The sequence below is a fragment of the Triturus cristatus genome, chromosome 6 (genome assembly GCF_964204655.1).
Source record: "Triturus cristatus chromosome 6, aTriCri1.1, whole genome shotgun sequence".
NCBI classification, from domain to species: Eukaryota; Metazoa; Chordata; class Amphibia; order Caudata; family Salamandridae; genus Triturus; species Triturus cristatus.
In genome coordinates this window covers 841,565,670-841,637,758 of record NC_140589.1, presented here as the reverse complement: position 1 = coordinate 841,637,758, position 72,089 = coordinate 841,565,670, and the positions used below count along the sequence as shown (strand labels likewise).

Here is a 72,089-nt window from a genome sequence, read left to right as displayed (position 1 = left end):
AACTACGATGGGGATTAAAAATCATAAGTTTTGTTTTGGCTGTATTAACCTCTAAGCCATACTCCCCACAAAATTGATCAAAAATAGACAGGGCACGCTGCAAGCCACTAGGGGTTTTAGATAAAATGAGCGTGTCGTCTGCAAACATTGAAATAGGGATTTTAATCCCAGCTAAAAGGGGAGCATCCACTTGAGCAGTAAGCATGCGGGCGACAACATCATTAATGTACAATGTAAAAAGGACAGGAGCCATTGAACATCCTTGTCGAACTCCCCGCTCGACTGGAAAGTCCGCAGTTACCGAGCCCAGTCCCCCCCACTGGATTCTAGCAAAATTAGATTTGTGAAGCCTCATTATCAGGGATAATAATTCACTTGGTAAACCCTGCTTCTTAAGGACCAACCATAACTTAGACCGTGGAACAAGGTCGAAGGCAGCCCGCAAATCGACAAAAGCCGCGTACAGGCTACCTTCTCCCAGCACGACGGTCCTCCATTGCAACAGGGTAAAACGAAAGACCTGGTCCACTGTTCTTGTGAACCGACGAAATCCTGCCTGGAAGGGAGAGAGGGCATTCGTCTCCTCTGCCCAATCCAGGAGCCTATTGACAATCACACGCCCCACAACCTTTTGTATGGTGTCAATAAGGCGTATTGGTCTATAGTTTCCCGGCTGGGACCGGTCGCCTTTCTTAAAGACAGGTATAATTACTGCACCCTGCCAGGATGTTGGTACCGCTGCACCCAGTGCAATAGCATTCATGAGGAGATGAATGTACTTACACCAGCGCTCTTTATCATTAATGAATACGTCAGCTGGGACACCATCAAGACCAGGGGCACGTCCACTAGCCACTGTGCTAAGAGCCATTATAATGTCATTGATACTAAAGAAATTATCTTGAAATTGATTTACACTTATATCTGACCCTTGCACAACATTATTTGGCTCAGCATACTGGTTTTTAAAATTTTTTACCCATTCGTCTTCTGGTACATTGTTATCTGGGGGATCGGGTGAACCCGAACTTCCCCACTTGACAATGCGCCAGAATAACCTGGAATCCTTCCTATCACTAGCTGCTTTTAGGTCGGACCAGTGGTGCTCGTCCCAGGCTTTCTTAGCCTTAGATATACTTGCTTTGTAATCCTTTCTAGCAGATTGGATTACAGTAGCTTGCCCACCCTTAATGGCATTACCTAAAGCTAGTCGAGCGTCCCTACACTGGTCGTTATACCACATTGCGGGCTTAAAGGCTCTGGATCCTTTGTTTTTCACAGGCTTAAGGAAATGGGCTTTAATTGTACAAAAAAGGGCGTTATGTATTCCTACTACCTTGTCCAAACTGGTGCTAAGTGAGTTGGAGTGCTCTATGGCCAGTATTGCTTTATCAACCTGTCCACTAATATTAGCAATAACCTGTTGATTGGTTGCTATGTTTTCCCACCTTAATCTACGCATGTCATTAGTGGGAACAATCTGGGGAGGAACGATCTCAGTGGGGCCTGTGGACCGGTTAATATGGGACCACCATTTGTGGATTGCGCACAGGGGGTTGTGATCGCTCTCTATCCTCCAAACAACCTCCATGTCGCATATCAAAGGCCATAATTTAAGACTACATAAAACGTAGTCAATCCTGCTATTGTATCGCCCGTTATCAAAGGTACTGTCCCATTTTTGTCACTACAAGTCCTTCCATTTAGAGCTCTTAAACCCTTTTCATAACAGAGGGCGTTTAGACTAATCACATCATCAGTCCAACGCACAACCGGGGTGAGCTCCAATTTAGGGACTCCACATTGTCGGTCCTCTTCGTCCCCAAAGAGATCATCTTCATTGACTAGGGGTTCGAATGTTCTATTGAAGTCGCCCGCGATGACAATGTTGTTGTTTAGGGAGTGGGTATCAAGGAGACAGGCCAAGGCTGCTAGAACCTCAGACCTCCCTCCCCTGTTACTCCTGACATAGACATTATAAATATCCAACGTTCCTAGTTTATCTAAATTCATTTTAATTAGTTGAATATCTCTATGGCTAGTGTCAATAACTTTGATAACTATCTTTAAACTCTGACGTACCCAGATAGTTAGTCCCCCCCATAGGTCTCCCCTTTGGGCCCTTTAAAGCAGGCACAAAATAATTCAGATATCCCTGTGCAAAAGATGGTTCACATGACCAAGTCTCTTGGAAAATGCATAGATCAAAGTTATTGACAAAACATATCCAGTCCTCAGAACCCAGTTTAGAGGACAACCCTGCAATATTCCAAGAGAATAACTTCCCTGTGATAACCTCAATGCCAGCCAAAATGTTGGCAGATTGCGGAGAAACAGGGACAATAAGATGATTAGTACAAGTATCTACACTTGCTTCTGTTACTAGATTTCTTAGCTCATTGGGAGGTGAAGATAAATCAGAAGATGGCTCATCAGGGGCTAATAACGAACCCTTGTAGTAATTAGGTCAATCTACATCTTCCAGATTTGCTAGTGCCTCATAGCGGTTTCTAAGCGGAATGAGAGGATTGGACTGGTTACCAAGTAGGGCCCCTGGATTAGGAGTGGGAACTGGTTGAGGTCTTGGATAAAAATAAGTCAGTTCCCAGGTAGTGATAAAAGACCTCACATGATTTGTGTGCCAGTTAAGAATATGACTGACAGCTCTAGGATCTCTAAAGTTAATTATAATGATGTCCCCATTTATATTCTTTGGTGTGTTTCCCAGCCAGGATAGACGCCGGACATGTAAAATTTCCCCGTTTATATACGAAGGAAGAGGGCGGTTCTGTCCAAGCCAGTAAATCACTTTATTTTTTAACTGGAAATGGCCCTCAATTGTACCGTCCTTTAAAGTTGGGACACCCGCAAGAACAACTACAAGAGGGACAGCTTCTGGTGGCAACTCAATAGAAAAAGGCCTGCGTACCTTTGCAATAGGAATTGGAATGTGACCTTTACTGTCGCATATTGTACCTTTTTGTGTTAGGTTATTTTCTTCCAAGGAATCTCTATCCTTGTCTAAAATGATGTGTTGCATTGGCTTGGGGAGAGTGATTCTCCCTGCATTAATTATATTATTAATGCTTGGGTGATTTTGAGGAATAGACTTTGATGATGTAGGAATGGGGGGTAATACGACAGAAACTGGGACAACAGGGGGCGCTATAGTTGGCTTTGTAAGATTCATAATTGATTCTCTATTATTACCTATTAGCAATTCTACTTTATCAAGCCTTTTATCGATTGATTTTAAACTCTCAACAATAGGTGACATAAGAGATTTAAATAACTGTTCTATGTTGCCCATTAACTCCGTAATAGTTGTATCATTTATAGACCCAGATACAGGCGTAGTTGAGAAAGATGAATTGGCAGTGCAAAATATAGGGCCTTTGCCAGTAGAAGCCAGATCAGAATTACTCTTTAGTGACTCTGAATCTATCTTTCTCCTTTTTCTAGGTAATGGGCCTGAAGCTTTGGATTGCCTAGATAAGTTACCCTTTTGAGATAAAAGCTTGATAGCTTGTGGTGGTGACCCATTTAATACAACTGGTTCAGGAGTTAAATTAAGGGGTAGGGGGGAAGCAATTGGGGACAGGTCATTAGTTGACTCGGTTAGAGAGGTTAAGTTTCGAGATAGTGTTGGAGAGTCAACATTACTAGCAATATATTGAACTTCTTTGTGAGAGGGTCCAGTCCCAATTGGGGAAGTGACTAAATGAGAAGGAGCCACAAAGAGTGGCGTATTTTTAATAAGCTCAATAGAGCTTCGACGCTTCGCCCTTAATTCCGCAAGAGTTGCATCCCGATCTATTCCCAAATTAACTTTAAATAAATAACCATCAAGGGTCCCCCTGTTTACACCTTCAGCCATATTAATGATGCTAATGCAATAACCCACTATAAGTATTGCATACAAACGGAGCAAAGGGAGACAAAACAAATATATAAGTACAGTACACTAAGTAATCAGTCCAAGAAAAGGAGCACAAACATTAGAACGGAACAAACCAACAATAAGAGGGTAAGCCCAGCCCGGCCTCCTTCGGCTCCGCAGGGCTACAGAGGGCCCGCCCTTTGCCCGCGCGCGGTCCCGCGACGCGGGGGGTGGAGATTGTTTTTAAGCGCCTTCGGGCGCGGAATACAATGAGTCCGCTTCCGGGGTACTGGAGCGAAGGAGCCTGGGTAGTGTAGTCTTTGACTCCCTCCACACAGCGGTCGCGGTGTCCAGCGACGGCGGGAGGGAGAAACAATCGCCAGCAGGAAGAGCAGCAACCCCAAGAACCAAGGAGGCGCACAGGTAAGCGCAAACAGGTAGACTCAAATGTCCAGGACGTGCAAGCAACCCATCAGCACACACGCAGCACAGTTGGAGGACAAAGTCCAAAGTGTCTCGCGGTCAAATATATAGGAATAGGTCTCTCTACGCGTACCTGTGCGTGCGAGTGTACAGAGTTAGGCAAATGCAGAGGTCTTGGGGTCCACCTAAAGAAAAGTTCAATCCACAAGTCCAATTACTGATTTCTCTTGCTTGCGTTGCGCTGTAATATAAGCGGCCAAAAGGGAGAGGGGTTGCTTACTGCTGCCTGTTGTATTGCTTGCTCTGCTCCCCACCTCACGCACAGTTTGCAAAGGGAGCGTCTCTCCTTCAACTTGCAGCCCCTCATAGGAGGGCGGGGAAACCACCACGAGCAGCCGTGGGCAGCTGCCAGTAACACCGATATCCCCCTTGCCTTTGCTTTCGTCCTCGACCGCTATTTTCCTCGGGCCTCATAGAGGGGGCTGCCGCACCTGACACTTGTGAGGGGAAAAAGTGCAGGGTTCTTCTCGGCGCAGTGTAGGAGCTCCGACCGGCATACAGCCGCCAGTCCTCAGCGTTCAGGAAGCAGGAAGTGGGCGGTGCAGATATTAACAGAAAAAGTTTGGAACTCACCCAGATCAGACACTACTAAATACTTTGCACCACGTGTTGCCAATCAACGAAAGGCCCTTTACAAAGGGTGGCTGGTCCTCTTTCAGTTGCTTGGTATTGGATTTGGGTCTTTAACCCCTTCCATGCCCATGACGGAACGGTTCCGTCATGAGCATCGGTTGCGCTGTGCTCATGACGGAACCGTTCCGTCATGGCCCCGCCCGCGCTCGAACCCTTCAGCACCGCGGGGGAATTCCCGCCGCGCTGAAGGGGTTAACTAGCACTAATGAGTACTGATGAGGTAAATCCTTTTCCCAAACAGTGTTAAAAAGTGCAAATATGTCTAAATAAGGATGATGCATAGTTTAGTCAACTCTGTCCTTTAATTTGGCCCTCCCCGGGCTTATAATTCCACTGGCCCTGAGTCAAGGCGATGTTAAAGAAAATGTAGCGGTTTTTAAGCACACTACCTGTGACCTCTCGCTGACCCCTTAAAAAAATCAATGGGGACGGAGACTGTACGACATATAATCTCAGTGGATGAACATTGCAATCATTAATAGAAATATAGACTATAACAATCCCTAAAGATTCGCCTTGACCCAGGTTTCTCAAAAGTTTGTAAGTTCTTTATATTAATTGTTACTTTCTTACATTTTGAGCAAGTCTCCTACGTCCTACTAATAGCATTTTGAAAACCTGAACAAAATTAGATTTTCTTTCATATACCATAAATCATGGGTACTCGCAAACATTTTCACAGAGGCTAATAAGTTTGGTGCGTGACGTGACCAAGGGCCCCATTGATGACATCAGAGCAGTGGTCTGGGGGGGGGGGGGGTTGCGGCAGGGTGGTTGTAGGGGAAGGGAAGCATATACATCCAGTGGCTGAATTGCACAATGTGAAACCAGAAAAAAACTCACTTGGCTCCTAGTTTACTACTATCATTGTTGTCAGGGTGGGGGAAAAGAATGAATATTTCATATACAATTCATGTTTGAAAACTATCTCTAAAATAATACTTCTCAATGCACTGATATCCGATGTACTGAGCTGAAAAGGTTCTACATGGTAATGAAATATGCTTTTTGAATTTTGAAGAGACTTTATCATATTTTTACACTTTTGCTGCAAGATGTCTTTAAAAATGAAGGTGTTCCTAAATATAGGCGATGCTGGACAACCTAGTTACTTTCTTTCTGTAACATCAATTATTTTCCATGCAATTTTTCATTCGTGGGCTTTCGCTGGAAGGTTTTTACGCAGAGACCTGCACGCCCCTTTCAAAACCAGGAAAAACTGGCGTGAAAGCAACACTGCTTCCATGGCAACAGCATGCTCTCATGATGCTGTGGACGTGACATATTGAACTCACTTTATGTTTGGAATAGCACTTATCTATTGCAATTTAGCATAATGACATGGATTGTAACAGAACGATGTCTCTGAAACAATCCATGAAAATAGGCTCTTTTTTCTTAGATCTATATTCACAACTTCTGGGATCCAAGTAGTGGGCTAATCACAGACAAACCTTTGGCTGGAAATGTGACAGCTTTTCCTTCTCAAAACCCAGACAGCAGCAATTCAGTGCATCTGAAACTAGATTAAAAACAACTCCATCGCCCATCGCTCACCCTCTTTTCAGATCAAGGCGCGAGGCTGGCATTGTGTTTGCAAGATCTGCGGCCCCAGAGAGCGGGAGTGAAAGAGCATTAAAGCTGCAATTCATCTTGTCTGAAAACATTGGTATCCCGCTGAAACACGGCAGTTAGCTGTGCAGAGGTTCATGACACACCTTTTGATATGCTAAAGCACCTCAAATGATTGCAGGCACTTTTGGAGTGGAACAAGGGCTATTGACCGTGGAAGGGGTCAATACTGAGCTGCAGAGCCATGGCTTTGAGTAAGCAAGCACTGATAGAAGAAAGAAAATAAAGCGCTGTGGTGCATTTTCTTCCAAAATCTTTTCAACTAGTTTTACGCTCTGTTCAGCGCTGTTGAATAAGCAAAGACTCAAAGACATACTGGCACATGCATCAAGGTCGGATTTTGCGAGTCCTTAATTGCGATTATTAATGAATCGCAATTAAGGACACGCAAAATTCTATGCATGTAGGAATCGCCATAAAATATCAATTCCTACACATTCCTTATTTGCGAGTCGCAAATTGCGAGTCGCAAATAAGGAATGGCTTCCGATTCATTTCTGTGGGCCTACAGGCCCATAGGAATGAATGGGAAATTGCAAGCGCCATTTGCGAGTACCAACAGGTACTCGCAAATTGCGCATGCAATTTCAAGGGTGCAAGGGTGTCACAAGGACAACCTGTTGCACCCCTGAAATTGAACTGTGCACATATGTTGTGCACACACATGTCCCACGGACATGTGTATGTGTAACTACAACTTTGATAAATGCCCTTTAGTGCATTTTTGAAAGTTTTCGGTATTTAACATGTGGTATGATTCCATGGTAAATAGTGGGCTCAAATAGCGAAATCGCTATTTCTAAAGGCATCTTGCATTGCATTTAAGGAATCACATTTTGCCGATTCCTTAAATGCAATCGCAATTTAAGACATCGCAAAAAATTTTGATTTCTTAAATTGCGAGTGGGAAGTTGTTTAATGCATCGCAAAAGCTAATTTTGCAATCCCAAAACGCTTTGATGCATGTGCCTGTATATCATGACAGCCCGCTGCCGAGAGCTATACCGGTTGTTAAAAGCCCTGAACACGACTGTTAGGCTTAGCCGCAGGCGAAGCACTATAACGAGGGAGAGGGCCTTTAACCCCTTCGCTGCCAGGCCTTTTCCCCCTCCTGTGCCAGGCCTTTTTTTGGCTATTTGGGGTAGTGCGCGCTTAGGCCCCTGTAACTTTTTGACCGCATTAGGTAGCCACGCCAAATTTGCGTCCTTTTCTTCCAACATCATGGGGATTCTAAAGGTACTCAGGGTTTGTGGATTCCCCTGGAGGGGTCACAGAAAAGAGCCAAAATACAGCAAAATTTTTGTTTTTTTTGGAAAAATTGGAAAAACGGGCTGCAAATGAAAGCATCTGGATTTTTCCCTGCAAATGTTATCAAAAAAGGGTTTGTGGGGTTGAAATCACCATTTTCCCAGCTTTTCGGGGATACTTGACTTTTGTCAGAAACCCAACATTTTTTACACAGTTTTTGCATTTTTCTGGGACATTGCCTATTTTTGCAATTTTTTGTGCTTTTGACCTCCTTCCAGTTAGTGGCTGAAATGGGTACAAAAGCAATAGTGGATCCTGGAAAGCTATACATTTTCGAAAAGAAGACAACATTCTGAATTCAGCAAGGGGTCATTTGTGTAGATCCATCAAGGTTTTTTTATAGAAACAAACAGTTAAATGTAGGATAAATTGAAATTTAGTTGAAAAAAACAGCCTTTTGTGTCAACGTTTTCACCTGTAACTTCTTCTAATTATGACAGCTCTTTGAAAGCAATATACCGTTGCATCCGCTGGACATTACTGGTTGTGGGGATATATAGGACTTGTAGGTTCACCAAGAACCCGACGAACCCAGAGCCAAAAACTGAGTAGTAGCTTGCAATGGTTTTTTATTATGTACCGTGTATATAGTAATTATTCTGTAAAAAAGTGTACATGGAAAAAGCGGTATGAAAGACACCTATGTATTTCTGAAATGAGAACAAAATATAGAGTTTAGAAACAGTAGATATTTGCACATTTCTGAAATTGGGAATACTCATACTAGCATGAGAATTATCAGTCATTTTTTAGAATGACTTATTTTTTACACAATATCTTTCATTTGGAAAGCAGAAATGCATGGAAAGTCAATAGATAATAACAGTTTATTTACAAACCTGAATTACCCTAAGTCTCCCGATAAAAATGGTACCTCACTTGTGTGGGTAGGCATAGTGCCCACGACAGGAAACGGCGCAAAACGCAACGTGGTCACACCACATTTTCACAATGCAAAATTACCCTTTTTTTGCAAAGTGCCTAGCTCTAGTTTTTGAACCCTAGCTCTGCGGGCACCTTGGGAAACGTAGCAAACCTATACATTTTTGAAAACTAGACAACCAGGGGAATCCAGGATGGGGTGACTTGACTGCCTCCCACCAGGGTCTGTTACCCAGAATCCCTTGCAAACCTAAAAAATTGTCAAAATAACCACATTTTCCACACATTTCTGTCGTGGAAAGTTCCGGAATCTGCGTGGAACCACAAATTTCCACCCACCCCGCGTTCCCCAAAGTCTTACGAGAAAAACGGTACCTCACTTGTGTGGATCGGCCTAGTGCCCGCGACAGGAAACGGCGCAAAACGCAACCTGGTCACACCTCAATTTCGCAGTGAAAAATGACCCTTTTTTGGAAAAATGACTAGCTGTAGTTTTTGAACCCTAGCTCTGCGGGCACCTTGGGAAACCTAGCAAACCTATACATTTTTGAAAACTAGACACCCAGGGGAATCCAGGATGGGGTGACTTGACTGCCTCCCACCAGGGTCTGTTACCCAGAATCCCTTGCAAACCTAAAAAATTGGCAAAAAAAACACATTTTCCACACATTTCTGTCGTGGAAAGTTCCGGAATCTGCGTGGATCCACAAATTTCCACCCACCCCGCGTCCCCCAAAGTCTTACGAGAAAAACGGCACCTCACTTGTGTGGGTCGGCCTAGTGCCCGTGACAGGAAACGGCGCAAAACGCAACCTGGTCACACCTCAATTTCGCAGTGAAAAATGACCCTTTTTTGGAAAAATGACTAGCTGTAGTTTTTGAACCCTAGCTCTGCGGGCACCTTGGGAAACCTAGCAAACCTATACATTTTTGAAAACTAGACACCCAGGGGAATCCAGGATGGGGTGACTTGACTGCCTCCCACCAGGGTCTGTTACCCAGAATCCCTTGCAAACCTAAAGAATTGGCAAAAAAAACACATTTTCCACACATTTCTGTCGTGGAAAGTTCCGGAATCTGTGTGGATCCACAAATTTCCACCCACCCCGTGTTCCCCAAAGTCTTACGAGAAAAACGGTACCTCACTTGTGTGGGTCGGCCTAGTGCCCACGACAGGAAACGGCGCAAAACGCAACCTGGTCACACCTCAATTTCGCAGTGAAAAATGACCCTTTTTTGGAAAAATGACTAGCTGTAGTTTTTGAACCCTAGCTCAGCGGGCACCTTGGGAAACCTAGCAAACCTATACATTTTTGAAAACTAGACACCCAGGGGAATCCAGGATGGGGTGACTTGACTGCCTCCTACCAGGGTCTGTTACCCAGAATCCCTTGCAAACCTAAAAAATTGTCCAAAAAAACACATTTTCCACACATTTCTGTCGTGGAAAGTTCAGGAATCTGCGTGGATCCACAAATTTCCACCCACCCCGCGTTCCCCAAAGTCTTACGAGAAAAACGGTACCTCATTTGTGTGGATTGGCCTAGTGCCCGCGACAGGAAACGGCGCAAAACGCAACCTGGTCACACCTCAATTTCGCAGTGAAAAATGACCCTTTTTTGGAAAAATGACTAGCTGTAGTTTTTGAACCCTAGCTCTGCGGGCACCTTGGGAAACCTAGCAAACCTATACATTTTTGAAAACTAGACACCCAGGGAAATCCAGGATGGGGTGACTTGACTGCCTCCCACCAGGGTCTGTTACCCAGAATCCCTTGCAAACCTAAAAAATTGGCAAAAAAAACACATTTTCCCCACATTTCTGTCGTGGAAAGTTCCGGAATCTGCATGGATTCACAAATTTCCACCCACCCCGCGTTCCCCAAAGTCTTTTGAGAAAAACGGTACCTCACTTGTGTGGGTCGGCCTAGTGTCCGTGACAGGAAACGGCGCAAAACGCAACGTGGTCACACCTCAATTTTGCAGTGAAAAATGACCCTTTTTTGGAAAAATGACTAGCTGTAGTTTTTGAACCCTAGCTCTGCGGGCACTTTGGGAAACCTAGCAAACCTATACATTTTTGAAAACTAGACACCCAGGGGAATCCAGGATGGGGTGACTTGACTGCCTCCCACCAGGGTCTGTTACCCAGAATCCCTTGCAAACCTAAATAATTGGCAAAAAAACCACATTTTCCCCACATTTCTGTCGTGGAAAGTTCTGGAATCTGCGTGGATCCACAAATTTCCATCCACCCCGCGTTCCCCAAAGTCTTACGAGAAAAACAGTACGTCACTTGTGTGGATCGGCCTAGTGCCCGCGACAGGAAACGGCGCAAAACGCAACCTGGTCACACCTCAATTTCGCAGTGAAAAATGACCCTTTTTTGGAAAAATGACTAGCTGTAGTTTTTGAACCCTAGCTCTGCGGGCACCTTGGGAAACCTAGCAAACCTATACATTTTTGAAAACTAGACACCCAGGGGAATCCAGGATGGGGTGACTTGACTGCCTCCCACCAGGGTCTGTTACCCAGAATCCCTTGCAAACCTAAACAATTGGCAAAAAAAACACATTTTCCACACATTTCTGTCATGGAAAGTTCCGGAATCTGCGTGGATCCACAAATTTCCACCCACCCCGCGTTCCCCAAAGTCTTTCGAGAAAAATGGTACCTCACTTCTGTGGATCGGCTTAGTGCCCGCAACAGGAAACGGCGCAAAACGCAACCTGGTCACACCTCAATTTCGCAGTGAAAAATGACCCTTTTTTGGAAAAATGACTAGCTGTAGTTTTTGAACCCTAGCTCTGCGGGCACCTTGGGAAACCTAGCAAACCTATACATTTTTGAAAACTAGACACCCAGGGGATTCCAGGATGGGGTGACTTGACTGCCACCCACCAGGGTCTGTTACCCAGAATCCCTTGCAAACCTAAAAAATTGGCAAAAAAAACACATTTTCCACACATTTCTGTCGTGGAAAGTTCCGGAAGCTGCGTGGATCCACAAATTTCCACCCACCCCGCGTTCCCCAAAGTCTTACGAGAAAAACAGTACCTCACTTGTGTGAATCAGCCTAGTGCCCGCGACAGGAAACGGCGCAAAACGCAACCTGGTCACACCTCAATTTTGCAGTGAAAAATGACCCTTTTTTGGAAAAATGACTAGCTGTAGTTTTTGAACCCTAGCTCTGCGGGCACCTTGGGAAACCTAGCAAACCTATACATTTGTGAAAACTAGACACCCAGGGGAATCCAGGATGGGGTGACTTGACTGCCTCCCACCAGGGTCTGTTACCCAGAATCCCTTGCAAACCTAAAAAATTGGCAAAAAAACCACATTTTCCCCACATTTCTGTCGTGGAAAGTTCCGGAATCTGCGTGGATCCACAATTTTCCACCCACCCCGCGTTCCCCAAAGTCTTTCGAGAAAAACGGTACCTCACTTGTGTGGGTCGGCCTAGTGCCCGCGACAGGAAACGGCGCAAAACATAGTGAGGTGACATCAAAATTGCCTATCTCCAAACCACCTGGTTTTGCAAGGGGGGTCTCTTGGGTTTTTGGCCCGGTGCACGGCGGCCATCTAGGGAAACCTACCAAACCCATACATTTCTGAAAACTAGACACCCGGGGGCTTCCAGGGAGGTATGGCTTGTGCGGATCCCTCAACGTTTCCTTACCCAGAATCCCCTGCAAACCTCAATTTTAGCTGAAAAAATCACTTTTTTCACACTTTTTTGTGTGGGAAAGTTGTGGCATCACCGGGCTCACTCAAATTTCACACCTCCCAGCGGTCCCCTGGGTCTCCCGGTAAAAATGGTGCCTCACTTGTGTGGGAGGCCCAAGTACCCGCGACAGGCAAGGGCCCGACACGTAGTGAGGCGACATCAACATTGCCTATCTCAAAACCACCTGGTTTTGCAAGGGGGGTCTCTTGGCTTTTTGGCCCGGGGCACGGCGGCCATCTAGGCAAACCTACCAAACCCATACATTTCTGAAAACTAGACACCCGGGGGCTTCCAGGGAGGTATGGCTTGCGCGGATCCCCCAACGTTTCCTTACCCAGAATCCCCTGCAAACCTCAATTTTAGCTGAAAAAATCACTTTTTTCACACTTTTTTGTGTGGGAAAGTTGTGGCATCACCGGGCTCACTCAAATTTCACACCTCCCAGCGTTCCCCTGGGTCTCCCGGTAAAAATGGTGCCTCACTTGTGTGGGAGGCCAAAGTACCCGCGACAGGCAAGGGACCCAAACGTAGTGAGGCGACATCAACATTGCCTATCTCACAACCACCTGGTTTTGCAAGGGGGGTCTCTTGGCTTTTTGGCCCGGGGCACGGCGGCCATCTAGGCAAACCTACCAAACCCATACATTTCTGAAAACTAGACACCCGGGGGCTTCTAGGGAGGTATAGCTTGCGCGGATCCCCCAACGTTTCCTTACCCAGAATCCCCTGCAAACCTCAATTTTAGCTGAAAAAATCACTTTTTTCCCACTTTTTTGTGTGGGAAAGTTGTGGCATCACCGGGCTCACTCAAATTTCACACCTCCCAGCGTTCCCCTGGGTCTCCCGGTAAAAATGGTGCCTCACTTGTGTGAAAGGCCCAAGTACCCGCGACAGGCAAGGGCCCCAAACGTAGTGAGGCGACATCAACATTGCCTATCTCAAAACCACCTGGTTTTGCAAGGGGGGGTCTCTTGGCTTTTTGGCCCGGGGCACGGCGGCCATCTAGGCAAACCTACCAAACCCATACATTTCTGAAAACTAGACACACGGGGGCTTCCAGGGAGGTATGGCTTGCGCTGATCCACCAACGTTTCCTTACCCAGAATCCCCTGCAAACCTCAATTTTAGCTGAAAAAATCACTTTTTTCACACTTTTTTGTGTGGGAAAGTTGTGGCATCACCGGGCTCACTCAAATTTCACACCTCCCAGCGTTCCCCTGGGTCTCCCGATAAAAATGGTGCCTCACTTGTGTGGGAGGCCCAAGTACCCGCGACAGGCAAGGGCCCCAAACGTAGTGAGGCGACATCAACATTGCCTATCTCAAAACCACCTGGTTTTGCAAGGGGGGTCTCTTGGCTTTTTGGCCCGGGGCACGGCGGCCATCTATGCAAACCTACCAAACCTATACATTTCTGAAAACTAGACACCCGGGGGCTTCCAGGGAGGTATGGTTTGCGCAGATCCCCCAACGTTTCCTTACCCAGAATCCCCTGCAAACCTCAATTGTAGCTGAAAAAATCACTTTTTTCACACTTTTTTGTGTGGGAAAGTTGTGGCATCACCGGGCTCACTCAAATTTCACACCTCCCAGCGTTCCCCTGGGTCTCCCGGTAAAAATGGTGCCTCACTTGTGTGGGAGGCCAAAGTACCCGCGACAGGCAAGGGACCCAAACGTAGTGAGGCGACATCAACATTGCCTATCTCAAAACCACCTGGTTTTGCAAGGGGGGTCTCTTGGCTTTTTGGCCCGGGGCACGGCGGCCATCTATGCAAACCTACCAAACCTATACATTTCTGAAAACTAGACACCCGGGGGCTTCCAGGGAGGTATGGTTTGCGCGGATCCCCCAATGTTTCCTTACCCAGAATCCCCTGCAAACCTCAATTGTAGCTGAAAAAATCACTTTTTTCACACTTTTTTGTGTGGGAAAGTTGTGGCATCACCGGGCTCACTCAAATTTCACACCTCCCAGCGTTCCCCTGCGTCTCCCGGTAAAAATGGGGCCTCACTTGTGTGGGAGGCCCAAGTACCCGCGACAGGCAAGGGCCCCAAACGTAGTGAGGCGACATCAACATTGCCTATCTCAAAACCACCTGGTTTTGCAAGGGGGGTCTCTTGGCTTTTTGGCCCGGGGCACGGCGGCCATCTAGGCAAACCTACCAAACCCATACATTTCTGAAAACTAGACACCCGGGGGCTTCCAGGGAGGTATGGCTTGCGCGGATCCCCCAACGTTTCCTTACCCAGAATCCCCTGCAAACCTCAATTTTAGCTGAAAAAATCACTTTTTTCACACTTTTTTGTGTGGGAAAGTTGTGGCATCACCGGGCTCACTCAAATTTCACACCTCCCAGCATTCCCCTGGGTCTCACTGTAAAAATGGTGCCTCACTTGTGTGGGAGGCCCAAGTACCCGCGACAGGCAAGGGCCCCAAACGTAGTGAGGCGACATCAACATTGCCTATCTCAAAACCACCTGGTTTTGCAAGGGGGGTCTCTTGGCTTTTTGGCCCGGGGCACGGCCGAAGTCGAATACTACATTTAGTGGTTAACCTGTCTTTTTATAGCATTCGAAGACTAATTTATGCCAATTTTAGTATTCAATAGTGTTCTTTTTGGGAAGGCTAGTGCATGAAGACTACTGATATGTGAGTGGTACTTCTCGAATACTAACAGAATACTAAGCACATACTTATTTGTAATCGTATAGTCTTCATTTACAATGCAGAACATTTAGTGAATACAAACAATTTGAATACTACTGGACTTTACCCAGACTACTATTAACATTCTATTCAAGCTGCATGCTGAATGGTAGATCGTTGCCTTATTTATTATACTATTTGCATGCCTTATTTATTATACTATTGTGGTGTTTGTGTAGTGTAGGGTAGTGTTTTAGGGTTTAGGGTAGTGCTCGGGGGTCGTGCAGGGTAGTGTTTGAGTGTGGTGACCGGACTGGAGGTCTGGGGAGGGTTGTCCTGGGGTAGCTTTTAGGGTTTAGGGTAGCGTTGTGGTGTTGGTGTAGTGTAGGGTAGTGTTTTAGGTTTTAGGGTAGTGCTGGGGGGTCGTGCAGGGTAGTGTTTGAGTGTAGGGACCGGACTGGGGGTTGTGCTGGGGGTAGTGTTTTAGGGTTTAGGGTAGTGCTGGGAGGTCGTGCAGGGTAGTGTTTGAGTGTAGGGACCGGACTGGGGGTTTGTGCTGGGGGTAGTGTTTTATGGTTTAGGGTAGTGGTGTGGTGTTTGTGTAGTGTAGGGTAGAGTTTTAGGCTTTAGGGTAGTGCTGGAGGGTCATGCAGGGTAGTGTTTGAGTTTGGGGACCAGACTCGGGGTCGGGGGAGGGTCATGCTGGGTGTAGTGTTTTGGGGTTCAGGGTAGTGTTGTTTGTGAAGTGAATGATTTTAGGGTAGTGCTGGGGGTTCGTGCAGGGTAGTGTTTGAGTGAAGGGACCGGACTGGGGGTCGGGGGAGGGTCATGCTGGGGGTAGTGTTTTAGGGTTTAGGGTAGTGTTGTGGTGTTTGTGTAGTGTAGGGTAGTGTTTTAGAGTTCAGGGTAGTGTTGGGGGGTCGTGCAGGGTAGTGTTTGAGTGTGGGCACCGGACTGGGGGTCGGGGGAGGGTCGTGCTGGGGGTAGTGTTTTAGGGTAGTTTTGTGGTGTTTGTGTAGTGTATGGTTTTGGGTAGTGCTGGAGGGTCGTGCAGTGTAGCATTTGAGTGAAGTGACCGGACTGGGGGTCGGGGGAGGGTCATGCTGGGGGTAGTGTTTTAGGGTTTAGGGTAGTGTTGTGGTGTTTGTGTAGTGTAGGGTAGTGTTTTAGGGTAGTGTGGGGGGTTGTGCAGGGTAGTGTTTGAGTGTGGGGACCAGACTGGGGGTAGGGGGAGGGTCGTGCTAGGGGTAGTGTTCTAGGGTAGTGTTGTGGTGTGTGTGTAGTGTAGTGTAGTATTTTAGGGTAGTGCTGAGGGGTCGTGCAGGGTACTGTTTGAGTGTGGGGACTGGACTGGGGGTCGGGGGAGGGCCGTGCTGGGGGTATAGTGTTTTAGGGTTTAGGGTGTTTTCAACTCTGCAATTAAACCTACAGTGCACGCATTAGCAGAGACTTCAATTCTAGAAGGCCTATGTGCTATGCAGATAATAAATCCCAAATTCAGTTTATTTTCAAACAGTTGCTTTTTATATAGGTTAGCTCAAATCCGAGCCCTTGTCCTCCAGGCGCCGGCTGCAAAGACGGATCATACACCTGCACTTGAGCAGCCGTGAGGTTACCTGATGGGCCCTGAGTGGCATTGACAGGAGCCAAATGCCCCAGTTGTCTTCCATTAGAAGCAGCGCGGGGACGGTCCGTGCTAGGGGCTAAATAGGTCCCCGTGCAGATGAGGCGTACAGAACAAGCCAGCAGATACAGCTAAGCGTTAGAAATCAGCCCCAGCTTTTCTATCCCAGTTGCACACGTTACACGAGAGCTCACGGTGCCAGCTTTCTCCTACCCAAGTGTTTCTCCCACAGTGCACGAAAGAGCTCACGTGGACAAATAAGGCAGCAAAATACCAGTGGGGCAGCACAGTATGCTAATACAGAGTTTTAGCATAAGTGTTTTAAGCCACGCTCTTAATTACATCGGCCAATATGAGAGATTTCTCGGGCCAATGTCAAGATCAGACGCTTCTAAACCAATCGGAAATGCTCCCCGAAGTTCATTGGAACGCAATCTGCACAACACCCGTCTTCTAAGAACTTTCCCTGAGAGAAACAAAAAGGGGGCAAAAATAGTATCAACTTATCTGTCTTCGTGGACAAGCGGTAGTGGCCATTTTGAAGCATAAGTATTCATATCATGAGCAATGCATGTGTCTTCACGCCTAAAACGACAGCGGTTAAAAATAGTTTTACAAATAACCAATTACTAAAGAATGATATAGGATTCCTGGAGTAACCTTATATTTATTGAATTTAAGGCATCTATTTTGAAAAGGTAGCCGAGTAAATTGTATCATCATAAGATGGGAGCTTCAAAGCTATGTTAAATGACAACGTATTGTTTTATTATTTCTGCAGCCTTGGGTTCGTGTTGTTCCTAACATCACTTCAAGGGTATGACATAAGAGACCGAGGGTGAGAGAGAGAGAGAGAAAGAATGAAGTCAAAAAGAAGACAAGACCGGAGATCAAAGAAGAAGTCTGACTGCTTAAAATCTTAGGCAAACTAAACAGTTGTTTTGACAGTGAGTATAACGTGCAACAATTAGTATAAAATAGTATGTAAAAATATTATATTCTGAGCATGAAACAAGTTTTGTCAATTGGAAATAATCTAATCTTTTACAAGTTGTCAAACAAGTTCATCGAAAATATTTCCAGGCACCACTTCAGTTGCTTGTAACTAATTGTTCCTATCTACTTAAATAGCTCAGTGAGAATCCCAAAGCAGCCAACATGTATCCGCATCTGAACGCGGTCCCTTTAATTATGTGAGAGTTAATAGCATGAGACCGTAGGCAAGTTCGCTTCTTTGCACACGCCCGTGCACGCCTGAAAGAAAAACGCTCGTCATTAAATCCTGCACAACAATTTCAAACATATTGTTCTTGTGCAATCAATGTTTTTCTCACATATAAAACGCTGAGCATGACAAAGCTGTCCAAAGAAGTACTGTATGTGGTGCATAGTTAGCCGGGTATTGTTTTGTTTCCTTTAGAGAAGGAAAAATGTTAATCGATTCATCCTGACGTTCTTCGACTCATCGGAGAAATGTGACAACTATGGAGCTCACGTCTTTTCGACTTTAGTGTTAGTAAAGGGCGCAGAAGGGATTGCATTTCCTTTATCAGGTAAGTGGAAAGATTTTATTCAGAAGTATTAAATCGACAGAGATAACCCATCCCAGATGAGCGAGTGTCCACTGCTTTTGGTGGTGCAAAACGACCGCAGCTTCACTTTATTCGCATATTAACTTAAAAAACAGACAGTCCAAATTTAAACATGCATCACGTCATCATTACCCCAAGTTGCCTGTAGTTCAAGTCCCTAGTACTTAGTCCATAACAGCATCTTGTGACAGCGCCCCGAGAGAATGCCCCCTTCCCAGTCAGGGTCTAACACCTTTCCTGCGGTTTCTAGGCTGCCTTGCTGTCAAGTGGTGTCAGTCTGATTCGCGAACTATTTATCCGTCCTTCTTTTGTGTCTGTTATTATTCCCCAACGTCGGTGTTCGAAGTGCGGGAACGTGGCGATTGCGTGGTTACGTAATTCCCAGGATGCCTCACGACATGGCTCACTCTTCCCAGCCGCCGGGGGCAATGGAGCTGCCTGGAGCTTAGGGCAATGGAGCCGCCTGGGGCCTACATTTCGCGGGAAGCTTTGGCAGAGGTAGGACATCGGAAGTCCATGCACTAGCACCAGGGGCGTAACACAGGCCCCCGCAGCCCCTGCGGTGCGGGGGCCCCCACGCTCCAGCGGAGCGAGATGGCTGCGCCTGCAAGCAAGCCTCAGTTTTCGAAAATAAAAAGGTGCTCCTGCGCCCACGGCATCCCCAAGTCCCCATAAATTAAACTGTTGCACGCACGCCACGGTGACGGCCTAGTCTTCCCTCTCTTTCTGTCTCGCTCCTCAGTTATTGAAAACCGAGACTTTAAGAAACGGGTATTACCCTCTCCTTCCTCCTTTCGTTTATTTGCTCCCCTGTGAAATGGATCCAAAAAAGAAAAACATTTTTGTTGGAAACGTTGTCTTTTTCTGACACAAGCAGCCTCCGGGTGGAGAGAAATAAAACATTCCAAATGTGAAAAATAAATAAGTAATTAAAGCAAGACAGAGTGGTTGCAAGGTGGTCAGATTGATTTATTTACACCTAAACACATTAGCGCCACTTTACAGTGTTTGCCAGTGAAGTGATACTTTCGTTTTCTCCTCTCTCTTTGAACAACATTGTTTTCCCTGTGTGGAAAAGTGCACCTTGCCTGGAGGTACTGAAATACCTGCTTGATGGGTGAATTGGAAAACCAAATGTGTACAGCGACTGTGTGTTTACAAATTTGGGGGCATATCATCAAGGCGAAGCGATAAAATTATCGCCGCTTTAGCGTCCGTTTTTCGGGCGTAAATCGGCGATAATTTTATCGCACCATCAGCAAGGACACGCTAACGCGTGTTCCTATGCCTCTTCGCCGGTTTCCTTAATGACTATCATAGTAACGCCGATGATATGCAAAGTGGGCGTACCCGAGTATAATAAACATGGGAAAGGGCGCTAACTGACCTATCTCCTATCAACAATCTCGTCGCTAACCTTCCTAGCGACGAGAAAAGTAGCGCTAACCACGCTTATCGCAGGTTACTTTACGCCTGCTATTATTCTTACTAAGCCATATAAACCTATGGTAGGTGGATTTTGGGCATAAGCACACCCTCCTCTATGAACAAGGCATCACCTATCGCTGTGCGATTATCGCTGGATTTCCAGCAATAATCGCACATTTTGCAGCTATCGCTTGGATTTTTATCGCTTTGGAGATAAGAGTTGCTGATAGCACGCTATCTCCGCAACAAAATCCAGCGATAGCCGGCGATAATTATCCTCGTGCTAAGCGCGCTTAGCGATAATTATCACCAGCCGTTGCTGATATGCCCCTTGGGGCATATTATCAAGGACGGCGATAAAATGATCGCCGAGGCAGGAAACTGCCGCTAAAGCAGCGATAATGGGCTTGATAATATGCCGCAGAGAATTCCAATAGAAGCCCATGTTCACACCAGAACATGGGCTTCTATTGGAATTCTCTGAGGCACATTATCAAGCCCATTATCGCCGCTTTTAGTGGCAGTTTCCTGCAGTTAAAGCAGCGATAATTTTAATGCCGTCCTTGATAATATGCCCGTGGTCTTTTTAAACCATACTGCCTATGTTTTGAAAGGATATAAGCAAGTGGCCCAGTCAGGTGGTTCAGGTCAATCCTTGTGAGGGAAGCTGCTGGACTTGTTTTTACCATGCACTTTGAAAGTATTTTCACCTTGATGCAAGAAGAAAGTTGGATTGTTTTACAAAACATGCTTGATTTTTGTATATTGCTGGACTGGTGATTGCTTTATTTTGCACTTTGAAAGTATTTGCACTTTTTATTTTGCTTTACAACTACAGTTAGTATAGATTGTCATTAGGTACTTGCTGATATGGTTTGTTTTTATCCTACAGACAGTGTTATTTATGGTGTTGCTTGCACTTGTCTGTAATACGTGTACCTTAAATCTTGTATTTAGCATTGTTTACACTACAGAAATGATAAATTAAAACAGATAAACATCTGCATCAATGTTCTGAAGCATCCAAACAGTTTCCTCAGCCTTGTTTGCCTGCCTGTTTTGCAGTGCTTACTAATAAAGACATTATGATTGAAATTTCTTCTTCAGTTCACGTTATCATGCACAACCCTTGACAGTCCCTAGTGTGTGGCATGCAGATAATTCACCAGTCTATTTCTCTTGACTTTCGCAGGATACTGAGTTATAGCTTGTGTACTTCTCATGTACATTGTCAGTCGAGTTTTTATGGAATTGCAGGTGTGGGTTGGTCTTTCAAAGTTTCAAGGTATTGTCAATTCTATTTCAGACCCTTTATAGTTGTTCTTTGTTCTTCAGCCAGAGGCAGTTCCTGAGACAATAGGATCACTTCTTGGCATTGTTCTGATTGCTGCCTCAGTTAAATAATCTGCTTTTGACAGTATTGTTACAAATGGCATAGCTTGTATGTTAAAAGTGTTTCCCACTTTCTCATTAGAACTTAGAGAAAGACAATATAGAGGCATTTCATTTAAATGTTGGATGTTTCAAATCAAAATATGCTAGGTTTCTGGGTGGTAGGGCAAAGTGGTAGATGGTGGGCCGCGCCGCCGGGGGAGGGGGGCCCCCTCTATGTGCTTTGCAGGGGGGCCCCCTCAAGTTTCGTTACGCCACTGACTAGCACTGTCTACGTATAGAGCGGCCAGGTTAGGATCCCACCCTGCAGTCCTCCACTTAAAGGTTAGCAATTGTCACTGCCCCCACTCCCTTTAGGAACCAGAGGGAGCCCTGCCCTCAATCCCGCATACAAGCTTCCCACAGACCACACATACTGTCAAGTAAAACCCAAATAAGAGACGTTAAGTTTGTCAGACACTCAGGACACCTTTTCCGGAATGCATAATTTCTTACAAGGTGTGGGGCTAGACCTCTTCCCAACCGCGCCAGAAACAGACCGCTCTGCTTACTGAAGTATGCTAGCTGTGGGTGCGATGAAAGCTAGGAACTAGCGGTTCAGTACAGCTCGTGTACATAAGGGTGGCAGCTCACTTTAAGAGATCTAAAGGCCCCCTTTGAGACCATTTGCAGCGCAGAGTAGAGAGTTGCGCCTTCCACACGAGAGAACCCACAGGCAGAATGTCGAGAGCTGTCACCAGGTGCAGTATGAGTAATCCTTCACTTTTTGCCCAAAGGAGAAAGATTACCGTACCGATGACGGTTAGGCAAAGCCAATATGTTTTACCTTAGCAATCCAGTGCTGCGGATATATAAAATATAATTTTTTTTTAAACCTATGCAGCAAAAAAATGCTATTGTCTGAACACGGTGACAGTATGTTTGCATTAAAACATATAAATAAATCTTTGTGATTTTAATCGAGCAGCATGGGTTCTTCCTATAATGAGGCTTGCTTGGATATAAAAATAATTTTTAGTTTGAAAGTATCATTGGAAAAGAAGTTTGGCACACAGAATATGTAATATTGGTTTTGAATTAGTTATCTGAAGGCATAATCTATACACACAACACATTGGCAATTATAACTTATTTGTCCACAAGCCCTCGCAATGAAGCACACTGCTAATGTTCACGTGTGATCACTTAAAATGATGCCATTGCCACTGCTTGGATGCCAGTGGGTGATGTGGGTTACCCCATGTTGTAGGCCATGGTGGGAGGAAGAAAAATCGGAATGATAGTTGAAAAGATCTAGTGGGCTCACCCAATACGCCAGCATTTAACAGTCGCTAGACTGAGTGTCAAAACCCATTCTATCTACCCATTCTAGTATGAGTTGGCTGCTGCACTCTCAGTCCGAAGCTTGACAATTGTTTATTTAAATTACTATTTCGAGAGAATGAAAGCAGACATAAACAACGTGTTGATTTTCGACACTTTACCATGGATAGTTCTTCACGTTTTTTAAACTCCTTCTAGTGGTATACAGAAGTGTCCCAGTTGAGTCAAATGGTACATAGCAGTGTCTTTCAAGCCCCCGTAAACTTTACATTTTCATTCATTCTCTCATTTTGATAGGAAGAGTTTCAGGCAATAAGTTAAGGGGGGACCTTTTTTTTTTTATCACTGAAACACTACAGGAATTTGTAAGCATTTTTTTGAAGACTGGGCATTTTGTTGTGATTGTCCCATGCACATTTCTTCCCCAGTTGTGGACTGTGATATAAGATGGCAATAACATTGTTTTACTAGTAAATCTTCCTGCAAGGTGCTGCCATTGGAGAAATGTGGTTTGTGTTTAAGCCATACGCTTAATTACATGCATGCCCCTTTTAGAGACTCCCACTTTTTTCATCCCACTAAAAACCCTGATGTCAAGCTCTTCCATTTCTGGTGCTTTGCAAAAGTTTTAAGATGGTCTTAGAGTTTCTCGTTGCTTAAATGGCTGTAATTTCCGAAATTTCTATGTTTCCCTCATCTTTATTGCTTAATTTTGCTCATGAGAAATGCCACTCATACTTATTGTAATGTCACTCGTAATCACACTGAATCAGAAAATGCCTCGCATAAGCAATCCGAAACCTTGGCAGCTATTTTAGATCCCATAATTTGTGGGCTTTTGGGACGCTGCAGGGCATTGAATGTGAGACTTCCAATTGAGGCAGTGTGTCTGAGATCTCCTGGTAACATCGGCGCTTCAGGCTCAGATGAATGACATGATCTATTAATAAAAAGCATGTGTGGTAGCGATTGAATGTGGGGATTTGTATCGCCATACCTAGCCATTGGTATGGCCTTGCAATCACACCTGCAGACTTTAAACCTTTGGCCACGGGTTCGAGTCCTAGCATTGGATCCCCATCCTGTGATTCTGGGCACATCACTTAATAGCTGAATATCAAGTTTTGCTTGAGGTACTTATGCAGGAAAGTTGCGATGATAGGATGAGCTGTTTGGTCTTAGTCACCTATTAAAACCTATGTTTTCATGACTACCCTCTTTCTCTGCCTGCCCTGTCTGTGCAGTGGCACCGAGTGGGTCACTGACAGAGTGTGCTTGGATGGCTCATGACACGAAGCAGACTACTTAGGAGGATTCTTTTTAAAGGGGATTTCGCTTATCTTCATTGCTTGATTTTGCTCGCGGGAAAGTGTCACTCATATTCACAGTACTAAATTGCTCGTAACCACCTGCTCTGCATGCCCAAAGAAACATCCATCTAGACCACTGTTTTTATAGTTCTTCTCTCTCCCACTTTCTATCCCTCCTCCACTTACATCCTATGCCACCAGATTTATTTTGCTCTTACCCTAAAGTTAGATCATATATAGAGGCACAACTACATAAATATTCAAGGCCAAAGAAACCTGATGGGAACACCCAGGCTCCCAGTCTTCCAAGCTTTCTCTATCTCTCAAACACTACCTAATCTTCGCCTCTGTCTTTTCTCCTGGTAAGGTTTGAAGGTGGTGGGGTTGGGCGGGTAGAGAATAGAGCAGCAACGGCTCTTATGTAGTGGCAAAGGAGTGCCCCCCCCCCGCTAAAAGCCAGCAGATGAAAAATAATATAATAAAACAATTTATCATTTTATTTTTCCTTGTCTAGGTCAAGTGGCCTGAGTCTATGGCAGGGCCATAGTCTAGGGACAATAGCAGGGAGGAGGAGTGGTGGGCACTGTTAGTTCACTTGTTGGGTTGGCCGGCCAACCTAGGACGGCCAAACCAACATGCACACTTACATTTCTCTAACCCAGCTGTGTTGTATTTCCAGGTAGAGAAAAGCCACAGACTCATATGCCTTAGTGAGCATTTTAAACCAGTCCGCTCAGGCCAATCCTGGTGATGCTGTCATGCTGGGTAATACCATGAGAGCAGCTTCAAGATTGGGTGTGCAGTCTAGGAGCTGGACTGCGCTCGTGGAAGAAGCTGGACAGCGGCAGGTAAGTCCTTTTTTCTTTTTTTAAATATCTGCTGCCCTACCACTTTCTATTGAAAGTCGCCACCACTGGAGTAGAGGCTTCTACATAGGAAATTCTAACACCAAATATAATTGAGTTTAAATAGATGGACCAATAAAAGATTTGTGTATGCTAACTCATACTGTCCCTCAGTTGCTAGCATTCTCATTTACTTCATTCTTCCTGATGTTCCTATCAGAAAAATTGTAAATGTTTACACGGGTGAGGAGTCACTCATGATTTCATGCACACCTACAGTTTTCACATAACAAGGTCTCTCACCACTGCAGTGTCCAGTTATCAATGCACTCCCGCTCTTGCTTGCTGCTCTCATGCTCTCCTGTTTCAAACCCTCCCCCAGGCCGTGTCATTCTCTCCCAGTTGTCTCCTGCAGTCTACCAAAAGGACTCACGTCCACTTCTCCCAGGAGTACTAATCAGGGAACTGCTGCTGTCTACATGAGGGGAAAAGGAAGGCAGCCTGGAGCACCATTTGGCGTCGTGACAGCTGTAAAAGGTAAGCTACAAAAACGTTTAAGGCTCTGTGAGTGCCTGAGGAAGTAGTCTTGCTCCCATTGCCAACACTGGTGATATGCTGACCCTCACATAATGGTTTTTCCTTGGCAACCATTGCATGATACCCAACCTTTGGAAAACTTTGTCCAAGTCACAAAAAGGGTCATTCTTGGCCATATGTGAGCACGCATGATATGTTGGCTACCTCTGGTAAAATGCTGGGTTGGGTATAATGGTAGGAATTCCTGTCCTGTTGTTGGCTTCCATGATATGATGGTGCCTGTCTTTCACATGTGCAAAGTGGTGATTGGCCGTAGGTTTTGTATTTTATATTTCAATGTTTTATTGGTACCACAGTGGCTACTGTGCTGGCTACCCTAGTACCAGGCACTGATACCGGGGTACCTGCGGCCCAATCTTCTTCTTTTCTGTTTTTACCTGTTGGGAATTAAAGTGGGGTGTCTCAAAGGCAAGGCATGCCTATCCTGACCCCTATGTGGTCTTTCATGTTGTCTTTCCCCCTTCAGGACTAGAGGATTGAGATGGCTGACCCAACATTCTCAATTTTGTGGGCAGCCAATCAGGCTCCACCCTTTCACTTTGAATGGGCCAATTGCAGATTATTTGGCACCAATGGTTCATTTATTTTTAAGTTTTAACTGGTGTTTACCCTAACATAACATGTACATTTGTAATGCACACGTTCAGCGAAAAGGAATCTTGTTGCTCATTAATAGATGTTTGTTGTTACCCAACTCAATGGTACTCATTTTATCAACCTCAGGATAAAAGGCTGAATGGATTGGGATTTGAACTCGTTGCTGTGAGGTCATGAATAGACTCCTACAGTGGATGCATTAGTCCACGAAGACAAGAGACCAGCTCATCATGATCTCCATTTTGATGCTAATTTCTCAACAGTGGCTGAACAGATTTACACCAAATAACCAAAAGCAGGTTTTCTCTATAAAGTTCTAACATTTTGCTGATCAATTTTGGTATAATTTTGCATAACTTTCCATGATGAAGCCAAAGTGATTTGTTTTTATAAAAAAAATGTTTTTAATGAAATGGTACCAAGGCTATTAAAGGAAAAAATGCCTTCTCTGGCCAAACCAGAACTAAACTGTGGTGACTGTGTAATAAATTTATGATATTCACCACTCAATATGCCATAATATGGTGTATGGTTAGTGAAACTCAACCACACATTCTGTCTCAGTTTATGCTTAAGAAGTTGAATTCACAATGTTATGTGCCTATTTACAAAATACTTTTGTACATTAGTAAATCACTTATATCTCCTCGTCAATTATTACAGCTATTCATCAGATTGCCCTGCTACTGGTCGGAAAAATAAGAACATTTCAAGGTAAGAATGGTTGCTAAAAAGGTAAGTGAAACTCATATTTTAAAACCAAGTGAGTAGCAGCAACTTTGACCACATAACCCAAAACACCTAATTATCTCGCACTTTCCCATTGTACTCCTCACCTGCCTATCTCGGAAATAAGTTTCTGTTTACCAAATGCAGACCCTTAAAAAACAAAATAAGAAGAAACGCCTACTGCATTGTAGGCTCGTTGAAGTACTAATCTTCAGTCATTAACAAAACCACTCAATATCCCTCTCAGTTTTGCCAGACCCTACTCAAAGCCATTGTGCTTCTTGCTCACTATACCATCACCCACTCACAACACATCCTAGTAACACTACTCACCACTAAACATTTTTCTTCTTATTCGCTGCTGCTGGTAAATATTTGAGAATCAACATGCAACTGTATTTACATTATCTCAGGAAATTGTCAATCTATGTAGGGGCCACTGGAATTATGCAGCTGAAGAAGACCAAATTATGGGGTATAGTTGACTAAATTATGTGGTAAGAAAAGGCAAATTTTGTAGGCGAATGCAGCACATTTTGTGACCTATTTTTGCATTTATTATTTTGGCATTTTTATTGTTGTTGACACTGGCTTAGCAAAGGTTTTACTCCATAAGCACTACTTTAAAACTCAAATACAGCAATAGGCTACAGAAAGATGACCCATCAACCTTCACAAAAGGACTTCCACTATGCTGCAACAGATTAGTAACTCTGCTCTATGCCACTCCACTGCACGCCACTCTACGCAACTCCACTCTGTCACTCCAATACATGACACTATCTGCCACTCCATTTTTCAACACTCTATTCCAATATTCGCAATTCCACACTGCAACACTCCACACCACTAGCTAGTGCACAACATGGCTAAAACACATTGGCAAAGCCAATAGCTCTTCCATAGGCAAATATCATTGAAATGTCATATCACACATTTTTGTGTCCAACTGCATTTCCTTTAAAAGAATTTACAAGTCAATGCCATAAACGCCTTGTACAAACGTGTTTAGTGAATTGGTTTTATAAGTTCTAACATTAATGGAGTCTGGTGGACAATCAACACAGGAGGAATTAGAACAATTACTTTTTTTATCTGACATCTAATTGAATTTTGCACAATTGCTCATTTTGGGTAACCTGAAAACAAACGGTGGTGATCCTGTCTTGTCATGGACCAAGTGGGAATTCAGTCATGTTCTCGACAATTCAACTGGCTCTTTCCTTGCAGGAGGAGGGGTCTCCTGGTACAATCCTGTGTATGTCTGGGTTGGCTCCTTTGCTTTGTGCTTCTCCTACGATCTCTTGCTCCGGTCTTCTCACATACCACAATTATAAAATGCTTACTAAATGCATGACTAATGAGTTTGTAACAAGCGTATTAGAATCATTGACTCCCAAGATATTTAATTCATAAAATTTAGTCTAAAAACCATCATTGAAAGAAGCCTTGTGCAAGCAACCAAATGAATAAAATTGCTATAAATTAATCAGAATTAATGCGACTTGTGTTCAATTAACATTTCTATTTGAATTCTGCTATAGTCTTACTTAACCCTTGACAGTCATTGCCATTAATCTTCAGATATTGCTCACAAAGAATACCACTAGTCTTCAAACAGTGGTCACAATCAATGAGACTAGCCTTCATTTTGCTCTTGAAATAGCACAAGAGCTGCAAATAAACACTAACCGAATACTACTAAGCTTCAAATACTATTCTTCTAGAATACTACTAAGCTTCAAATACTATTCTTCTAGAATACTACTAAGCTTCAAATTCTATTCTTCTAGAATACTACTAGTCTTCTTTTAGCAATCAATTGAAGTGTTTATCGTGTATTTGAAGGGTAGTTGAGTAGAACTAGTATTCCCTCATTTGCATATTTCGGCTTGTGGGCATACTACATAGTCTTCATGCATACTAAATAAATACTATATTTTAATAGTAAATGAATGGTAAATGAATACCGCTGTAACCACTGGAATCACCCTAAGTGAAGATCTTCCATTTTGGTGAGGGGGGCGGCCATCTAGGCAAACCTACCAAACCCATACATTTCTGAAAACTAGACACCCGGGGGCTTCCAGGGAGGTATGGCTTGCGCGGATCCCCCAACGTTTCCTTACCCAGAATCCCCTGCAAACCTCAATTTTAGCTGAAAAAATCACTTTTTTCACACTTTTTTGTGTGGGAAAGTTGTGGCATCACCGGGCTCACTCAAATTTCACACCCCCCAGTGTTCCCCTGGGTCTCCCGGTAAAAATGGTGCCTCACTTGTGTAGGAGGCCCAAGTACCCGCGACAGGCAAGGGCCCCAAACGTAGTGAGGCGACATCAACATTGCCTATCTCAAAACCACCTGGTTTTGCAAGGGGGGTCTCTTGGCTTTTTGGCCCGGGGCACGGCGGCCATCTAGGCAAACCTACCAAACCCATACATTTCTGAAAACTAGACACCCGGGGGCTTCCAGGGAGGTATGGCTTGCGCGGATCCCCCAACGTTTCCTTACCCAGAATCCCCTGCAAACCTCAATTTTAGCTAAAAAAATCACTTTTTTCACACTTTTTTGTGTGGGAAAGTTGTGGCATCACCGGGCTCACTCAAATTTCACACCTCCCAGCGTTCCCCTGGGTCTCCCGGTAAAAATGGTGCCTCACTTGTGTGGGAGGCCCAAGTACCCGCGACAGGCAAGGGCCCCAAACGTAGTGAGGCGACATCAACATTGCCTATCTCAAAACCACCTGGTTTTGCAAGGGGGGTCTCTTGGCTTTTTGGCCCGGGGCACGGCGGCCATCTAGGCAAACCTACCAAACCCATACATTTCTGAAAACTAGACACCCGGGGGCTTCCAGGGAGGTATGGCTTGCACGGATCCCCCAACGTTTCCTTACCCAGAATCCCCTGCAAACCTCAATTTTAGCTGAAAAAATCACTTTTTTCACACTTTTTTGTGTGGGAAAGTTGTGGCATCACCGGGCTCACTCAAATTTCACACCTCCCAGCGTTCCCCTGGGTCTCACTGTAAAAATGGTGCCTCACTTGTGTGGGAGGCCCAAGTACCCGCGACAGGCAAGGGCCCCAAACGTAGTGAGGCGATATCAACATTGCCTATCTCAAAACCACCTGGTTTTGCAAGGGGGGTCTCTTGGCTTTTTGGCCCGGGGCACGGCGGCCATCTAGGCAAACCTACCAAACCCATACATTTCTGAAAACTAGACACCCGGGGGCTTCCAGGGAGGTATGGCTTGCGCGGATCCCCCAAGGTTTCCTTACCCAGAATCCCCTGCAAACCTCAATTTTAGCTAAACAAAATCACTTTTTTCACACTTTTTTGTGTGGGAAAGTTGTGGCATCACCGGGCTCACTCAAATTTCACACCTCCCAGCATTCCCCTGGGTCTCCCGGTAAAAATGGTGCCTCACTTGTGTGGGAGGCCCAAGTACCCGCGACAGGCAAGGGCCCCAAACGTAGTGATGCGACATTTGAGATGGGCAATGTTGATGTCGCCTCACTACGTTTGGGGCCTTTGCCTGTCGCGGGTACTTGGGCCTCCCACACAAGTGAGGCACCATTTTTACCGGGAGACCCAGGGGAACGCTGGGAGGTGTGAAATTTGAGTGAGCCCGGTGATGCCACAACTTTCCCACACAAAAAAGTGTGAAAAAAGTGATTTTTTCAGCTAAAATTGAGGTTTGCAGGGGATTCTGGGTAAGGAAACGTTGGGGGATCCGTGCAAGCCATACCTCCCTGGAAGCCCCCAGGTGTCTAGTTTTCAGAAATGTATGGGTTTGGTAGGTTTCCCTAGATGGCCGCCGTGCCCCGGGCCAAAAAGCAAAGAGACCTCCCTTGCAAAACCAGGTGGTTTTGAGATAGGCAATGTTGATGTCGCCTCCCTACGTTTGGGGCCCTTGCCTGTCGCGGGTACTTGGGCCTCCCACACAAGTGAGGCACCATTTTTACCGGGAGACCCAGGGAAACGCTGGGAGGTGTGACATTTGAGTGAGCCCGGTGATGCCACAACTTTCCCACACCAAAAAGTGTGAAAAAAGTGATTTTTTGAGCTAAAATTGAGGTTTGCAGGGGATTCTGGGTAAGGAAACGTTGGGGGATCCGCGCAAGCCATACCTCCCTGGAAGCCCCCGGGTGTATAGTTTTCAGAAATGTATTGGTTTGGTAGGTTTCCCTAGATGGCCGCCGTGCCCCGGGCCAAAAAGCCAAGAGACCCCCCTTGCAAAACCAGGTGGTTTTGAGATTGGCAATGTTGATGTCGCCTCACTACGTTTGGGGCCCTTGCCTGTCGCGGGTACTTGGGCCTCCCACACAAGTGAGGCACCATTTTTACCAGGAGACCCAGGGGAACGCTGGGAGGTGTGAAATTTGAGTGAGCCCGGTGATGCCACAACTTTCCCACACAAAAAAGTGTGAAAAAAGTGATTTTTTCAGCTAAAATTGAGGTTTGCAGGGGATTCTGGGTAAGGAAACGTTGGGGGATCCACGCAAGCCATACCTCCCTGGAAGCCCCCGGGTGTCTAGTTTTCAGAAATGTATGGGTTTGGTAGGTTTGCCTAGATGGCCGCCGTGCCACGGGCCAAAAAGCCAAGAGACCCCCCTTGCAAAACCAGGTGGTTTTGAGATAGGCAATGTTGATGTCGCCTCACTACGTTTGGGGCCCTTGCCTGTCGCGGGTACTTGGGCCTCCCACATAAGTGAGGCACCATTTTTACCGGGAGACCCAGGGGAACGCTGGGAGGTGTGAAATTTGAGTGAGCCCGGTGATGCCACAACTTTCCCACACAAAAAAGTGTGAAAAAAGTGATTTTTTCAGCTAAAATTGAGGTTTGCAGGGGATTCTGGGTAAGGAAACTTTGGGGGATCCGCGCAAGCCATACCTCCCTGGAAGCCCCCGGGTGTCTAGTTTTCAGAAATGTATGGGTTTGGTAGGTTTCCCTAGATGGCCGCCGTGCCCCGGGCCAAAAAGCCAAGAGACCCCCCTTGCAAAACCAGGTGGTTTTGAGATAGGCAATGTTGGTGTTGCCTCACGACGTTTGGGGCCCTTGCCTGCCGCGGGTACTTGGGCCTCCCACACAAGTGAGGCACCATTTTTACCGGGAGACCCAGGGGAACGCTGGGAGGTGTGAAATTTGAGTGAGCCCGGTGATGCCACAACTTTCCCACACAAAAAAGTGTGAAAAAAGTGATTTTTTCAGCTAAAATTGAGGTTTGCAGGGGATTCTGGGTAAGGAAACGTTGGGGGATCCGCGCAAGCCATACCTCCCTGGAAGCCCCCGGGTGTCTAGTTTTCAGAAATGTATGGGTTTGGTAGGTTTCCCTAGATGGCCGCCGTGCCCCGGGCCAAAAAGCCAAGAGACCCCCCTTGCAAAACCAGGTGGTTTTGAGATAGGCAATGTTGATGTCGCCTCACTACGTTTGGGGCCCTTGCCTGTCACGGGTACTTGGGCCTCCCACACAAGTGAGGCACCATTTTTACCGGGAGACCCAGGGGAATGCTGGGAGGTGTGAAATTTGAGTGAGCCCGGTGATGCCACAACTTTCCCACACAAAAAAGTGTGAAAAAAGTGATTTTTTCAGCTAAAATTGAGGTTTGCAGGGGATTCTGGGTAAGGAAACGTTGGGGGATCCGCGCAAGCCATACCTCCCTGGAAGCCGCCGGGTGTCTAGTTTTCAGAAATGTATGGGTTTGGTAGGTTTCCCTAGATGGCCGCCGTGCCCCGGGCCAAAAAGCGAAGAGACCCCCCTTGCAAAACCAGGTGGTTTTGAGAAAGGCAATGTTGATGTCGCCTCACTACGTTTGGGGCCCTTGCCTGTCGCGGGTAGTTGGGCCTCCCACACAAGTGAGGCAAAATGTTTACCGGGAGACCCAGGGGAACGCTGGGAGGTGTGAAATTTGAGTGAGCCCGGTGATGCCACAACTTTCCCGCACAAAAAAGTGTGAAAAAAGTGATTTTTTCAGCTAAAATTGAGGTTTGCAGGGGATTCTGGGTAAGGAAACGTTGGGGGATCCGCGCAAGCCATACCTCCCTGGAAGCCCCCGGGTGTCTAGTTTTCAGAAATGTATGGGTTTGGTAGGTTTCCCTAGATGGACGCCGTGCCCCGGGCCAAAAAGCCAAGAGACCCCCCTTGCAAAACCAGGTGGTTTTGAGATAGGCAATGTTGATGTCGCATCACTACGTTTGGGGCCCTTGCCTGTCGCGGGTACTTGGGCCTCCCACACAAGTGAGGCACCATTTTTACTGGGAGACCCAGGGGAACGCTGGGAGGTGGGAAATTTGAGTGAGCCCGGTGATGCCACAACTTTCCCACACAAAAAAGTGTGGAAAAAGTGATTTTTTTCAGCTAAAATTGAGGTTTGCAGAGGATTCTGGGTAAGGAAACGTTGGGGGATCCGCGCAAGCCATACCTCCCTGGAAGCCCCCGGGTGTCTAGTTTTCAGAAATGTATGGGTTTGGTAGGTTTGCCTAGATGGCCGCCGAGCACAGGCCAAAAAGACAGTTGACCCCCTTGCAAAACCAGAACGTTTTGACATTGTTTCTACAACGTGAGAATTTCGGCACAATATTGCATGGATAATGTGACAGATATTTTGAGGTTTGCAGGACATTGAGGATAAAAAACTTTTTTGTAATGCACAAGAGAGACATCACCATGAACTCCCATGGGTTTACGACAATATCTACAGTTGGTGGGTTATTTTTACATGGAACATACACCTTGGCAGAGAAACTAAAAAGACCAAGAATCCTGCACAGCCACCTATTCCTCAAATGCACACACATACTGGTTGGATTTGGCACGAGGGCGAGTGATGGTTCAGTATATTAAATTTTATTAACAAGAGATTTCACAAAAATGAAATGCACTGTCAATAATTCAATGGAGAAAAAACTGAACCAATGACTCGCAGCTCGTGAGCTGTAAAGCCACGGCAAGGCACCAACCGCTTTACAGGCCATTCACACATCTTTCATACGTGATACACACAAGACCATTCGCACCATCAGGCACAAAAACAACACATTACAAAATTCACAAAAGGGACAAGGTACACCCTGCTTCAGAAAGGCAAATATTACTGCACAGCCATCTAATCCTCAAGCACACACACATACTGGTTGGATTTGGCACGAGGGTGAGTGATGGTTCAGAATATACAATTGTATTAGCAAGTGATTTCACAAAAATGAAATGCACTGTTAATAATTGAAAGGGCGAGAAACTGAACCATTGACTCACAGCTCGTGAGCTGTAAAGCCACGACAAGGCACCAACCTCTTTACAGGCCATTCATACACCTTTCATACGCGTGAGACATACAAAACCATTCACACCGCCAGCCGCGGGCCCATCACATAACAAAACTCACACCAGCACACAGCGCCATTCAAGGGCCCATCACTTTCACACGCCCACATTCCTGACGCAGCAACTACACAAGCAGATGGATTGTGTGGAGTGGCACTCAGCTAGCAGTGTGTGTAGTGACCAGCAGCTAGTCACTACTCACACACAGCCAGCCGAGCGCCAGTCCACGCACACCGCTAGCTAAACACCAGTCCACGCACACCGCTAGCCAAGCGCCAGTCCACGCACACCGCTAGCCAAGCGCCAGTCCAGGCACACCACCAGCCAAGCGCCAGTCCACGCACACCGCCAGCCAAGCACCAGTTCAACCAACACCGCCAGCCAAGCACCAGTCCACACACACCGCCAGCCAAGCACCAGTCCACGCACACCGCCAGCCAAGCACCAGTCCACGCACACCGCCAGCCAAGCACCAGTCCACGCACACCGCCAGCCAAGCACCAGTCCACGCACACCGCCAGCCAAGCACCAGTCCACGCACACCGCCAGCCAAGCACCAGTCCATGCACACCACCAGCCAAGCACCAGTCCACGCACACCACCAGCCAAGCACCAGTCCATGCACACCGCCAGCCAAGCACCACTCCACGTACACCGCCAAAGAAGTGCCAGTCCACACACACTGCCACCACATTTAGGATTTTTTTAGACAAAAATAGAAACACAAGCAAATCACAAATAGATACAAATCTACAAACACAAAATCAGAAACTAAACACATTGCACTAACGGCAACCTTGAAACAGAATAAAATTTTTCAAAGACTACAAACCAATCAGTTAACTTTACCACTCATGAATGCTCCCAAAAATTCTTTTGAGTATGGTACGCTCTAAAACAAGCAGGGACACACAGCCCAGGTTTAGATGGACAGTCGGGGCAATACATACGAATCTCCTTGTGCGTACCTCTTCGCCAACAGACTCTGCATCTCCTAGTGGGAAAATCTTTTGCCGGTGTGGGAGGGATGAAATCAGGAAAGTGGCGATCTTTCAATCGAACCACATCCTCCACCACTCCAAATCTAGGAACACTTGCCTGTTCCACAACAACAAGGCTAGCTATCACAGAGTGCTGAAACTGAAAAAATGTCAACTTTGACGCAGGAGAACACTCCTTGAACACAATAAAAGCATTGAACATTGCTAATTCGAAGAAATGGATGGCCAACTTCTTATACCAAACATAAGCCTTCCGAATAGCAGAGTAAGGTTCCAACCTCTGATCTACTCTGTCAACACCACCCATGTGCTTATTGTAGTCTAGAATGCACACAGGTTTGCGCACTTCAGCAACCTGACTCCAAACAGTCACAGGTGAAGTTCTCTCATCATGGATGGTAGTCAGCATGTACACATCCCTCCTGTCCACAAATTTTACAGCTAGTAGTTCATCACTACGCAAGGAACTGCACTGCCCTCTCTGAAGTTTTTTGCAAACAAGCTCTTTCGGATAAGCTTTACGGTTAGAGCGGATTGTGCCACATGCAAAAGTGTCCACTTTATACAATTCCTTAAATAATTGCACAGCAGTATAGAAGTTATCAAGGTACAAATGGTGGCCTCTGTTAAACAGTCTCCTAGCAAGATCCCACACAATTTTCTCTGCAACTCCAAAAGTGGACGGACAACCTGGGGGGTCAATAGCAGAATCTCTACCAGTGTACACACGAAAATTAAAAACATATCCTGTCCTACTCTCAGACAACATATACAGCTTAATTCCATAGCGTGCCCTCTTGCTAGGGATGTGCTGCCTAAAAACCAAACGGCCCTTGAACAAGACCAAAGACTCATCAATAGACATTTCTTTCCCTGGAGTATAGATCTCAGAAAATCGATCCACTAAGTGATCAAGAACGGGCCGAATCTTAAAAAGACGGTCACAGTCAGGGTGATCTCGTGGCAACGCCATAGAATTATCAACAAAATGCAGCATACGTAGCAAAAGTAAATACCGATTACGAGTCATAACTGCAGGAAATATGGCAGTTGCCAACAAGGGGCTAGTAGACCAATATGAAGCCAAGGTTGGCTTCCTTACCACACCCATCAATAAAGTCAAACCCAGAAACTTCTTCATCTCTTCCAGATATGTGGGAGTCCACCGGGTAGCTCTAGACTGGGACCTAAGTTTGTCGCTGTTGTTCCTCAAAAACTGTTCAGCATGCAAATTTGTCTGCTCAACAATCTCACCCAAAAATACATCATCCATAAACAACTGAAAAAACTGTATAGGCAAAAAAATTTCACAATTCACTGTACACCCTGCATCACCGCTAAAGGCAGGTAACACCGGCTGCACCATGTTTGGATCAGCCCAAAGTCCAGCACTTCCAGTAGGAAGCCTAGCAGCCTCAGACTGCAATCCAGATGCCTCTTGCACCATCGGCACAGCAGTTTCCTCCTCTAAGACAGGCACTTCATCCGCACTGAGAGTTGCTTCATCCACACCAATAGTACCTTCATCTGCACTGAGAGTACCTTCATCATCCGATGATTCCATGTTGAGAGAAAACTCACTGCCAGAATCTTCCCCTCCCTCCTCTCCCTCAGACGCACTGTCAGTCTCATAATCATGCTCAGAGGAAGATTCAAGAAGCATACCGACCACCTGTTGAGCAGTCATTCTACGGCTAGCCATATTGCTTACTAATAAAGGTAACTTGTCAAACAAGTCAACAACAACAAACTCTTTGTAAAATAAGTAATAAACAAAAAGCACCTTTATCAAAAACTCAAATATACTCCGAAACAATACCACTCACTTGCCAGAGGCAGCTAAACTACTCACCACCACCAACTCTGTACAGACACAGTATGGATCAACAATATCCCACTAAAAAAGAAAGAGAAAAGCAATTACACATAAGACTATGCAAAACACATCACAAAGAATTTCATGCTCAAACTACTAACTAAATATGCCGCCATTATGACATCACTTACAAAAAAATTCATTCAGACATTATATTATTACTCATTTGGTGTAAATACAACAACAAAAAATTTCTTACCAACACAATGCAACTACACAAAACTGCAGAACAGCCACCGTCGAAAAGCTTTAGACTAGAATAAAAAGAAGAAAAAAAACTTTATTGTAACATATGCATATAATGCTCTAGACCATCACGTACTGCGCAAAATGTATTGCTTGACCCTCCCACTTTCAAAAAGGAAAGATCGATGGCCCAATCCTTTACAAGCAACGCGGCGAGAATCTGGAACTGAGCCTCAGCTCCGGACCACCCCCTCCCTCTTCCCAGTCCTTCAAAACTAACCTCAAAGTTCTCCTCCTGCAAAGACACTTCCAAACTTAATTCACACCCTCTCTATTGTGTGAAGGTAGTCTTTACATTATAGGAAATTCTGTTCTCCATGCCCGTAGAAGTGCCTACCCAGTGTGTTCCTGTGTTTTGCGTGTCTGCCATTTATTGCACTTTTATACCTCTACTTGTACTCTTTTGTAAGTTGACACCACTACAGTACACCTGCTTGTGCTAAGACATCAAGCCTTCTAAGGTCCAGTGGGGCCTTCTACGGTGTAGCATGGGAATGTGCTCCCTCAGTACAGTGGTGTGGTGGACTGGTCATGAATGCTGAACCCGGTTCCCCATTTCCAAATTCAACAGCTCCGGCCACAGTGCCACATCCCCACTGAACGCCATACTTGCCCACTGAGAGAAACTCGCACTGCCTTCAGCTATAACCTAATTGTGCCCGCTATAAACACTTGGATGTGGCTCAATTCAAATTATGCACTTGATAAGAGTAATACGCTGCCTAAAAAAAAAAAACACTCCTAGGGAATGCAAAGCATGTGAAATGTAAGCAGAAACAACATGGTTACCTAAACGATCTCTCACTAACTATTCAGAAATCAGCGAGTGGTTTCACCGGAAAAGATATGGACATGACTAGCGGGCCCTGAAGGGAACCGTTTCACTGTCCATTGCTTACATCCTTACAAAACATAAAAAGTATGGTAGACCACATCCATAAACACAGAACCATGGTGCACATTGTGTTTTCCAATTCACCCATCAACCAGACCAGGTATTGCAGTACCTCCAGAAATAGTACACTCTCCCACCCTGGAAACAACAATGCTGTTCAAAGGAAGACGAGAAAACGAAAGTAGAACTTCACTGGCAAACTCTGATGCTGGTGTACTTGGATGCAAATGAAATCAATCTGGCCACTTTGCAACCCCTCTGTCTTACTTTATTTCGCCCCCCCTGGGAACAACAATGCTGTTCAAAGTTAGATGAGAAAACGAAAGAAGCACTTCACTGGCAAACTCTGATGCTGGTGTACTTGGATGCAAATAAAAACAATCTGGCCACTTGGCAACCCCTCTGTCTTACTTTATTTTGCCCCCCCTGGGAACAACAATACTGTTCAAAGGAAGACGAGAAAACGAAAGTAGAACTTCACTGGCAAACTCTGATGCTGGTGTACTTGGATGCAAATGAAATCAATCTGGCCACTTTGCAACCCCTCTGTCTTACTTTCTTTCACCCCCCCTTGGTACAACAATGCTGTTCAAAGTTAGACGAGAAAACAAAAGTAGAACTTCACTGGCAAACTCTGATGCTGGTGTACTTGGATGCTAATAAAATCAATCTGGCCACTTTGCAACCCCCCTGTCTTACTTTATTTCGCCCCCCCTGGGAACAACAATACTGTTCAAAGGAAGACAAGAAAACGAAAGAAGCACTTCACTGGCAAACTCCGATGCTGGTGTACTTGGATGCAAATAAAATCAATCTGGCCCCTTTACAACCCCTCTGTCTTACTTTATTTCGCCCCCCCCCCCTGGGAACAACAATGCTGTTCAAAGGAAGACGAGAAAACGAAAGTCGCACTGCACTGGCAAACTCTGATGCTGGTGTACTTGGATGCAAATAAAATCAATCTGGCCACTTTGCAACCCCTCTGTCTTACTTTATTTCGCACCCCCTGGGAACAACAATGCTGTTCAAAGTTAGACGAGTAAACGAAAGTAGCACTTCACTGGCAAACTCTGATGCTGGTGTACTTGGAAGCAAATAAAATCAATCTGGCCACTTTGCAACCCCTCTGTCTTACTTTATTTCGCCCCCCCTGGGAACAACAATGCTGTTCAAAGTTAGACGAGTAAACAAAAGTAGCACTTCACTGGCAAACTCTGATGCTGGTGTACTTGGAAGCAAATAAAATCAATCTGGCCACTTTGCAACCCCTCTGTCTCACTTTATTTCACCCCCCTGGGAACAACAATGCTCTTCAACGTTACACGAGTAAACTAAAGTAGCACTTCACTGGCAAACTCTGTGATGCTGGTGTATTTGCATACTAAAAAAAAAAACAGGGCACTTTGCAACCCCTCTGACTTATTTTGTTTCACCCCCCACCCCCCTGCCAGCACCCACCGATCACAAGATGTAAAATAAATAAATCTGGGCACTTTGCAATCCCTCTGTCTAACTTTATTTTGCCCCCGGGGAACAACAATGCTGTTCAAAAGAAGACCAGAAAACGAAAGTAGCACTACACTGGAAAACTAAATAAATCTGGTGTATTTGAATGCACATAAAATCAATCTGGCCACTTTGCAACCCCTAATGCTTACTTTATTTAGCCCCCCACCCCCATCCCACGCTAGCAGCACCCCTAAGCTCGAAAACGACAAAGAAACGAAAACGAGCGTTTTTTTTTAATGAAATTGCACATAAAATCACCTGCGCTTGGACGATCCAAGCGCAGGAACAAAGCAGAGTGTTCCAACACACATTTCCAACCCCCCAACATTGTGCCCCCACCCTACCTACCCCACAGATGCACTAACACCCCCTCCCCAGCCCCAAAACTGACCTTTACTCTCCGACGCGCAGGAAGCAAATGGCTTCCTGCGCCTCGGAGAGCAAAGGGGAAGCCTCCGGTGACGTCAGCGCGGCTCGCGCGCTGACGTCATTGATGAAACGGGCGGGGGGGGCGGGGGGAGGCAGGGGAAGGTCTTCCCCTGCCTCCCCAGCAAAAAAAAAAAGATCGCGGAATCACGGGGGGAGCGCCAGCGCTTCCCCCAAGGGTGGTTCCCATGACGAGATGGTCTCGTCATGGGAACAGCGCGACTGTGCTCCATGACGAGACCATCTCGTCATGGGCACAGAAGGGGTTAACAGCTTGTATAGCTAAAGGCTGAAGGGCTATAGGGCTGTTAGATCATTCACCCTCTATGGGTAGAATGTTCTAAATTAAAAAGGGAAAAACATGAAGACAAACATTGGAAAGTTGGTGCTCTGGGCTTACACCAGTCATTACCGTTGCCTACTCCATTGACTCCAATGGAGCTCTCAACATTCTAGTGTTCTAATAACATTTAGCAAAACATTGAGCAAAACTTTAGCATAACATGGGTTTTGACTTTAGCAAAACATGGCTTGTGTACAGCTTCTGACCAGGTGTTCATGTGAATTTTAGTCGAGCACATACCTAAGCAGCAAACTATTTCACCCTTCCGAATCACAGAAAGTCTTCTTTGGTGCCTAAGTGTATATTTTCCTCTAGTATTTGGATTATGCTTATACGCACAACATAATAGCTTAATAGCTCTGTTGCTAACACATTTTGAGTACATCCAAAAGCATTTTGCAGATACGCTATTGCCAGCACAAACCATTTAAATGTTTGTAACGCGCTCAAAAAGCAGCGTATGTGCATCTCTATTTTAGGTCTGTCCAGACCATACACGATCAACAGAAAAAGAGCTTGAAGAAGCACTACTGAGAAAGAAGCTTGTTGATCTTCATCCTTACAGGGTTTGATTGAGAAGAAGTTGTGTGCTTTCACTGAAACATTTTATTGTACAGATTGTACTCAATACTGTGAGCCTCAGTTAATTCTGGCCAAAAGACAAGGATCAGGTCTTTAGGGCCCATTTGGTTCAGTGGGAATAGTTATGTCAGATGCTATAGGTCTGGTCTGTTTATTATGAAAAATTATGACAGACGCAGTAGGCCTGCATATTTCTTGTGAAAAGCATATGTTAAAGTCAGTCGGTCTTTATGAGAGGATTGTTATTACACTAGGTTTAGGCTTAGATTTATAATAGGAAGGGGCTTTTAAAGTGTAGGCCTGTGTACATTATAAGAAAAAGAGGTTTCACACTGGGCACTATGTGACAAACAGGGTCGCACTGGACTGTAGTGCAATCAGGCAGTGCCTGGTGGGCTGGGCTGATAGATGAATGTGTGGGACAGTATTTTAGCAGTTTTTATGTCAAGGTAGGAGGTTATTACTTTTGTTTTCCTGAGATTGCCACAAACATTGTCTGCAGCAAACACAAATTTCATGAATTTGCCATACCTAGCAAAATATCCATATTTTTGCCTTACTTTTTAAAATAAACTATTGATATTCAGGTCCTCGTACAACAAATGATAATAACTCTAACATTCAAATTACACTTTGAGAATGCCTTTCTTCCTTCATAAGTTGCACCCTCATTCAATGCATCTTCTGATAAGCTCTCAAGACAGGCCAGGTTTTTCTACTATTAAAGAAACCTAATCTAGACCCTGATGACAATGCCAACTACTGGCCCATCACTCACTTACCATTCATCTGCAAAATCATTGACAAAGCAGACTATGTTCAACTCCAAATCATTGCTTACCATCTCCTGCATGACTACCAGCCTGCCTTCAGATCATGCTCCAGCATGAAGACGACTTCTTTATACATAGTAGACAACATCCTGTAGATCACAGAGGAAGATGACCCCTGTTTTGATATTGATAGACCTCTCAGCTGCTTTTGATACAGTCGATTATCACACCCTTACACACACCCTGGAGTCTTGAATAGGTTTCACCAGCAATGTCCCTCACTTGTTCTCATACTACCTTTTCAACTAACAACAGTTTGCTCACATGGACATCTCTTGGTCACAAATGACTCCTGCGAAGTCCAAGAGGGTTCCATACTGTCTCCCCTATACATGGAGTTGTTTGGTGCTACACTCACGTATAACAGCATCAAGATTCGTCAAAATGCTGATGATATTCAACTCTACTTGATAGTCTCTGCTTCAGACATCCAATGCCTCAAACACTGCCTACATGTCATCTAGACCTTCATATCAAGTGCCTACCCTGAAGCTCCACCCAACAAAGGCATAATTCCTGTTATTTGCCAAAAACAACAAACAAGAACCAGTACAAACCTGGCTGTCATGATTGTCCATCTAGACTGTGCTCACCTAGACTGTACGGCAGTGCCAAGAATAAATAAATCAAGGGATTCATATTAATCCCTGTAATCTGTTATATCAATAAAAAACCCACCCCTGTCCCGTGCAACCAGCATGACCAGTTTGTATAAGATAGCGATATGGTAATGTGTGCTGTGTTTGTCTTGTACTATATACTTGGAGATTTTTTGTCATGGACATTGTTCTGTGTGCGTTCAATTAGTACTCTTAAGTGCACTCTGCTTATTTGCGCTTTGGTACATTTATGCTACATTTATGCATGTTTTATTTGTGGCACATATTTGTGATATTATATTCAAGGATGGGACACAATCGAGGAAAAATCAAGACACTTACAAAGCTCAAAACACCGATCGGATCCGGCACAACTGTTCCAGAGCGCAACAGGTAGGAAATGACCTCTGACCACACAACGCTACGCTGTACGTGTGTCGTGTGGCAGCCATCTTGGGTGTGGCAAGACTATTTAAAGCCACACCCAGTTCTGGAAGGTGCTTAGCCTTCCGGTTGTCATCAGAGCTGGTATCCAGGGACACCGAATGCTGAATTCAAGTACGTTTACCTGACAGCTGATCCGGTAAGTCTTCTTTGACGATCCTGTATTCTGGTTTTCTTCAGACTTGAACCTGGGGAAAAAACAACAACAGAGAAAAGCTAAGTGTAATACTTAATTTTTTTGGCACCCATCGCAAGAAAGAATTAACAGTTTGCACCGATAGTGAGAGAACTCTGACAAATTGTTGGAAAAAAATAGCTTTTGGTCATTTGCAGAATTACTGAAAGAACATTGCACTTATTTCAAAATACTTCTTGATTTAAGCAAAGCATTATTAGTGTTAATTGTGCAAGTTGTGTTTTAATACTTGTACAGAGACTTGGTAGAAAGTGTGTTTGTTCTACTTTCTGTTAACATCCAACTTAAGTGGTGGATACAAGAGTTTGGATATGGTCTAATTAGTAAGTATCATAGGGAAGGCAACACATAGCAACCATTAGTGTTTTCATGTGTCTAGCCCTAATTGTATGATGTTTCTTGTTGTAGCACAACCAACATAGAAGAGCATAGTGAAGTAAACTACGCCATACAAAAAGATGACAGACCTCCATCCACTACAACAAAAAAACCTGGGCTCCATGCCAAACATCTTTAGATCGCAGGTAGGAATATTTTTAATTACACAAATGGAAAGTAGTGGGTACTGGAAGGACTAATGCCAGGAAGAGTAGAGATAAAATACTGAACACCAGTTCTTGTTGCCTCGCAGGTCGACAACAAAGAGTCATCAAGCGCTATCAAACGTCTAGTATCCGGCCCACCTCCCTGAACCCTATCACGTATCCTAAGTGAATCAATAATACACAGGTTATAAGGTAGGGTACTGGGAAGTTGGTCCATAACGTGCCTGCGAAACTCAACGGATTCAAGGTAAGAACGCATGGTTAGTCTGACACTGGCTCAATGACATGAATCTTCATATTTCGAACGTCAACTTTCATGAACGCCAAGTCACTTGGAATCACTCTAGATACCAACATCACCCTCAAGGAGCACAAACAAAGATAGCTTGGTACCTTGGTAATTGAAAACTATTTATTTCAAAAAGTAACTTTAGTACTGCTGGTCATGCCTTTGCACTCTCGCATCTGAATATGGTAATGCCATGCTACATGGCTGAGGAGGTCTCCACAATGACACCCCTTAAGGACAGGTTATGTTCTGTCACGTCATGGTATGTCATGTCATGTTATGTTATGTTGCGATATATTATGTGGATTTCTAAAGCGCACCTGTCATCCGGGAAAGTATCCAGCTGCTGAGCAGGTGAGTAGGAACAGGGTTAGTTGATGAGCCAGGTCTTCAGCTTCTTGCAGAATTCAAGATGCAAGGATGATGTGTTGTGGAGGCCGTTTCATGTCTTGGCAGCCATGTGGAGATATGAACAACCACCAGCTCTGCTTCTGTGTAAGGGGGTTACGTGTGAGGAAAGGAGAGGATCAGCGCAATTGTCTGGTGGGTTGGTAGAAGTGTAAACAGTTTTGAGGTAGGAGGGTCCTATGTTGTGCAGTGCTTTGGATATGTGGGTGAGCAGGTTGAAGTGGCAGCATTTCTGAATGGAAATCAAGTGAAGTTTCCTGAGGTGAAATGTGATGTGAGTGCAGTGTGGGAGGACGAGGATGACCCTGGTGTCTGTGTTCTGGATGGTCTGGAGTCTGTGTTGGAGATTGGTGGAGATTCCGGCATAAAGTGCACTGCTGTAGTCCAGTCTGTTCATGATAAGGGCTTGTGTAATGGTGCATCTGGTGTTCTGGGGGAGCCACTAAAAGATTTTTTACAGCATTCTAAGAATGTGGATGCAGGAAGAGGAGAGGGCATGGTGGTATTCCTACCATGGAGGTAATGCCATGGTGAGTTTGTGGCCTGAGATGAGTCCTAGCTTTCTGACATGTTCTGTCTGAGTTGATGTGGGGCCTAGCTCCGTGGGCCACCAGGAGGAATTCCAGGGAAAGCTCTTGTGCCTGAAGTTCAGCATTTCTGTCCGGTTGGGGTAGAGCTTTAGGTAGTTTCCTCTTATCCAGTTTGCCAAATTGATCATGCAAGTTGTGAAGTTGTTCCTGGTGGTATTAGTGTTGTCTGTCAAAGATAATATGAGCTGCGTATCATCAATGCAGGAGATGATGTGGATTTTTTGTGATCTGATGATCCTTGCAAGAGGTCTCATGTATATTTTTAAGAGGGCTGGGCTAAGTGACGATCCCTCTGGGACTTTGCAGATGGGGTTCTTGGGTTCCAGGTGTAGGGTGAAAGTCTTACTGTAGGGGTTCTATGAGAAATGAGGTTATCCACTTCAGTACTGGTCCTTGTATTCCTGTGTGATGTAGTTTTTTTTCACAAGGTTTTAGTGGGAAATGGTGTCAAAGGTCACTGGATGGTTGAGTAGGTTGAGTGTTGCAGTTTCTCCTTGGTTGAGGATGGTCCTTATGTCATCTGTGGCCATGATGAAGGCTGTTTCAGTGCTGTAATTGCTGCAGAAACCTGATTATGTGCTGTCCAGAAATTGGTGGAGTTCAAGGTATCTGGAGATTTGCTTGTTGACCACTTTCTCTATGACATATGGCTGGGTGGGAACGGCAGCAGTGAGATGGGTAAATAGTTGCTCAGCTCACTTGGGTACGCAGTTGGTTTCTCAAGGAGAGGCGATGATTCAGTGTTGCATTAACAAGTTGAAACTGAGGAATGCTTTCTCCATTAAAAAGGCAGCAGCACATGTCACGATACCCCTGAGGAAGGGAATATCCTGAAATGCATTGGGTGATTTTAAATAAAATCGTGGCATGCGAAAACATATAATTCTCCTATGTTTTTATGAAATACCGTGAATAAAATAGTGAATGAGTAAAATGAATTGAAGAAAACTAAAGGAAAAAAGGTGAAAAGTAATGGAGTAAAATGAGGAATAATGAAAAGTGAAATATATGTTTGATTGATTGGATTCATTCGTGATGAACGTGGCAGTGCAGCTTGAAAGGGATTAGCTGTGGTTCCTTTGTGTTCATTCGACATTGCAGCGCAATTGGGCAGAGCGCGGAGCAAGCTTGCACGCCTACAGAGTGTGGAAGCAATAGAGTATGGTGAAATGGAGTACAGAATACATATGGAGTACACAGGTGTGCATCTCACCACCCATGATTTACATTGATTGAGAGAACATCCCATCTGCCAGCCGGCAGAGTAACCATGAAATCCTGGAACATTGATTTCTCTTTACCTTGATAATGGAGTGGCTACTGATCTCTTGCCAGTTGCAAAGCTGTATCCCTATAGGTCAACAGCTGGGCTATTATCAGGTGGGCCATCACAGCCTGAGAAGTTCATTGGCCAAGTGATCTGTAGACCCTTTCAACAATCAGCATGGCGGAAAGTGCATCTCTGAACAGTGCTCAGAGCACCTCAACATATTCCTCTGTGCGATCCATTGTCGTCGACTCCAGTAAACATAGGATAAGTAGATTATTCCTCCTCAAGTGTGCCTCCAGGTCATTGATCATGTTAAGGATGACCACTAAAAACCTTTCCATCCTCAGTAGTTTCTCTCCAGCTGCGGAGTGCCCATTTTTCACATCCGATGTAGGCCACTCAAGTTGCTCTGTGTTCGTCATGTTGATCAACTCTTTCTTTGAGGCGTTCGAACCTGTTTGTCAACAGATCAATTTTTAGTATCTATAGAGCTCAGACTGTACTTATGGCATAGGGACATAGGGCCTCATTTTTGGGGTTATGGCATAGGGCATAGCTGCCCTACATCAAAGTTAAAGAGCAGGAATGCACCATAGTTATCCAATATGGTGCATTACTGTCCTATCCCTCTGAGCTGGCACCATTTCAGCAGCATAGAACCAATGCAGGCATCCTTGTACTGAGGTGCAAGGGTGCCCGTGTTGTTGACAGGATTGTTTTTGTGTAGGAAGGGGCACCTTCCTGCACAAAAACAATCCTGGGGCCTTTTTTCTCTTTCTATGCGTGCTGCACAGTGTAGTTTGCGCCGCTGGAAGGTCATAAAAAGTGATGCTTTGGCTGCGTAAAGGGCCCCTAAATATGGTATGGATGATCAGCTCCAGAGCCTCTCCATCACCCTGACTCAGTTGGCAGTCATTAGGTGGTGAATCCGCTGTCCGCGTCTGCCTACAATTCTCAAATGAGAGCTTTAACTATCTCACGTCAGTTTTCCCCATCGGGCATCAGGTGTTGCCCAGTGAAACCACATGACAACAGGTGGGAAAATGCAACCATGAGGTCTTCAACTTGCCATCGCTACCATCAGGGTCTCACCTCACCCTGAAGAAATGCGATGTGAGAGCATGAGACAACCCCAATCATTCAAGCAGGGAAATGGTGTGGATCAGATATTCACCACAGGTACAAGCTGGCAACTACTGTTGATGAGATCGCTTTGTGCTGCCTCAGCTTCCGGAGGAGGAGCCTCCACAGTAGCCAGTCTGGGCCCCACCATACCCTTGTTCTCCAGAGTTCATCAACGGGCCTTCACGGCTTGGCAGGAGGATTTAGCAAGCGCTCAGTATTTACACTAAGTCGGCCCAAAGAGTGGGGGTGGGCCCCAACCAAGGCCATGTGTTCATTCACCAGGCTCCAGGTTTAATTGAAGCCCACATTGGCAGTCAATCTGATCAAGAGAACTGTGCAAAGGCCAAGTTCTTATGGAACAGTAGTTGCACCAGTTCATATGGTGCCACAGGGGCAAAGGAAGGTAGACTGCATCTGAGATCAGGGCAAGTCCTGCCTCCTCAACAGACTTTTATTGGTTTCCTGAAACAGCGATACAAACAGCCTCATGGGCACCATAGCGGAGTAGTTGGATAGGCAATATGCGGTACAATTATAATCATTAGCATCCCTGCGGCCGTCCCAGATGGCTACAAGTACAAGTCTTGCCTGAGTCTCCCAGGAACATATTACTGGATCCCCACCATTCACCCCTAGTTACCCTAACATATAGGTCCGTTTGCCTGCATGTCTGTAACAGTCCAAAATGCAGTTTCAAACAAGAAACTCCCAATACCCAACCCACCCCTTATACCTAGGCACCCCAACAAGACCCCCCCATGAAGCATGCCGCTAGCCTCTAAAAATATCCAGGGAATCTCCCAACTCTCCTGTACCTCCCACCAGAATCCTTGCCTTGCCGATCACAATATAGGACAGACCGGGAACATCGGGGGGGAGACCCTTCCAGGCCCTCACCAGCCGCACCATGCCCCTCCCTCATCAAAAGTCAGCCCCTTCAGGCAACCTGCACGCCCTCCGACTCATCAAGAGCCCCTTCTTCATCGTCAGGAGGATGCTTAGTCAGTTCGACCAGTGCCACCCACGCCCGAGCCATTTCCATTGATTTCTCGCTCCCATTCCGCCTAGCCATGGACAGCCTGTAGTTCCCTTCACTCTCCGCCCACTTAACAACCTCCCGATGCCAGCGCCCAAGAGCAGGTCCCTGCCTTGCCTTCCAATGGGTAGTAATCTCTCTTTTTGCCAGGACTAACCCCAGATCAATGAACTTGTTGGTGATTTTGGTCTTAGCCATGTGGGTAAATCCGTGCAGCAAGCAAACCCTTGGTGTTAGGGCTATCTCCCTTTCCATCACAGTCGCCAAGGCAGACACCACCCCTCGCCAATAGTCCCCCAGGTGCGAGCAGTCCCAGAACATGTGTAAAAACTGCGCCCCCTCCAAATTACAACGGGGACACGCAGACGCCGCCCCAATATAGTCGTTGATTTTACCAGGTGTTAAGTATGCCCTATGTAAAACATAAAATTGGATTAGTTGAAAGCGCACATTCCGGGAGCTCTTCCACGCCCTCTCAACAACTTCCCCCCAAAGTTTCTCTTCAATGGGTTCCCCAAAGGCTGCCTTCCATTTGAGTCTCAAAGCTGTCAAAGGTTGGCGTAAGTCCTGAGTAATTCGCCGATACAGACAGGTTACCGCTTTCAAAGTCCCCGCTGCCAACACCACATATTGACAGGCGAGGAACGTGTCCAGTTCCTCCAGTCTCTTCCGCCAATGCTTTCTAACAGCCGCCACCAGGGCCGCATGAAATAGGAAGTCCCCTCGCGGATGCTCATGTCACTCCCTAAGATCATTGAAAGGGAGGAGGTTACCATCCTCGTAAAGGTCACCTAATGTGAGGACTCCTGCTTCTGCCCAGGACTGCAGTTTCCTCCAGTCACCCCCATGGGGCAGCACCTCGCACATTGTCAACGGAATCTCAGGTGCTTATGGGATCCTGATGTGTGCCTTCCGGGCCATGCGCGCCCAGCACTGTTGTACCACGCGCAAATCTGGCGGCACTGAATCCCCACTCCAAATCGGATCCAATCCCCCCAGGTCTTCCAGATGCCTGATGTGACCCACCATCCATTTCATGTACCATTGAAGTTGCGCAGCGTGGTAATAAGCCTCAAAGTCTGGCATCGCAAAGCCTCCCTCCGCCTTAGGTCTCTGCATAGTAGTCAGGGCAACCCTCCATCTCCCAGATCCCCACAAGAACCCTGTACTTAAAGCGTTAAGCTGCGCAAAGAACTTACCCGGGATCCAAACGGGAAGCGTCCCAATATAATAGAGGAACCTTGGTAATGTGACCATTTTCACTACAGAGACCCTACCCGCAACAGAGAGTGGAAGAGTCCCCCAAAATTCGAAACTAGTTTTGGCATTGCGCAACGCTCGCCCCACATCACCCTCCAACAGGTCGTCACTGTTGTGATAAATCCGGGTCCCTAGGTATGGCAAGCAACTGGACTCCCATCAGACTTCTTCTACATTCCATAGATTCAGCCTGCCCGACCTGGTGGGGAACAAACACGACTTGGCCTAATTCACACGGAGCCCCGCTATTCTCCCCAAGATCTCTAACAAGCCCTTCGTTCCCCGAAGCGCATCTCCGGAATCTGGCAGAAACATAAGCAGATCATCCGCGTATAATGCAATATGCTGCACCTGCCCTTCCACTAGCAGCCCAGGATAAAATCTCCCCGTACTGGCATGAGCAGCCATGGGCTCCACCGCCAGAACAAACAGCAGCGGGGACAGCGGGCACCCCTGCCTTGTCCCCCGACCTCGCAGGCAGCAGAGATTAAACCCCCCGTCCGAACTTTAGCAGTGGAGGCACTGTACAGCATTGTTGTCCACCGCACAAACCTCTCTCCTAGACCAAATTCCCGCAAAACATTAAAAAGGTAGGGCCACTCTAGGCTATCAAAGGCTTTTTCAATATCGACCGCAAAAATGCAGGCCTCCTCTTTATCATACGTGTCGGACCCCAGGATGCGCATGAGTCTACGGACATTCATTGCGGTATTCCAAGATGGTATGAATCCGGCCTGATCCCTGTGAACCAGGGTCGTCATATGGGGCAGCAACCGACTGGCCAATATCTCACTTAGGATTTTATAATCCAGGTTAAGCATCGCGAGGGGTCTGTACGAGGAGTGATCCCAGGCGGGTTTGCCCGGCTTGAGAAGGGGTACTATGATAGTTTCCTGCATAGAGGTAGTGAGGACGCCCTCATGACATGCTCTATTATACAGTGCCACCAGGCAGGGAACCAGATCATCAGCATAGGCCGCATACAATTCCACTGGCAGCCCGTCAATTCCTGCCGTTTTCTTCCTGGCCTCCGCAGGGTCAATCTTAGGGTGGTCAGCACCCGGTAAAAACCCCTCATCATCAGGGAGTCCTGGGCTCAGCCTGCTCCGATACAGCTCGGCATAATACTGTAAGAATTGATCATTAATGCCCCGTTAGGTGTAGCACACCTCACCTCCCAGGTCTTTCAGTTCTAAGATCGCTGTCCCTCTACGCACTGGGTTGGCCAGCCATGCTAGGAGTGCACCAGACTTGTCGTGCTCTGCATGCGCCCTGTCCATATAGGCCTTATAATCAAAACAACGCAGTCTCTCGAGTTGAACTGCTAGCTCCTTCCGGGCCGCAAGCAGCTCATCATGCTTGTCTAGCCGCTCCGGTCGCTCCTGCTCCAAAACACGCAACTTCTGTTTCGCCTTTAGCACATCCTGGAGCAGCACTTTGCGTACTTCCACCACTTCCCCTATATAGCACCCCCTAATCACTGATTTAAAAGCATCCCACTCAACCAGCAGAGAGGATGCTGTGTTGACATTAAGCCTGAAATTTTCAGTAATGGCCGCACCTATAACTTCACAAAACACTGGATCTTCCAAGGTATCAGGTCTGAGTCGCCACGTAGGAATGGTGGGCCGATCTTGCAACCAATGTACGATCACTAGCAGTGGGTTATGGTCAAACGAGGTTCTAGCTAAGTATTCACTGTGCACCACCCCCCCATGGATGTCTGTAGAGCAAAGAACCAAATCCAACCGAACATGCAGATCATGTAGTGATGAGAAGTAAGAGTAATCCCTGTCAGTCGGGTGATGTGCCCTCCATGTGTCAGTTAGTCCCCATTGTTGTTGCCAAGCCCGCCTCACTGCTGCCAGCCTGTGTACCGGGTTATCAACGAGAGGAGGGTGGGAGCGGTCCAATGCAACGTCAGTGATACAGTTGAAGTCACCCCCTAAGAGCACAGACCCTGTCAACAGTGGTGGTAACTTCCCTGATAGGTGTGCAAAAAATGAGAGGCTTGATCAGTATTAGGGGCATATATACTTCCTAGAACAATATCTCTGCCATCTAAACACCCCGTCACTACAACATATCTACCATCAGGGTCAATCAGCTGCCCAGGGCTCTGGAACGGTACTCCGGCCCTAACCCAAATCAGTGTTCCCCGCGCAAACGCTGAATATGTTGTGCAGAACACCTGTCCTCGCCAGCTGCGCTGCAAGGCTAAGCCCTCTTTCTTACTTAAATGCGTCTCCTGCAGTAGTGCAATCTGTACCCCTCTCCTTCTAAGATAGGCATGGATCTTGTGGCAGCGGATCATGGTATGCATCCCGCTAATTTTCCAGGACAAGCACTTAATACCAGCGGCGGTTTCCATGGTGTGGTTATATACAGTCTGTCCTCCATAACTCCCCTAGCAGCATGCTTCTCCCCAACAACCCCATCCCCCCCGATATCCCTTAACCCCCAACTCCCATTCCCCAGGACAGGTTCCCTGAAACTAGTTCCCATCCAAACTGGTTTAACCATCAACAGTGCACAGAGAGGCAGTGAGACGTGTGCTGACCCTTTGGGACCCGAAACTCCCCCTGGCTCGCCGTTCCATCTCAGTGTGAGGCTCCCCATCAGTACTGAGCAAGGTGTGCCACCCTTCCCTCTCCGCAGATCATAGGCCCTGCAGCGTGCATATCTGGATACCATTGCAAGTCTATCTCACCCAGCCGTCGAATGCCAGTTCAACTCAGCAGGTTTGTGGAGTGATCACCGGCAGCTCAATATCAGAATCGCCATTCGTGCTTCCAGGCAGTGAGGCCTCAGATCCACCCAGCACTCGGCCAGTGGAAGCAGAACTCGGGCTGACCGCACCCTGACTAATCTCTGCAACCGCCTTCACAGCTCTATCCCGCTCAAGACAGTGGTCCGGCAACGAGAGTACCCTTGATGGGCTTGTGTGTTCAGGGGAGCTCCTCTCCACGTCGCTTGCTGCGGAACTCTGCCTGGACCTCTTCTGGCGCATCTCCAGCCACCGCCATGCATCCTATGGGGTGTTGAAGAAGTGCGTGTCGGCGCTGTCCACCACTCGTAAGCATGCCGGAAAAAGCATGGCGTATGTTATGTGAAGTTGACGCAGTTTCCGTTTAAGAGCAATGAAGGGGGCCCGCTGGTTCTGAAGCGCTCTAGTGTAATCCGGAAATTTAATCACTTTGGAGTTCTCGATTTGTAGTTGTTGTTTCTTCCAGGCCTGCTACAAATGATGGTCTCTGTCCCGGTAGTGCAATAGCCTCGCCACCAGTGGCCGCGGTGGCGCGCCCGGCTTGGGAGGTCTAGCCAGGACCCTATGGGCTCTCTCAAGGGCAAAGAACTGAGACAGTCTCTCCGGGGCAACCTCCATCTTGAGCCACCCCTCCAAATACCGAACAGCGTCGTCTCCTTCCACTCGTTCCGGAACCCCCATTATGCGGAGGCTATTTCTTCGAGAGCCCCCTTCGCTGTCTCCCGCTCCTACTTCCAATACCCGAACTCTTTCTTCCACCTGTTTCAGGAAGCACTGCAAGGTGACCACCGCATCCGGGACCCCCTCCAGTGTTTTCTCAGTCACTTTCACTCGCTCCTTCAATTTCCTGTGGTCATCCTTGAGCAAAGTAAGGTCCACGCCAACGGCGTCAATTTTCATCTCAAGGGCCTCTCTGGACGGAGTGATGGCCTGTATTATGTCGGCTAACGTAGGGCCACCCTGGGCAGCTGTACACGGGCACTTCGTCGCATCATCTTCGTCATCAGTCTGTTGCCCCGCTCCTTCCACCTGGAGGGCCATAAATCCCTTTTTCCTGGACACTCGCCCCATCGCAGCAGGCCATTAAAGACTGCGTAAAATTCCACCAGTAGTGAGTATCCTTGAACTCCAGTGCTGACAACTCGCCGGAACGGCCTCGCCCTGCGAATGGGTCACTTTAGAATGGGTGGGCCCCAGGTGAGAGTACGCGCCCAAGACAGTGGTGCCCAACTGCGAAGACAATGAAGCCCAAAACGTCAGCTCCCTGTCCAGGCCCCACAACCACTCCAACACCCAAGGAGAGCCGGAGCACGCACCACCACACAGTACGTCGTTCATCCTGAGCGGCCCAGCAGTAAGAAAGCACCTCAGGGATCTCTACACGCACTCACCAATGTCCTCCAGAGCACCAATGCTCCCAGTCCTCACCCCAAGTGCAGTGATGAACCCTACACATTTGGCCTCTCTCGTTCAGCAGCTGTTCACGCAGCTAGCAGCTCCACAATAGCTCATAGCAGTAGTAAGGACAACAATAGGAGCAGCAAAGCTCTTAACATTACACCAGGTTCCCAGGGAGATTTCGGGTGCCACCGGCTTCACTATCACCATCCCGCAGTGGCTCGACGTCCTCCCGATCAGACCCTCCAGCGAGCTACAGGGCACCCAGCAAGGTCCGACCCCAGCGCATCTCCGCTGGTGCCGATCCTGTCTCGCCGCCCGCAGATGCACCTCCGTCCCAGAAATCACGCTGCAATTCCAGCTCACCGCTCCAGGACTTGTACCCCCAAGTAATCCGATTCGCTTCTTGGGCCCTTCAGAGCTACAATACTCCTCATCACTCCCGGGGCCTCTCAACGGTAGCAGCAACCTCTGGGCTCCTCCCTCTCTGACTCGTTGCTGATTCGCGCTCTCCCGGGTCCCTTCAGAGCGCCAATACTCCGCGTCACTCCCGGGGCCTCTCAACGTAGCAGCAACCTCTGGTCTCCTCCCTCTATCACTCGCTGGAGATTCGCCCTCTCCTGGGTTCCCCGTATTCTCTGCCGTTGAGGCTCTCAACCGGCACCAATCCTCCACCGTCAGGAAAGTAGGTCTGAGCCTAGGTGCAGAGTGCAGGGTAGCGGCGCAGGGGGAGCAGGCCTGTTGCGGCGACGGTCATGACCATTACTGCATCCCGCTCAAAGTCCTCCATTCCGCCATCTTGGGGTCAGGCTGTCCCAGCTGAGCACTTCCCACCTCGCTTCTATACTCAACCCTTCTGCCGCTTCATGGGTGGGCTCTCGCCATTTCGCCGGTTCCGCACGCCTCTCCACCAGTCACCAGTCTCCGCCAGCCCAACAGGCCCCCTCACCATCAAGGGCCTCCGTAGCGAGTCGCGGCTGCCATTTTGATCGCGATCAGGGTGTAACGCGAGCAGAGAAGAACAGCGCCTGTTTCTTTGTGCCACAGCTTCCCAGCGCCTCGAAATTTAACCCAGGTGGGCACCAGGTATTCCGCCACCAGCTATGAAGCCAGGGGCCCCTTCACCTTGTCAGGGTTAATTGCTGTGGAGGGAAGCCACGGAGGAGCTCTGAGGTCCACCCGCCGATCGGCGTCAAGCCACGCCCCCCCAATGCAGCGTGCTCATATGGTTAGCTAAAAACTCCCCCAACAATTCACTTGGACTGTGGTGAATCAAGCAATCCTGCAATTAAGTTTGGGAGCTGCTCCCGGCTCCTCATCAGTGATGTCATTGACCATGTCATGAGTGACACAATATGTGAGGTCATAAGCAGTGCATTGCGAGGGCATGAGTTATAGTTAGCTCAGCTAACTATAGCTGCTGAATTTCTCTAGTTTTGTACAAGTGAAACATGAGCCTAACTATAACGTCTCAGTCACCATTGGTTTTTTCAGTGAATATATATAAATATATATATATTTATATAAATATATATAGAGAGATATACACACACATACATATGTATTAAAAGGTTTTATACTTACCTGCAAAATACTTACATTTTCACGGTAAAGGCATTCATTATAGATGCTGTTGTGGTTCAGTCATACATCCCTTCTAAATGCCTCTACAAAGGCTAAAAATCACATACAGGTGCAAGAAGTATCATCAGCAGCAGTGATATACTGGGAACCACAAAAACAAATGAACTAATGAAGATGGGAAAGAAGAATAAGGTAGCATCAAATAGCAAAGCGAGTTAGAGAAGCAAGCAATATCGTCAGCTTTAAAAATGACCGGAATGGTGTTATCCCTAATGCATCATAATTGTACTGTCAGGCTGCCTGTGTTCTGTGAATGTGGGGCTCAGATCCTCTTAAAGAAGTACAGTGCGTAATGACATAAGCACTCAATAACCCCATGTACTCACACATCAAAAAGATGACAGACATGAGGAGCCTAGCGCTTGACCAAGATGGCCGCGTGAGCCCTGAGCTCCCGCTACCCTCGCGCCCTCCTGCACTTATCCTGTCCTAAATCCTGATTTTCATGCACGGAATCCTGCAGATGAGTCACAGCTGGGGCGACTGACGCTGTCCGGGCGAAGATCGCCCACCGGGGACCGAAGTTGTGCATGGCGGAAGACTGCGGCCTACCTCCGAAGGATGCCAGGTGCTTGCGTTGGCAGGATGCCCGGCCACTAATTGAACAACAGCGGCCCTGGGAGGTGTGAACTGATGGACGGATGCCGCTGCACTTTCACTTTCGCTTTCTCGCCCTTTGTTTGCTCTGGCTTGGGAGCGCTTCACGCATATCCTCCTCTGTCTGGAGGACTTCCACTCGGTCCTGACTGACTGTTGTAGCCCTATTTGACCCTGTTTCCTCTAGCTGCGTGAGGGACGTCCTTTGGCAATTGATTGTCCTGCTGTTCGGGATGTCGACCAAATCGGAGGCGGACAGGTCGAAGTCTAAGACTACCCGGCGGGGAGGCTATACCCAATCCAACAATATGGATCGTTATGCCCAGCAGAAGGGGTCGCCTGGTGGATCGGGACAGTCGCTGGAAGCGCAGAAGGCCGATTCATCCCCTGCCTCGGAGTTATCGCTGCAGGATATCAAAAGGGCGATAGATGGGATGCAATCTTCGATTGGGCGACAGTTCGAGACCCTGGCGCACAAGGTGGACATGATTCTGATTGATGTCAACTTGATTCGCGCGGACCTGGGCAAAACCAATGAGCGGGTCAAGTCCCTGGACCTCAAGACCACTGGTCTCGCGGACGATGTCTCGGAACTTCAGGCTGAGGTTCGTAAGTTACGAACCGCGAGTGACCTCTCCGCCCGCCGGCTCGAGGACTTCGAAGGTCGGGCCCGGCGCAATAATGTGCGCCTTATTGGGGTCCCGGAAACTTCAGAGGATCTCTCCGTGGATTTACTCGTCGAGGATTTGGTGGTGAATCATCTTGCGCCTAAGGGCCTCAGCAAGTTCTTTGCGGTGGAGCGGGCTCACCGAGTGCCTGGAGGACGGCCTAAGGTGGGAGCCCCCCCGAGACCGATTGTAGCCCGGATCTTTAATTTTCGGGATCGAGACGCTATCCTGCAAGCATCGAGGGTGACAGGCCCGGTCCCTTTTCAGAACGCCTCTGTGAGTTTTTATCCTGACTTCACCCAGATGGTGCAAAAACAGAGGCAGAGTTTCCTGGGGGTGAAGCGGCGGCTCAGGGATATGGACCTGAAGTATGCCATGCTTTTCCCCGCCAGGTTACGTGTGGTGTATGAGGACCGGACCTTCTTCTTCGAATCACCGGACATGGCAGGGGACTGGTTGGATGCGCTCCCTCGGCGGCAGCCCGGCCGGGACAGCGTGGATGGAGCGGAAGGCGACCGTGATGGACAGAAGTGATACCTCCGGTGTTGGCACGTATTGACTCAGCCCCGGACAGTGACTCGCACCTTCATGCAGTAATGGGAGGGCGGCGGGGGGAAGATAGGAGCTCTTTCCTCCCTTGGGGTACTTTTTGTAGATTTGTTTTTGATAGGGCGACAGGCACACTGCAAGTTGGGGGGGCTTTGTAAGCTGACGCAGGGGTGCAGGGAGGGGGGGGGATTTGGGATGTTGGGGTTGTTGTTGGGGGGTGTTTTTTTTTTCCTGCAAGGCGTAGCAATGGTTGTCAGCATTGTCCGATCGTGGTTCTCCGGGGGGGGGGTGGAGGTCTCTTTATGTTCGGGGATGGGGGATAGGGGCTTAAGCATAATCAGCTGGAATGTTAATGGCTTAGGGGATCGTATTAAACGGGGGATAGTCCTGCAATTCTTGAAACGGACCTCGCCAGATGTGGTCCTCCTGCAGGAGACCCATCTTATAGGGAATACGTGTTATGCACTCAACAGAAAGGGCTATAAATTCATTGCTCACTCGGGGTTCTCCTCGGGCTCCAGGGGTGCGGGCATACTTGTTAGAGCTTCCCTACCATTCGAGGTTGATTCCACCATTGCTGATGACAGGGGGCGCTTTGTGGCTGTGGCGGGGAGGTGGGAGGGCAGAGCGTTGGTATTGGTTTCTGTTTATGTCCCTCCTGCCCTGCAGGCCTCCACGTTTGCTGGTCTGGGCAAGGTCTTGTTGGAACTCCCCGAAGGGATGCTGGTGGTGGGAGGAGACTTCAATGCGGTTGGTTCTGGAATGCTTGATAGGTGTCCGCCCAGGGACACCGGGGGTGCTCAGAAGTGGCTTCCCGATTTTATAGACACTTTTGGTCTGGTAGACTGTTGGAGGCTACGGCACCCCACTCAGAGACAATATACCTTCCATTCCGAGGCCCACGGGAGTCTCTCTCGGATTGATTACTTGCTCACTCTGGCTGCGCACGCCTCTTTGGTATCTGAGGCTAGGCACCTGGCATGGGGCATTTCTGATCATTCACCGGTGTGGGCCCGCTTGAATATTGGCCGGATGGCGGGGGGCAGGGTGGCTCCCATTAACCCCTTGGTATTTTCGTGACCCCAAGCTGCGCAGTGCGTTGCTGAAGTCAGTTGACCGCTATTTTCAAGAGAATCAGGGTTCAGTTGAATCTGCGGTGTCCTTGTGGTAGTGGCCGCCAAGCGGCGGAGAGATGCCGAGGTGACGCAAGTAGAGGACGAGATAGCGGCTTTGGAAGTGGCCTTGGAAGAGGATGTTACACCGGCCACACTGCATAATTTGAGCTTGAAGCAACTGGAATATAGGGATCTGGTGACGAACGCTGCTAAGACCCTTCATAGGGAGCAGCAGGGTCGACTGTATGATGTCGGCGATAAGGCCGGGAAATTGCTGGCGTGGCTGGACAAAAAAGAGCGTGTCAATTCGAGTGGTGCCGGAGTTGTCTACGGATGGGGGAGAGGTTGTTACTGACCCTGACGGTATAGTTCAGTGTTTCTCGGACCATTTTCGTACGGTATACACCTCGGTCTCAGATAGGCCGACTGAGGATTCGTGTAACCTGTTGCGGGATATCGCTCTGCCCTGCCTTTCTGCCATTGATAGGGATGACCTCGATGGAGATATAACTGTCGACGAAGTGGCGGGTGCTATCCGCGCGTTGCGCTCCGGTAAGGCTTCGGGCCCAAATGGTTTGCCGGTTGAGCTGTATAAGCTTCATCCGGATAAGTTGGCTCCTCACCTGCGCGCCATGTTCGTGGAGGCGCGGGTGAATGGGTTTCTTCCGCTCGATCAACGGCTGGCGACGATTGTGGTAATACATAAAGACGGTAGGCCCCGTGACAAGTGTGGCTCTTATCGGCCGATATCACTTCTCAATGCCGAGCCGAAAATCCTTGCTAAGCTCCTTGCTAACCGCCTGGTCCGGGTGCTTGGCGACTTGATCCACCCGGATCAGTCGGGCTTTATCCCGCACCGTAACACTGCACTGAATCTTAGACGCCTTCATGGTGTGATTGCCAGGACGGGCACGATGCGGGAGCCGGCTGTTGTGGCGTCCCTCGATGCCACGATGGCCTTTGATACGGTGGAGTGGGCGTACCTGTGGGCTGTGCTAGCCAAGTTCGGCTTTGGGCCTGGATTTGTGGGCTGAGTGAGGTTGCTCTATGAGGGACCTCTCGCCAGCGTCGTGGTGAACGGGCGGGCGTCGGCACCGTTCGAGCTCGGGAGAGGCACCCGGCAGGGTTGTCCCCTGTCGCCGTTGTTGTTCGCTCTTGCTCTTGAGCCGCTGGCGGCGTGGGTACGATGGCACCCGGACATACGTGGGATTCGCTGGTCGCCTGACCACGAAGACCGTATTTCACTTTACGCCGACGACATTCTGCTATACCTCGCCTCGCCTAAGAAATCTCTGATAGTGGTTTGTGACGTCTTGACTTCTTTTGGTAGAAACTCTGGTCTTGTCATTAATTGGGGGAAGTCATACTTGTATGTCCTGTGTGGAGATGTCCCGCCTGTCCCGCGCAACTGCCCGCTCCAGATAGCCCAGCAGGGCTTTTTGTATCTGGGGATCTATATTTCCATCGATCCCATTTTGCGGTACGAGAAGAACTTGCTCCCTCCCTTGGCGCGTCTGCGGCGGGACGTGGCGGGCTGGCGGCGGTTGCCGCTTTCCCTCCTTGGCCGTGCCGCTCTGTTCAAGATGATGTCTCTTCCCCGTTTCCTCTATGCCCTGCAGAATACTCTTGACTGGGTCCCGGCCAGTTACTTCCGTGAGGTTGAAAGCCACCAGCGCGCGCTATTGTGGGAAGGGCGTCCGCGTATAGCGATTGCTAAGTTGACGCTTCCGTGGTACGACGGGGGTATTGCGCTTCCGGACATCCGACGTTATTACTGGGCCACCCAGTTGAGTGCGATTAACCATGGTGTATATGGTCCGGCGCTGAGCCCTGGCTTCGCCATGGACCGCTAGTTGCTACGTGGGGGTAACTACTCCAGAGCGCTGTATTCGAAGTCGTTAGACTTCACCCTAACGGGGCCCACCAGGGTGGCTGTGCATGTATGGAAGGTTGCGACGGATTCACTGGGCTGGAAGGGTAAGCTTACCCTCGCCACCCCTCTGTTTGACTCCGATATTCTGGGTAAGCTTTGGCATACAAAAGGGTTTGAGAAATGGGACCTGATCGGCATATCCAGGGTTGGAGACCTCTTGGTTAAGGGTAGGATAAAATCATTTGAGGAGCTGCAGAAGGAGTATGAGCTGGGGGGCACGGAGTTCTTCCGATACGTTCAAGTGTTCCACGCTTTGCGGTCAGTTCTTGTAGAAGGGGTGAAGGTGCCTGAGTCTTCTCCGTTAGAGGACCGGATCCTGGATGGCCATATGCCAGAGAGTACGATCTCGCTCATTTATAAGAAACTTATTAATGTTCGGGCAGATCTTCTTCTAGGGTTGCGTGCTCAATGGACCAGGGATGGCCTTGAACTAGATGATGAGGATTGGCAGTACGCAGTTTCCTCTCCCAAAGAGGTCGCTATCCCCGCGCGCCTGCGGTTGGTGCGGCTTAAAATACTCCATAGGGTCTACGTGACGGGGCCCAGGCTGGTCCATATGGGTTTTTCTGAGGAGGGCTTATGTAAGAGAGGCTGTGGTATGGTGGGCACCTTCCTACATATTATTTGGGAATGCGGTGCGATTATGGAGTTTTGGAGGTGCATCCACGAGGTGATGGGGGAGGTGACGGGCATCGTCATGCAGCCTGAGGCGCGGTGTTGTCTTCTGAATGTTTGGGGTCCTACTGACCACGACGCGGCACAGACTCAGTGGGTGACCCTGGGTAACATGATTGCCAAGCGCGACATTGCTCGTCTGTGGGGCTCTAATGGGCCTCCTACACTGACAGCATGGATGGAAAACATGGATTGGAGCATGTTTAGGGAGAAGACAGTGTATTGTGCTCGAGGGCGCCCTCGGAAATGGCACTCTGTATGGGGGCGCTGGAACCAGTACAGAGGGGGCATATGCCTGCCCCCGGACCCGGATCCGCCCGAGGAGCAGCTCTCCCCTTAGCTTTCTATCCGGCTTTGAACTTCTTGCTGATATGTGTATGTCTTCTCGAGTCTCTGACTTCCCCTCCCTTCCCTTACTACCGACCTGTGCCTGTTAGACGAAATGGGGCTCGCTTCCCCTGATGAGAACCCCTTCTGGTGCTTACAGTACTTATCGCCTTGCTTGTGTTTAGGTTTGGATTTGTGTTTATTTAAAACAGAACCTTCGATTCTCCTGTCATTGGAATGTTGACGCTAGAATGTGTTGTGTTTTTAAAGCTGCCGTACCTCCGGGTTGTCGGCTGAATAGCTGTGTCACTGATCTTACAAAATAAAGGTTTATAAAAAAAAAAAAAGATGACAGACATCAAGTGCAGTGTCTTTAAACAAATTATCTCAGTATCTTTTCAGGAAACTGCCCTGCCTTGGATATATTCTGTCTTGGACCTGTATCTTGTTGAGTAGCAGCTGTCAGTCAACATGGCCGGTGTGATCCAGTCATAAACTTCAAGTACTTTCAAAGACTCTCCTTAGAATGATATCCCAATAACAGTCCTATGTATGTGCTACACACACTAAGCATAGCTCCAGCTTATAATGAAAGATGCTTGCTCACTGCAATACAATAGCTTTCTTTGTTAATTCACTTTTAAACAGCTCATATGCAGCACATGATTAAGGGTTCAGAACATGCTCCCTGGAAAATTGTGTCTACCTGAACACTCTTGGGGCATATTTACAAGCCCCTATCACCACAGGAACATCACTTTCAGTGATGTTCCTGGTGCGATAAACCCTACACCTTATTTACAAGGCAGTGTTAAGTAGCTTAACGTGACTTAACGCTGCCTTGTAAATAAGGCCCCCTTGCACGATGCACTTAGCATGAAAGGGGCGTGCAATGGGTGTTGTCGTGGGTGTTCCGCCACAACACCAATTGATTCTGATGCTGCCCCCTATTTACAAGGGAGTGGTAAATAGGGGGCAGCGCCAAATAGAAGACCAGGAAAAACCTGGTCTTAACCTGGTGAAACATGGTGAAATGCTTTATTTGTCTTAGTTTTTGCTGTTTCTATGTGTGCTGTGCAGCACACATAGAAACAGCAAAATGCCATGAATGATTGTTTACGTGCAGGAAGGTGTCCCTTCCTGCACATAAACAATAATTTAAAAAGTGACGATTTACAAAGTTATGTTTGCTGCACAATGCAGTACACATAGATGTTGCAAATCGCCATTCTGGAATGTTTATGTGCAGAAAGAGACACCTTCCTGCACATACACAATCATTCTCCAAATGCAGACACCCTTGTACTATGGTGCACGGGTTTATGCCTTGGCGCTAGGCAGCTGAATTTAGCACCAGCGTAGGAAGAAATGCAGGAATGTACTGTATTGTTGTAAATACGGTGCATCCCTGTGTTTCTAAAGTGACGGAGCGTGGTGTTAGCAATTTTAGAGCTAACCCGCGCTCCATCACTTTCTTATACATATGCCCCTTCGGTTTTGAAATATAAAGTCATCTGCCATCTTGCTTTCACTGCAGACCTCCCGCATCATCACTGAGTCATTCATAGAGTCTCCTCTCCCTTCCTAGTGTGTTATTCTCTGACTCTGTGTAAACAACAACCAGCTTGCTGCTCAGTCAGTTTAGATTCAGGGTCGTATGTCAGAATATTGTATACAGAAATATAGTTTGACATTAATATTGTGTCCTAAAGGTGGTTTAGAAAAAGCAAAGGTTCTTTTTATACTACAACTCGTCTACTGCTTCACGGTTCGGGTAGCCTATAACTGGAAAACAGCCCGATTGTGTAAGTCAAGAATTGGAAACTATGCATATGCGAAGTTGGGGAAATCAGATAACTTTGCCTAACTTCATGGATGCTAAGGGGGATATTCTCAAGAACGTGTGATAACTACCACAAAAGTAGCTTAACGCAACCCTTCACATGGCAGTCTATCTCTGGAAAATAACACCGTGGTAACAGGGTACTCCCAAGCCGGCAGTACCATGCGATAGGCCCACGATAAAGCGTCAAATGTCCATGATAAAATCAACGCGACGCCGCAAAAATGTGAAACATGAACACCCAAAAAGTTGCGATGAGGCCAATCGCGGTACAAAAAACAGTGAAAACCAGCCACAGGCCTGCAATTCCCATGCGTCAAGCGAGAAAATGCTCTATAAAAGCAACAGAAACAAAAGGGAGAAAAAAAGTAACTGCGGTGCACCATGTATGCACCCGGACCAAGTGCAGAAGCCAACGCGAACCCCACAAGCCCCACAGACCACCAGCAAGGAACAACGGGGTCAGGGAATGCAAAGGAGAAGAGGGAGAGGAAGACGGGGTGCGGTCCACAGGAAAAGCAGATCAGCGTCACGGAGGTGACAGAACACTACCATCAACTGACACACAATTAGACCAACGTGAATGCAGTCAGAGTGTCGAGGAGGGCAATGGAGATGGCCAGGAGGCGCTGGCATGATGTGAAAAGCCAAACGAAGCACAAACCCGCTGCCAATACAGGAAGGCAGCAACGGCGACAGGAGGTGGGAATCCTGTGCCACAGGAGGAGCAGGAGGAAACGGGGGCCACAGTCATCAGTGTGAACACGCTGCAAGGAGGTGGGAGTCAGGACACAGCTCGAGAGGACCTGACACAACATCAGGGTGAGTAATGAACAGGGACTGGGGGACGGGGGGAGTTGGGCACAATGGCACACATGCACAACGATGTGTAGCACACTGCATACCCACAATGACCCTGAATCATGTTCCTGAACCCTGTGGCACACTGCAGCATACACACATAGCAATAACAGTACATTCAAAGACAATGTGGCAAGAAGTGCAACACTGACACTGCCGAACCGAGGACACGACTGGCTGCGCTCATGCGCAGAAACAGGCCAATCACATCTAACATAGCAGGAAACTGTGAGATGGAAATGCACGTGTACAACCACACACCCGTCATGTAGTCCAAATGTCCACTGTCCCGCATCAAATATCCAGCACCTCCCAAACAGTCACAATGTACATAGTCATACAGTCTGCATGTAAAGAAGAACAATGCGCCAACATATATGTCAACACAATGTCAACATGCATCTCCCCTTCACATTGCAGAGGGACAAAGAACACCTCCAGCAGAGCAGACCAGACAACTCATCAGTGATGTTGGAGGGGACCACCACACCATAGACACCGAAACCCTACAACAGCCCATGGACATCTTAGGCAACCTACCACAAGGAGCAGGGCAGCCAAACCACACAGAAAATACCCCAGCCACTGCACAGACCACACAGCAGGAAGCACTGACCACCACGGCTGGCTCCCAACACATCACCTAGGCACACATCGCATCCCAATGCCAGGTGTCAGAATCCCAAAAGGAGGTGGCCGAATAGGTGCGAGTGGGGTCAGAGCTCATGGAAGCTGAACTAGGTCACATACGTGGGTGTTCAAGTACCATCAGGGACCAACTACACTCCACAAAGGAGACCCACAACAGATACCAATGCATGTGCACATTACCTGCAATGAACCACTCCCAGAGCCACTGAATCATCATCCACACCCCCATGCCAGACCTCCGTACGACGGCCCAGGACACTCCCCTTAAGCATCAAGTGGCTGACGACAAAGCTATGTCCACGGTCTCACCCGCTGCCAGCGGGGCCATGGTTGAGTATGCTGTACACAGCACAATGTGATGTTGGAGGCCCTGGGGCCCTCACGCATACATCATGAACACACGGACACATGCAGCCAGTTCATGAAATTGCCTACGGGCACGTGCGCCCGACCCCTTTATTGGCAGGGTCACATGTACAGTGACGCCTGTGCTGGATGGGTGTGGGGTGAGTGTAGGCCAGCCCACATGGAGTGGTTGGTGCTGGCAACAACTTGTACAGTGAACACCATTCAAACGGAAACAGAAAACACCAGCATTACAGAGACAACTGTGGAGCATCATGGTGGTAGCCGGAGCAAGTACAGAGGTCACCCAACATGCCATCAGGAGTGTCCGTGACTTGCAGTGCACTGAGTTTGACTAGAAGTGAGCATGCTCATGTGAAAAAAATGTCAAGGATTGTGTCCCTTCGGGTAATTCCTGAGGCAGCTCTTGTGGTGTGTGTTACACATGCATCATCTTCCTCATCATCATCCCAGGTCTCCTAAAACTGCCTGAGGTGACATTGCTTTCTGAACTCACCACAGCACACAACTCATTCAGAAATGGTCCATGAGTCTGGGTGCACTGAGTCAGTGGCACTTGGAGTGCTGAGTAGGGTATCAGGCAGATGATGGCATCCATGACAGGTGTGAGCAACCCTGTTGGTCTGCCAGTACAGCTGTTCGACTCTGGCATTTGGCGTTTGGAGGTGGTCATGGCTGTGGTGGCGTGTGCCTCCTGCAGTGATGCGACATCCTGGCCTTTCAGAACTTGAGTTGATGTGCGAGCCCTGGTGGACCGCATTTGAGTCCGGAGGCAGCGGACAGCACAGGGCCACAGACACATGGCGTTGGGGAACCCACGGCCATCGTCTCAGACGCCATCCAATATCTCACCGGACAGGGTCCCTGACTTGAGCCGCACAGAGTTAGTGGCCCCAGATGCACTGCGGCCGGCACAGGCACACCGCCACGGGACAGTGACTTGCGGTGCAGTGAGATGGGCCATGCGAGCTGAGTGGGTCCTCATCGATGTTTGAAGGGAATGTGGCGGAGGCTTGCGGGGGACAGTGGAAGGTGTCCTCCAGGCCATGATGCAGAGGGTAGAAGCCATCCGGAAGCGGCAAATTGAGGAGTGGAATGCCACAGCCTCATTTTCGCCAAAAGTCAGTATCACCAACATGATGATGAAGACAAACCCCAGTCCATAGACTTAGTCACCAACAAAGTTCAACCAGTAAGTGTCCATGGCTGTCGGGGAACAGACTTAGTGGCATCGGAGCTGTAGGGGTATGCAGTCTGAGATGAGGCCAGTACAATGATATAAAAACTGCCATAAATAAATCAAGACTCAGTTCCCAATGTGTGACCTACTGACTGCAGTGTAGGCCCGAGGCAGCAGTCAGCAGGGGCCCACAGCCACGTGTCATTGGCTCGCGATGCACAGAGTTAGTGACACCAGAGCAGTGGTTGGCAGTGTTCGAACAGCTCCGAGGATCTTTTTCTCCTCCGGACTGCACCACGTCTTCCTCTTACCCCTCTCCATGCGTTCAATGACATGAACTCGGCCATTCACAATTCAAGACTCAGTTCCAAATGTGTGACCTACTCGACCGCAGTGTAGGCTGAAGGCAGTACTCAGAAAGGTACCACAGACAGGTGTCGTGCAGGATGCTATGCACAGAGTTGGTGGCACCACATCGAAGGGAGTATAGTGACATAAACGCAGCCATGAAGTGTGTGCTCTGCCATTGCGCAATCAAGACTCATTTCCAAATGTGTGACCGACCTGGCAGCTGTGTAGGCCAGTGGAGTATGTAAAATAGAAAGGAGTACAGCGGGCCTGTGTCGCAGAGTCTGTGATGGTCTGAGGAGGCTGCTGAGCTCGCTGGCCTCGGGCTTGGGGCCTTGACACAAAGTCAAAGTCAAAAGATTGCTTTATTCGGTTAAAAATTTTTAAAACCATCAAAGCACAGAACAAGGTTTCGTAGTGCAAATAGTTACAGTTACAAAAGTCAAATAAGACCACTGACGCAAAACAGATTAAAACTCCATTTACGACATTTCATGAATAATAAATAATACAGTACGATTGGCACCTGGTCACAATAAAAAGTATATCATCCAAATAATTCTAAAATTTTTACAAATCCATAAAACCATTACTGCTTCATCAATCCACATTCTCCAACTATTAAAAACGATACTAATAAGATGTGGGGAGGTTACTAAAAGGACTGTGCCCTATTTCTACGCCTAATGGTCCCTGTAATGTAGCTGGCTACCCCGAAACATACCAGTGGTGACCCAAGCATTTGCAGATAAACCAGTGCGGGCCTCACTTGCTCAAAATTGCAGTTCTTAAAAATAGGATAAATAAATTTCTTGCGCTGCAAAGAGTAAAACTTACAAAAAAATACCAAATGCAACGTATTTTGTTCTGAGGTGTTGTCACAAGGACAGGGCCCCAGGGTTCCCTCTTTGAAAAAACCCTTAAGGTAAGCCAATAGCCAGGGAAGCATGCCATGCTTGAACCTTATAAACAAAAACAGATGAAATGGTTTGTTTATGTAGGTCAGGTATGGCTGGATCTCTCTGCCTATACTTAGCGTGACAAGCCTCCTGACTGCCGGCTTTCCCAACTCACCTCCTACCCTCAGTGACATTGCTCTACTCAAGAACTGAGTCTTAAAGGCCTTTATCTCCACTTTACTCAACGCACTTGGTTTGTCAAACAATTCGAGGCAGCCAAGTGACTCCAAATTAATTTTAATGTATCGAAACCATGGGATAGACATGACTTTGTCAAGAGACAAGCAGTCTTGAATAATAAGTTGATTTAAATTCGGAGGTTGCTGTGCCCAAATTCTCAACCAACCTAATAATGGAGCCGCAGAAATTTGATCAATAAGATAGCCTGCCCCCAGGTCTTCGTGAATATTAAAAATAGGAGCAGATGGGGGGAGTGACAGCAATTTCCGAAAAAAGGCATTTTCTACTGTCTGGATTTCAGTCGAAGCCTTGTAACTAGGCCTGGGCGGTAAATTCCATTCCGTTCGTGGAATTTGCGGAATTTGGGTAATTTCGCGTTCTGCAGAGAACGTGAAATTGCCCAAAATTCCGCTTTCCGCGAGTTCGCGAAATTTTTGCTTGTTCGCGTTCTCAAAATGCGTGTTCACTAGATATTTCTCCCCGAGCACGCAAACAGCGATTGTGAACAGGAAAAAAGCATCGCAAACAAGCAATTCCGCGTGTTCGCGGAATTTCTGCGTGTTCGCGGAGATTTTTTACCGTTTTGCGGAGATTTGCGTAACGCGATTACGCACATTCCGCCCACCCCTTCTCGTAACCCCATACCTCGCTGCCATATAGGGCCATAGGAACACACTTAGCTCTATATATCTTCATAAGAACGGGTAGGGGTTTACACCCCAAACGTTTTGCAAAGCCCAACAACGCTCCTGTCGACCTAGCAAGAATGTTCTTTTTCTGGGCGCGTTGCATGACCCACGATCTCCTGTCATCAAAGACAATCCCCAAATATGGGAAGGTCTGCACTTTTGTGAGCTCCTGCCCATTACAGTAGAATTTAGCCTTTTTCGCCCCCCCACAACCAATTGACATGGAATGTGATTTTTGGAAATTTATTAATAAGTCTAAAGAGACCATAAAATCATAAAATCTGTCAAAAAGGGCTTGTAGGCCTCTCGCGGTTCTTGCCAGCAGAACCGTGTCGCCGGCATACAATAATGCGGGAATCAATTTTGAGCCGGCTCTGGGAAAATCCTTGCTGGTCGAAATTAGAGCCACACCCAGATTATTAAAGTAGAGCTAGAAAAGCAGGGTGTTGGCAGGTGTGCAGTGAGGCCTTGCTGCACGGAGGCGGCCATGACGGGACGGGGACAAGATAGCTGCGGTGCAGCTGGCGCACAGGATCGCAGGCAACACCGCTCATGGCATCGGCCTCGTGACGGGCTGGGAGGAGCAGCCCTGGCAGAGACGTTGGGAATTCTGGAAGAGCACCACGCCCAGAGCTACGTGCTTTTTATTCACACCCATACGCTGGCATGGCGTATGCCGGGCAAGCCCACTCCGCACACGCCTGCAGGGAGGGACGTCACAAGCTACATTTCCGCAATCTTCCCCACTGGCTGGGGTGACATGGTTGTGTCCACTGTCCACTACTCTCCATACACCAGCAGTGCATGTAGCCATGGATATATCTGTGGTCTGCATACTGAAGTCTGCCCAGCACATTTCTGCCGCACTTTGCATTGTGTACCTTCTCATTCATGGGTCACTTGCCTCCATCGCACATGCCTAGTTGCCACCTCTCCCCACATTCTGCTAGTGTGTGGCTGAGGTGCCATGCAGTTGATGGCTCATGTACATGTCTAGACCAGGTTGCCACATTAAGTTGTGCTGTCGTGTCTGGTGGGTGGGCATGATGTTTGCCATGTTGGATGTGAGTCTGTGACGTGTGCATTCCCAGAATTGTGATTTACATGATTGTGGATTTGAGGGGTGTGGTGTGTTTATTTGGTACTTGTCAATGAGCAGTGCATTTCCATGGGAGCCATCCTGTTAGCGCAGGTTGATGATGGACTGTGGTTAGGGGTAGGAATCATGCACTCTGCCTGGGTAGTTGGTGACGACGTTGGTGGCGATTCCCAGGTGGTCAACTGTTGCCTGCACATTGATGGAATACTTGTGCTTTCTCTTGAGGTAATTGTGTGCAGTGTCACCAGGGGGCACAAGTAGGACATGTGTTTAGTCAATTGCCCCCTGACACTTGCGTGAAGGCAGCTATGGCGTAGATGCCTTGCGTGGTCTCCAGCTGTTCTTGCACAGTGTGGGGGGAGTATGGGTACTGGGGTACCAAGTTGATGATGGCATCGAGACAGTTGTCATGGACTTGGATTGTGCTGGCTGTGGGACTCATCCGACTCTGGCATTTGTTGGTTGGAAGGTTACCAGAGGCCAACAGTTGCAGCACAGCCAGCAGCATTGTCTGTGGTGGGATGTTGGTTGTCCACTGTGTTGATACCGTCGGCCTGTGGACAATGGTGGTCAGGATGCGTAGGATGGTTGTCCTTTTGAGCCTGTGGTGGGCAATGATATTCCCTGGTGTTGAGTCTGTGAGGTTGGTGCCTTTTCAGGACATTGCTGTCTTTTTCTGTGCTGCCTCAGTGTTGGTCTGGGAGGGGGGCGGGGGGATCTGGGGGGGCCTGGGGGTGGTGGCGGAGGGTGTTGTGGCCCTGTTGGGGCTCCAAGCTGCATGATCAGTGGATCCATGGCATCTCTTGTTCTTCAGGTGTGGCTGTGGTCTGGGCTCCCTTTTCTGGTGCCGTTTGTAGTCCGACTTTGCACCAGGTCAGAGCAGGTGTTCATTTCCTGCTGCTAACGCACCTTATTGCATGTTTTGTGATATTATCGCAGATCAGGCTGGTCATTGAGAATGTTGAGTTGTGGTGTTGTCGCTGATTTTTCCTCAGGAACGCCTACTCTGCATCTCATTAGTGATAGTTGCCGGGGTCATCCAGGGCGATGTTTTTTGAGGATGTTTTCGCCTGAAAACTGGTGATATGGGCTGTTAGCACCGGCTTGTTAATGGGGCGGTAAATTTATTACGACTTTGGCTGCGATAAAGTGCCAATAACTCGGCGATAGCTCCTTGAGAATATGCCGCTAAGTTTCCAAATTCACTCACCTTTGGGATATTGGTATTACTGTTACCCGTCCTTGGTCGTTGTCTGAAAAGTCATCAAATCAACCTGTTATGAGAATCTTGCCTTATAGTTCACAATATCACACTTAGGAATTGCTTCAAATCAACGTTTAAAGGTCAAATTCAATTGGTAAGATGCTGTCATATGCTGTGCAAGGAATCTTGGGTAGTGCCGTGCTGCCTAGAAGGTCGCCTAGTGCTTAGCAGTTGGCAGAGCCTTTAGGTTTTAAAAAAACCTGTCCATAAAACAATGGTGTCGTGCAGATTATATACCTCTGCACAAACCCTCAGTTCTTCTCTCCAGGCAAGTAAAGGTGTTGCTTGTATATATCAACCTATAAGTATCTGGTGAATTTGCTGTCACTGGGTGTTAATGTAAAGTATTTCATGGACCTCCTGATTTTAGCGCTGTATACTGCAGCATGCAAACCTGTATCTTTATATGCATCAATGACAGCAGTTACACAACACCATACAAATGTTTAGTTAACTATACCTAGGAGGCAGATGCATGAATCAGATCACTGAGCATTTTTTTAAAATAATTTTAGCTGATGCATTCCTAAATCCTCACAGTGTCCTCCCAGGTGTAGCCAGGCTTCATTGATATTATTTTATTTTCAATTTTGGAAAATATTTTTCTGGTTTAAAAATTAATTGAACAGTGCACAGTCTGTCAATTCTTTACACTTTCATTGAATCCATATACTTGTTAAAAATGACATCACATTTCCACTGGCATAGATTTCTTCGGTAATCATCAGATAATGCATAGCATGCCCCATTGAATTTATTTGGAGACAAGGGGTCTCGAAGAACCTTAGTATACAAAAAGATGATTGTAACACAGGCACTGTTTGTCCATAAAATAGTACCTTTTTAATACAAAAGTGTGCAGCAGAAAAAGGCATAACCATAATTCAATGACATATTTGATTTAAATAAGTACAATCTAATCAATTGCATCTGTCTGAGTACAAATATTTCCAAACATTACACAGAAATATATCCAAGACTACAAAGTTAATGGTATCAAGCACCAAGGGTCATCTAACACATGGCACAAGGTGTCAGGTCTGGCATAGTGTCAGGGCAGGCATGAGCCTTACCATGCGGAATACTGTCCCTACTTCCACCTATTCTGCAACAGGGGTCAGATGGGGCTGGGCTTTGCTCCTGTTAGCAGCCACTGCAGTGTAAAACAGGATCTATTCTCTCCGGACCCAGAACTATCAGACCCGGGGTGTGTTGATCTAACAATCCCAGGCCTAAAGAGATTCCAGGGTATTTGTAATTGGACGTGGTGGAATTCCATCCAAAGTTCTTGCTCTGGATGAAAGTCAACAATCCATGAGGTGAGCCTGAGTCTTTGATCTTCAGGCAAGAAAGGTTGATCAATCCCAACAATTTGAGCCAGTGGAGTGGACGTCTATTCGCCTCAAACTGTGTGCTGATGTTCCAGTTTGCGGATTGAATGGCATATGAAAGGGTGGATTTTCCTCAACCCCAGAGTTACATATAATGGGGGTTCAAGCAACTCTAGGGAGAGGGGGAATTCCAGCTCTCTGCAAGATGGATCTTGAGATTTTA

The 72,089-nt window shown here is 47.3% G+C and overlaps 2 long non-coding RNA genes across 2 annotated transcripts; both read left to right on the top strand.

The window, feature by feature from the left end:
• The first annotated feature begins 18,759 nt into the window (after positions 1-18,759).
• Positions 18,760-26,370, top strand: LOC146817957 (uncharacterized). Its single transcript, XR_014962602.1, has 4 exons — positions 18,760-18,904; positions 24,539-24,707; positions 25,087-25,241; positions 26,025-26,370. It is a non-coding gene; the product is annotated as an uncharacterized LOC146817957 (long non-coding RNA).
• Positions 26,371-26,565: 195 nt separating this feature from the next.
• LOC146817956 (uncharacterized) lies at positions 26,566-43,408 on the top strand. The gene is made up of 3 exons (XR_014962603.1): positions 26,566-26,612; positions 42,566-42,652; positions 43,308-43,408. It is a non-coding gene; the product is annotated as an uncharacterized LOC146817956 (long non-coding RNA).
• Positions 43,409-72,089: the final 28,681 nt, after the last annotated feature.